We start from the raw sequence: 72,089 nt of genomic DNA on the forward strand, positions 1-72,089 counted from the left end.
ATTACCTCCCCTATTTGTAAACATTCAATCACAAATAGAAACGACAATTCTTTGTGATTCAATTCACAATTGAATTTCATACATATAATTATGTTAACTTGAAAAAATTTGTTACATTATTACAAACTAGTAATAATAAATAATTATTAAACATTATGGAATTTATTTGCCATAATATACATTCTATTAATTTATTCTCTTATATAGAATAACATTTATTTCACAACTATATTCATAAGCAATGAAATGTAACAACCATTTAATTATAATTTCAACATTGTTGAAATTGTACATAATAATTTAATCTTAATTATTATAAATAATGGTCCGACCATATTAAATTTAAATTTAATATGCTCCATATACATAAACATGTATATCTACATGACATATAAATTCTACCCCTTAATCTTAGTTATAATATAACTAGATTAACTTGGGTAATTACATAACTCATTTGAGTATTTCAATGTAAATCATTACCCCTTTTATATTATTTTTTTTTATTGAATAAATTTGGATGTATAAAATATATGTCACTTTAATTTTGTCTCATCATGAGATACTTGACAAAAGTCAATAAATTTATCATTTACTTATAAGTAGTTATTCACAAATAACTACCATAACTAACCACAAAAATGGTTACATCAATAAAATTGATACTTTATTTCATAATTAACAATAAAATAAAACAATTACAAATCAACAAACTGAGATTTATCACTTTCTAAACAAAAGTATGCTAAACAAAATTATCTTACCTTGGTTTTGATGCTACACGACATACATCAATTATCAACATGATAAAACAAAATTAATCACTTTCTTTAAACATGCCTCATGAAGAATTAATTCCATCAAGTATAGAACATAATCATACTTTAATCAATCAATATCCGATAAAACACATACTTAGTGTATACTTGGCAATTTTAATTTATATATAATATATAAATCCTGGCATCGTAGTACTTTTATTCCATACTGCAAAATTTCATTGCCCTATTAACCATGATGATCACATGAATAGATTTCTATTCTCTTTTCTTAATTAATTATCAAGAAAAATGACACTGTATGATTTCCATTATAAATTTTTATCATCAAAATAACACATACCCACTTCTCTAGATCATATCTTTGTAAAATACTACTACCCACATGCTTTACTTCAAATTAAAATTTGAACACATGTATATGATCATCCAAAAGAAGATTTAAATGTATGTAAATACTTTCTCACAAATTTAAACACAAAAATATCAAACATAATTTAGGATTAATAAATCCCAAGAAAAACTTACTTGTTTTCCATGAGACTTTTTCTTAATAAAGATACCCATGAAAATAAATATTTCATTTGCCATCATCAGAATTTCATGCCGAAATAATTGTCCAACTTGATGAACAATTTTAACGAGATCCTTAACGCTTGCCATCTTTGAAAAATTATCACAATAGATTATTAGAAATATAATGCAAATACAAATAAACAAACTGATTTGTATTTCCCTTGGGTGGATGGCAATGTAACTTCTTACTTTGTAAATCACCAAATGGACACCATGAAGATAAGGTTGCGACAATCAGAGAAGTCGCTCAGAAACTTAATATGAGTAGAAGGCGTTCATGCACTTTCCTATTGTGATATTTCTCCCACAAAAGGCTTGGATGATAAATAAAATTCACAATGAGATACAATCTACGCAACAAAATCCTAGAACAAGGAAATTGCAATAGTAAAGACAAGTGTTGTAGTGGATTATGAACTTTGATGATATTAAGAGTTAATTACTCTCTCAATATTATCTCATGAAAGGAAGAACAAAAATGAGAGTATTCTTAAGAGAGAAATCATAAATGATATGAAATTGGGATGGAATGTCCCTTGACATGCAACCTCTATTTATAGAGTTATGCATGGAACATTACCTCCTTTTGAAACAAAAGTGTTTCACCAAGCAAAGATTATGAATCAAAGTAATGTTTCATCAAGCAAAGTTTACGAACCAAAGTAATGTTTCATCAAACAAAACTTATGAATCAAAGTAATGATTCATCAAATTCTTTGAGGCATTTAATTTGGACTTATAATATATTTATTTAAGTTCCACTACTATACTAAGTATGTAGTATATACAAATCTAGGTTTATATACTCTAAATGTTCAACAAAAACAAATTATAAAGAGTGTCTCAACGAAAAGAGTGTTCAAGATTGTTGCAAAGGAAATTCTTCTCATACAAGAGCTTTCATTATTACTGCCAAGGAAGAAAAGATTTTAAATACAGCAAAATTGTGGCATTTAAGATTGGGGCATATGCGTTTTAGTAGAATAAAATTGTTGTTTCCTGAAATAGATCAGACTTTTGTTAATTCCCAAGTCATCTGTACTATCTGTCCATCTGCTAGGCAAACTAGACTTCCTTTCAAATCTAGTTGTATAAAGAGTGAAATGCCTATGCAATTGTACTAGTTTTGTCACTATTGTTGATGATTTTACCAGAATGACATGGGTTTTTCTCATCAAACATAAAAGTGATTTTCCTGCTGTTCTTAGACAATTTGCTAGTATGACTGAAAGACAATTTGGCAGCAAGATTAAATGTGTTCGATCTGATAATGCCAAAGAGCTCATTGAAGGAGAGGTTCTTCAATATTATCTTGATAATGGCATAAATTTTCAATCGAGTTGCACTCAAACTTCTTAGCAAAATGAAGTAGTGGAACGCAAACATAAACACATCCTTGAGATTGCTCGAGCCTTATATCACCAATCTAGAGTCCCTATGAGTTTCTAGGGGGATTGCATTCAATGTGCTGTTCATTTGATGAATAGAATTCCCTTGACTGTTCTTGATGACATTTCACCTTTTGAGAAATTATACAACCAAAAACCTCACTATGATCACCTCAAATCTTTTAGTTGCCTTTCCTTTGCCTCCACCTTACAAAAGACCAGAACCAAATTTCAAGCCAGAGCACAACCTTGTGTTTTTATTGGGTATGCCATGCATCAAAAGGGATATAAACTTTACAATTTGATCACTATGACTGTTTTTGTTTCTAGAGACGTTGTTTTCATGAACGCTTCTTTCCTTTCAACCAAATTCACTCTACTCAATCCAATAAACTTTTGCCTCAATTTTTCCTTCCTTTTGATAGTACTAAACCTATCCACTATGACTACCACTCTTCTCTGACATTCTTCCTTCACCACATCAACCTCCTGATCTATCTATCCAAGAATTCTCCACTTCTGATTCTTTGACTCCACATCAACCTTCTGACCTCTCCCTTCCACCCTCCTCTTCTTCATCATTCATTCCTCGCATTAGTTAGATTATTATTATTATTATTATTATTATTATTATTATTATTATTATTATTATTATTATTATTATTATTATTATTATTATAATTATTATTATTATTATTATTATTTTAATTTGGGCTTTCTAAACCCAAAATTCCGTCCATTTCAAGGGAAAGATAATGTGCTCTTGTGGAAACTCTTCTTCAATAGGATATTATTAAAACAAAAATTTTATATATTAATATTAGCCCCTCGTTACCGCGAGATGAACCCATATAAAAGGTTCATTATGCAAAAAGTGTTTCTATTACTATTATGCAAAGAAAGAAGTCTTTTTATTATTAGGCTATTTGACTCAAGTATGAGGCATGTCTCACAGTGAGGCCTTCTCATACGAGAATTTATGTATTAATAATTGTAAAAATCAGGTTATTTAATACTCTTAATTTGTATTTTATTATCAATTTACAATTTAAAACATAGTCATGTGAGATCTTGTTTGATTCGTCTCAATGCAAGGATTATTCATATCAACTTTTCATAATTTTTAATAATGCACAATTAGAGATATTAAGGATTGAATAAGTCTATTGGATAGAGTGCATAAAGTAAATTGAACATTAATGGTGAATTGGAGGGAGTATATGTATAGAGTGCATCTCACTCTTATTGAGTACTCCTAATACATAAAATCAGAAGAAAGCCTGGAGAAAGAACATATATTTAGGTGTGAATTGAACACAACTGGGTAATTGATGATGATGATAATCATCATGACACGTCCGCGGTAGTTTGTTAGATATCTGTTATGCAATAACAGCACAATGGGTTTTGTAAAACAAGTTTGTTAGCTGCTTGTAACTACTACATATATCAATTTCTGTAATATGTCCCATACTTCTTCTTAATGAATCAATAATGAAAACTCTCTTCTCTCTTTCTCTCTATTTTCCTCTCAAAACAAGATGATCTTCACTGTGATTCTTTTCATGGTATCAGAACGGGAACTCAAAATCTTCGAATTTTTCGATTATTACAATGAAATCAATTGTAGTAGCTTCGAATTTCTGCAGATTTCTATAAGAAATCGTGAGATTTTTAGCAATTTTCTTTGATAATATCATAGATTGAATCAATCAATCTGTTGTTTCTTTCGTTTATACATTTTTTTTTGATTGAAAATGGCGGCAAATTCGTCAATTCCTGTAACCTCTGATCCAACTTCACCTTATTACATCAATCCATCTGAGAATACTGCCTTACCTATTATTTATGAAAAATTCTCTGGTGAAGCTTATGGTGAATGGAGGAGGAGTATGATCATTGCATTTGCAACAAAGAATAAGTTAGGTTTCATTGATGGAAGCTTACCGAAATCAGCTGAAAATGATCTAAATTGTGGTGCCTGGAAAAGATGTGATGCTATAACCATTTCTTACATTTTGAGATCCTTGGAAAGTTCGATTGCTAGATGTGTTTTGTTTTTGACTTCTTCTCAAGAAATATGGAAGGATCTTGAGGAGAGGTTTTCTCAGACCTCAGGACCTCAATTATACACTTTGCAGCAATCTTTGCAAGATTTGAAACAAGATCTAGAAACTTCTATTACCAAGTTCTTTACTCAGATCAAGGCTATTTGGGATCAAATCAATCAGATGAATCCATTGCCTTCTTGTACAAGTGTTGGTTGTACTTGTAATCAAACTTTCATGAAGCAACAGCAAGAAGAAAGGCTGGTACAGTTGCTTATGAAGCTGGATAATATACTGCTGTGAGAACTAACATCTTGATGATGCAGCCCTTGCCAACCATTTCTATGGCATATAAGCTGCTCATACAAGAAGAAAAGCAGAGGCAAGCAAGCTTGATTGATGAAGAATCAAGTAATAGAGCTATGGTGTTTGCTGCAGACTATAAAAGGAACTACAAGAATCGTTATCAGGGATCTAGAATGACTTTTCAGTCATCTAATGGAAACAGATTGGTGGTAGCAGGAAAAAGACCTTACTGTGAGCATTGTATAATTCCTAGACATACAATTGAAAAGTGTTTAAGCTCCATGGATATCCTTCAATTTTTGCTAAAGGAAAAGTCAAGAAGGTTACAGTAGTAGCTCAAATGGAAGAAGGAAATGAAGAGCTAGTAGAAGATGTTGCTCATATCTCTTCAGATCAATTCAGCAATATTCTTAAGGCTCTAAAGGCTCAGGGATCAGATGAATCTCAAGTACATGTGGCAGGTACATGTTTCTTAACTTGTTCAAATCAAAATTGGATTGTTGACAGTGGTGCTACGGACCATATTTGTTCAAATTTAGATTTGTTTGATAATTATAAAGTGTTTGATAAAAGTCCAAACACAATTACTATTGCAGATGGTAAGCATGTGACAGTTGAACATATTGGAACTATGCTCTTTGATAATGGTATAAAGTTGCAGAATGTTCTGCATGTGCCTGGGTTGAAGTTTAATTTGATCTCTACTCATAGATTATGTAGAGATTTAAATTGTGAGATAGTATTTACTCATGATAAATGCTTAATTCAGGGACCAACTTTGAGTCGGTCAGTGGTGCTTGGTAAATTGGTGTCTGGATTATATGTTGTTGATGACAGAACTATGACAAAGTCAGAGAAGCTACAGACTCAGGAAGTTGCAGTTACTAATGCAGCTAAAGTTGGTAAAATTGCTGAAGATGCAAAACTTTGGCATCTTAGAATGGGGCATATGCCTTTCAATAAGTTGCATCTAGTTAACTCTGTTTTTGACAATAAAGTAGGAAGTGAAGTGATTTGTCAAGTTTGTCATAAGGCTAGGCAAACTAGAAAACCATTTCCTGTAAGTTTGTCTAAAGCTGAGAAATGTTTTGAGTTACTTCATATAGATACATGGGGTCCTTATAAGCATAAGACTCATGATTTTTTTAGTTACTCTCTTACTATTGTAGATGATTTCTCAAGAAATACATGGACATTTCTTATGAAAAATAAAACTGATGTTGTGAGAATTCTTTCCGATTTACTTGTCTTCATCAAGACTCAATACAGGAGTTCAGTGTTGTGTGTAAGGAGTGACAATGCCAAAGAGCTATGTGAGGGAGATATTTTGCTTGTTTACAGAAAGTATGGGATTAAACATCACAAATCTTGTCCTGATACTCCACAGCAAAATGGAGTCGTGGAAAGGATGCACAGACATTTATTAGAGACTGCAAGGGCATTATATTTTCAGTCTAGAGTTCCTATAAGGTTCTGGGGTGAGTGTTTGTTGACTGCTACTCATGTAATCAACAGAATGCCATTGAGTTCAGTAAATTTTGCTTCTCCATATGAATTGTTGAATGGAAAGAAACCAGATCTGAGTCACTTGAAGGTCTTTGGTTGTTTGTGTTATGTATCAACTTTGAAAAATGGCAGAACAAAGTTTGATAAGAGGTCTTCACCTTGTCTTCTATTGGGTTACCCACCAGATCAGAAAGCCTTTAAGGTGTTTGATTTAGAGACAAAAAGAAATGATTGTTTCTAGAGATATAATTTTCTATGAGAAACATTTACCTTTTCACTATGAGACACAGGACAACACCACAAAATATCCCATTTTTCTTCCCATAAACACACCCTTAGACCTTGCCATGGATTACCCAATACCAGAACCATTTCAAGACTATTCTGACACTCTGAATGCAGAACATGATAATACTGTCATTTCCGCAGAAATTGAACAGTCCAGTTCCTCAAACACGTTAGCTCCACAAAATATACCCAACCCTGTTTCTCAACTAAGACAATCAGACAAGCCAAAGAAAAGACCTGCATATTTGGATCAGTATGTGTGTGCAGCAGATTTTTTGCACAGTTATTGGTGTCATATTGTACAGTTTGATGTACTCCCTTCTCCAATGAAAGTGTTGATCAACAAGGTCTCAGAAATTTCAGAACCATCTAGCTACTTAGAAGCTTCTCAAGATGCAGGGTGGATAGCAGCAATGACAAAAGAGTTAGATGCATTAGTTGCTAATGATACATGGGAGTTGGTATCTTTGCCAAAAGGAAAAAAACCAATTGGCTGTAAATGGGTTTACAAGGTGAAGCTTAAAGCAGATGGATGCATTGAGAGGTTAAAAGCAAGGCTGGTTGCACAAGGCTTTACACAAAGATATGGAATTAATTATCTTGAAACCTTTTCACCAGTAGTTAAAATGGCAACTGTGAGGTGTTTATTGGCTTTGGCAGCAAGCAAGAAATGGAATTTGTATCAGTTGGACATTAATAATGCATTTCTGCATGGAGAACTTACAGAAGAAGTTTATATGAGAGTTCCTCAAGGAGTTGACAATCCAAGCAATTATGTTTGCAAGCTTAACAAGTCTTTGTATGGACTTAAACAAGCTTCAAGGCAATGGTATGCAAAGTTAAATTCCGAGTTGCAGAATATGGGTTATAAACAGTCTAAAAATGACTATTCCTTGTTCATTAAGAAGGTTGTTGATGATATCACAGTAGCAGTAGTATATGTTGATGATATAATAGTGACAGGTTCAAATGAAGCAGAAATACTTTGGTTCAAGAAACACTTACACTCAGTGTTTAGTATCAAGAATTTGGGAACACTGAATTATTTCTTGGGGATAGAAGTCTGTAAATTGCAGAATGGTATTGTGATGACACAAAAAAAATTCACAAAGGAGTTGCTTCTTGATTGTAATATGGATGTATCAAAGGCTGCTAAAACTCCTTTACCTACAAATATAAAGCTTATGATTGATAATGGAGAATTGTATGCAGATCCTGAACATTACAGGAAGATAGTAGGGAAGTTGAACTTCTTGAGTCACACAAGACCAGACTTGTCCTTTTCAATACAGACTCTGAGTCAATTCATGCATCAGCCTAGACTACATCATGTGCAGGCCTTGAATCATGTATTGAGATATGTTTCTCCCACCTTGGGTCAAGGAATTATTCTGTATGCTACAGATCACTTGACTCTGACAGCATATTCAGACTTAGATTGGGCAGCATGCCCCAAAACCAGAAGATCAGTGACAGGATATGTCTTGCTATTGGGCAAATCTCCAGTGTCTTGGAAATCTAAGAAGCAATCAACTCTTTACAAGAGCTCAAGTGAAGCTGAATATCGTGTAATGGCTTCAGCATCTTTAAAGACGACTTGGTTGGTCAGGCTTCTTACAGAATTAGGTATGACAGATCTGAAACCAGTGACTTTGTATTGTGATAATCAAAGTGCTATTCACATTAGTAAAAATCCTGTGTTTCACGAACGTACCAAACACATAGAAATAGATTGTCACTTCACTTGTGACAAAGTTCTTGAAGGATTGATTCAGTTAACATATACTCCTTCAACAGAACAGCTTGCAGACATCATGATCAAAGCTCTAGGGTCATTACAGCATAACAGGCTAAAGTCCAAGCTAGGTATGTATCCAGATACAGTACCTAGCTTGAGGGGGGATGATGATGATGATAATCATCATGACACGTCAGCAGTAGTTTGTTAGATTTCTGTTATGCAATAACAGCACAATGGATTTTGTAAAACAAGTTTGTTAGCTGCTTGTAACTACTACATATATCAATTTCTTTAAGCTCTCCCATACTTCTTAATGAATCAATAATAAAAACTCTCTTCTCTCTTTCTCTCTATTTTCCTCTCAAAACATGATCTTCACTGTGATTCTTTTCAAAATGAACTAACGATCTTTCAGTCTGATACTTCCAGACAAGAACTTATTCTTAAAATTATATTTCTAAATTTAAATTATACTCACGAATTAAAACTTTCTCATAAATATCTACCAAAAGAATAACAAACACCTTTATATTCCCAATACGAGGGTCTGTTGGGATTTCAATTAGTCAATTATAAAATTAAGTATAATATACATAATCTTAAATAATAATAATAATAATAATAATAATAATAATAATAATAATAATAATAGTAAGAAATTAGTCGGAAATTTTCTACTAAAATGAAATTCCGACTGTTTTGGGCAGTCGGAAAGTTGCTGTTTTTTTTGTTGTAGGAGCAAATATTGACAAATTTTTTATGGCCTTGCGCACTTTCAAAAACTATGGTATTTTTCTATCAATTTTATATCTTTTAACACTTAATATATACTACATAATTTAATATTAATACTCTCGATTTTCAAGGTCCTATACAATCGAATATGTTTAACATAGTTAGAAGGTCCGTTTCTACGGTTGAAAAGTATATAAATCAATTTTATAATGACTTGATAAAGTCCAAGTGGGATCAATAGACTAGAAAGTACCAATACATGTTGAGAATTTAAAACTACAAATATATACATAACCTGTATTAGTTACTTTTAATCCATCTTTAAAACCCCTTCCATAAACAAATAAGACCCATTATCATTTGATTTCAAACCACCCTGACCCACATCAAAATATTGAAAATGTTATCCTCATAACCAATTAAAGCTAGCAATGATAAATCTTATATTAATCCCAGCAATCAGCATATGTGTTACCTTCTTATGTTATGCTTGTTGCTGCTGCCTAAGAAGAAATGGAAACCAAACTCAAACCACCATTGTCTTTGAAATTGGTTCCCCAACAATAGACACTACTCCAACTTCATTGGAACCTCGACCACCACCACCACCACCACCACCAGCAGATGTGTTTATTACAGGTCTCAACGAGGAAACAATCGAATCATTTCCATGTATAATCATAGGAGAAAGTGGACGGATGATTAAAAAAGATGAAAATACATGCTCAATATGTTTGTCTGAGTATAATCCCATGGAAAAGTTGAAGATCTTACCTTTATGTTTACATAGATTTCATGGTCATTGTATTGATCAATGGCTTCGATATAATGGGACTTGCCCTATTTGCAGAATTCTTCTTCCTGATTTATAGTACTAAAGTATGTATAATTCTTTTTTTTTTTGTTGCTAATTTTTGTTACCCGTCTTTTTGGCTTTTTCAAAAGTTTTTTTTTTTTAATCCGTGACCTTACGCTTCTAACGTTTCCATATGGTAGACAAAAGGTTAAATTTTGTAAAATTTATGCAATTATTATCCATCATAACCATATTTTTTATAAAAAAATATTGCTATCAGTCTTATGGACACATTATTCGAAAATTTGTCTAAAATGTGTATTTAATTTGGCATAGAACTTAATATTTTGTGTATCACAAGAAAAACTTCAAAGGTCAAAGTCACTATATACAGATTAAAAAAATATTTGTCTATCACATGCAAAAAATCGAAAACATAAGGTTATCATGTGAAATTTTCTTAATTTTTATGGTAAATAAATATGATTATAGTTATTATTAGTATTATTACCATCAATGAATCAAGATTTGAAAAAGTCTAGGAGTAGACTTAGTTGAAACGCAACCTTGCTTGCACGACATTGCTTTATTAGCAATTCCAGCAATATACGAGGAAATAGGTTAATTCATGTGATTTAACTACGCGTTGTACACGGTTTTACCAATCTGCATGAGATAAAAATTGTGGTGATAGTCATTTGGTATCGAATTACGGTTTCTTAATGTTGAAGTTGGTGTGACTTGAGTGCACTATTATACATGAATGATTATATATGTTGGTGCATGGGTACACTTGAAGATGTGTGAGTGATGGTATGGAGTCATGTAAAGGTGAAGAGTTAGCCTATGTGTAGTGCTCGAACATGACAAGTAAAAGAAGGAGTGTGCCTCGAACGAACTAGCTCAGCAGCTTCTAGTAGGCTTATGCCTGAAGCGCTCGAACGAGCAGCTTCAGCAAGTAAACCTGTTCCACTTCTTCGCATATTGTTAAGGTTATTTCTGAGACTTGTGCTTTTGTCCTATCATTGTCATATGACTATCTATATGAATAGTGAATGTAAGTCACTACCTTAGAATGAATTCAAACCCTAAAGCCAAATACAAACCCTTTTCTTTCCGATCTTCTCTTATTCTTTAAGTGTAATATCTCCATTGTAAGAGTTCTTTGAGAACTCCATTGTTACTCTCTATAAGACAATCAAGCACACCACCACCGCTAATGTAGCCCACATTTGGTGAACCTCATCATTCTTTTGGGTCTTTGTTTGTTGCTTTATTTCTTATTCTTTTCATCCTAATTCATACAAGATAGTTGTTTCATTACATAGAGCACCCTTACCATTGTTCTTGGTTGTTGTAGGGATAAATTTTGAATTTTTGTACCCTATAGAGCTTCTTATTTAAATTGATATCAGTGTTTAAGGTATTTGGTGGTGTTTAGGAGTGTTTGAGAGTGTAAACTTGTTGAAAAATATCTTAATGAAGCTAGATATTGAAAAGTTTGTTAGGAGTATAAACTTTGGCTCGTGGCGAGTCAAAATAAGGTCAATATTGATACCCAATGGGGTGAATATGATTCTTGATAGTGAATAGAAGAAAATTATTGGATGGACTGAAGGAAAATGGGAAGAGATGGATGCAAAGAAATTACTGGCTATACAACTTTGTCTGTGAAATGAAGTTTGAAAGAAGTTGCGAAAAAAGTCACCTCAAAGGGGATATGGGAGAAGTTGGAGCCTCTTTACATGACAAAGAGTATAACTAACCGGCTACTCTTGAAGAGTAGACGTTACGATCTTTATTTGGAGGAAGGTAAACCCTTAAAACCTCATCTTGTTGAATTCTATTATATTGTCATGGATTTGCAAAATATTGGTGTAAAAACTTGATGATGAGGACTTGGCTATATACTTGTTATATTCATTGCCACCATCTTACAAGAACTTTAGGGAGACCTTGCTTTATGGTAGGGATAGTTTGAGTAGAGATAATGTTAAGAATGCATTGACACAAAGAGATTTGATTGAGACCCAATTGTCAATTAAATCATCTTGCACCTCAAATGATGGCTTGTTTGTAAGGGGTAGGACTATTGAAAAGGGTTCTACTTATGGTAATGGGAACAAGGAAAAAGGTAAATCTAAGTCTAGAGGACCAAACAAGAAAAAGGCTTGCAACTATAGCAAGCTTAAGGGTCACATCAAGAAGCTTTGTTGGAAGTGGAAAAAGAAGCATTACAATGATGATGAGAGGTCTAAGGAGGCTTCTAACAATGCCGAGGCTAGCTATGTGAATGATAATGATAATGGTGGAGTTGCGGTTGCCACACTTGAGTATAAGCTATAGATGAGAATGAGTGGATTCTTGACTCCGGGTGTTCATTCTATATGACACCCAACGAAGATCTCTTCACTACCTATGAATGAGTAGATGGAGAAAATTTTACCATGGCAACAATGTGACTTGGAAGGTTGTTGATGTTAGGAGTGCTTAAATGAAGATGTTTGATGGTATGGTGAGGACTTTGACCAATGTTAGGCATGTTCATGGTTGAAGAAGAACTTGATCTCATTAGGTACTTTAGACAAGAATGGTTGTAGGATTAGTTTTCAAGGTGGAGTGATGAAGGTCATTAGAGGTTCACTATTGATGATGAAGGGGAAGATGAATAGGAGTTTGTATGCTCTTGTTGGTTTAACTATCTCCTGCTCTGTGAATGTCTCCACAAGCGTTATGTCGATGAAGAAACCAAACTTTGGCACTTGAGATTGCGTCACATGGGGGAAAAAGGTATGAATTAGTTGAGCAAGCAAGGCTTCTTTGAAGGTAAGAAGCTTGGAAACTTGATTTTGTGAACATTGTGTTTATGAGAAGAACAAAAGGTGAGTTTCAAACTAGTAATCCACAACACCAAAGTGATACTTGATTACATAAATTCTAGGAAGACTACACTTGGTAGTTGCAACTATTTGCTTACTCTTATAAATTCAAAGAAGGTTTGATGCTATTTCATCAAGCACAAGGACGATATATTTGATGTCTTCGTTGAATGGAAGACTATGATTGAAAACAAAATCGAGAAGAGCATAAAGACATTGAGAACGGACATTACTTTATATATAATGAACGATAATATGAGAAAATCATTCAAGACAAACATTTGTTTCATTTAACATATCCCCCACCCCTGAAAAGTTATTCTTACTGTAAACTATTAGATGTGCTCATTGGCGAGTTTGGACGGGCAGAGGACCGGACATGCTTATAAAATTTTATTCGCCAACTCAAAATTTTCAAAAGTGCATCTGTCATTGCTAATCTAATTCTTTTGTTGCTACCCACCCTTTTTTTAGGTGGCAGGACCCAAGGGTAATATGCATGACCAGTTTAAAAAATTGAAATTTCAATTAAAAAATCTAAACAAACATTTTCTTAACACGAGAAATATAATCACAATAAACTCTAGAGTTAAGTGTTAACATTAATGAAAATAATTCAACGCATTGTTCAAAATATTTTAAATATAGAATTATTCTCAAAAGACAAGGCAATTAACAATGCAATAGGAATACATAAGGCACTGACGTTACAGCTTCAAATGTCCACTCTATTGGACTATCAAAGTAATCAGACGACTATATATGGATTTAATGTTTGGGCTCTTAGAGTATTGTATCTTCCATATAATTTATAAAAAAAAATTGAAAAATGTGTATATTCATAAAATAAGTAGTCAGATAGGTTTACGTGCGTACATTGTTTTTGTGCTGCTACCGCCTATTTATCTTAGCAGGCGCATATTAGACATTCAAATATTTGTTTTTATGAACCGAAAAGCGTTTTGGTGACTCATTAGAGAATGACATAAATTTGCTACGTGATTATTCCCAAAATCTTTAGATTTCAACCCATTGACTTTGTTAATTAATTCAAAATTACATCATTAATTTTTCACTACAAAACAAACACCAACCATCATTTAAAAAGTCAATGATGAAGAGTAGACCACGACATACCATACATAATTACATATCAACACACTTTCCAAAATTAGAAAATCAATTTCCCAACTTTTACCAAAAATGCAAACCCTCAAAAAACCAATATTTTTCCTCTTATCAAGTTCTTCGACACAATGTAAGGAAAACATCCCATATTCACACGATCTTTGCTTAATACAAGTATGCAGCTACACAGAACCAGTCACTCGATACATTCAATTCCCATTCCTTCTTAGCAATGATTCCCTTCCAAAATCTTGTGGGTATCCAGGATTTAATCTGTTATGTAACAAAGATGATAAGTTACTAATCAAACTCCCTAATTCTGGGTTTTCTCTGTTAAACAAATAGATTATGTTAATCAAAAATTATGGCTTAATGATGCTGATTATTGTCTTCCAAAAAGGTTTCTTGCTCTTAATAATTCAACTTTTTTGGGTAAATCTCCTTTTAGTCCTGTTTTTGAGCAAGAGTTTTAGTTTTATAATTGCTCTAATGATTTCTTCAAATCATCTGATCATCAAACGATTAAGGGGATTATGTGTCTAAGTGGGCGGAATTACAGTGTTTTTGCTACATCTTTAGAGAAAATTAATGAGGGTAATTACTCATTTTTATGTGATAGAATTGGACCAATAATAGTTCCAGTTAGAAATAGTTTATATAATGATGAAGTGTATTCATCTTCGGATTTTGAAGGATGATATTATGATCAGTTGGGTTCAACCAAGTGAATGTGGGGAGTGCTTCTGAAAAAATGGAATTTGTAGGTTCAACAACATTTCTAGCTTAGAAGTGGGATGCTTTAATCTTCCTCGTCGTGGTAAGGATCATTTTTCTTAGTTTTTTATTCGCTTTTAATTGTTTTAATTTTTAGTACATCTTAAAGAATTAATTAAAAAAAATTAAATTCGGTAGTTGAGATACCAATATTATGTGTTATACTCTAATAAGATTTTAGCTCAGCTAAAACATTAACTCTTTTCTCAGTAAAATTTTGAGTTTGATTTTCGATCCTCTCTCCTATTCCCTCACTTTTTTCAGCTTGATTACTCAAAAAACTAATAATAACAATTAATAATAATAATAATAATAATAATAATAATAAGTTGTTTTAGTTAAAATAATTTTGTTATAATGATCATATATATACATACACAATTTAAAATAATAATAATAATAATAATAATAATAATTTCATTGTCATCTATAACTATAATAACTAAAACAAAATACCATAAGACATTGGAAATTCAAAATTAATAAGATGATGTCATCATTGACTTTTATAGAATATAAATGAATATAGGCAAAATCTTAAAAAACTACCTAACATAAACCCCATTTTGCAAATAACTACCTTAAATAAAAAGTTTTGCAAAAAACTACCTTACATAATACAATTTTTTGCAAAAGACTACCTTGTAACGGATTTTGGCGTTTGACCGGTAGATTTAACCGTTGACCAGCACGTGCCAGGCACGTGGTTCCCTTAATAACCTAAATCTTCTTCATTTCAGTTCACAGCCTTCGATATCGTTTTCAATCCTTCTTCTTTGCAGCCATTCTTCCATTGCTGTAGCTTCTTACATTTCTCATTCGAAATTTCTAAGCAAATCCGGTAACTACTACTAATTAATTATGGTTTTCTACTTCTTTGTTGTATTTTAGCAAATGTACTATGTTGAACTAAGAATGTAATGTTGTTGTACCCTATTTAGCAAATGAACTAGTGTAGCAAATGAACTCAGAATGTTGTGCTTTGAATCAGTAATTGAATCAGTAATTGTTGCTGTACCCTGATCAGTAATTGTTGTGCTTTGAATCAGTTTTTCCCATTGAAGTTGAGTATGCAGCAAGTCAGTTATTGAATCAGTTGTACTATTTGTTTGAATCAATATGTTGTGCATTGTGTGCAGCAATATGTGCAATATGTGCATGTACTGTGCATTGTGTTTGAATGTGTTTGACTAATACAGCAATATGTGTTTGAATGTGTTTGACTAATACAGCAATGTGCATTGTGCAATATGTTGTTGTACCCTGATCAGTGAGCCTTGACTAATACAGCAATATGTGCAGCAATGTGTTTGAATCAAGAATTGAACTGTGCATTGTGTTCTGCATGTAATTGAACTGATCATGTGGAGCAAAAGAATTTAACTGATCAGTTGTACTATGTGTTTGAAGTTGAACTGATCAGTTCAGTATTTTAAGTTGAGTATGCAGCAAATCATTAATTGAATCAGTTGTACTATGTGTTTGAATCAATACCTACTGAAGTTGAATATGTGCAGCAATGTGTTTGAATCAGTAATAAACTGATCATGTGTTTGAATCAGGTTGTGCATCCTTGACTAATACACAGCACAGCACAGAAAACACCAACAATTACGCTAATATCCAAATCAAGACCAACAACAACAATTGGCACAGCACAGAACAAAAAACACCAACAGAAAAATACAGCACAGCACAGCCTTGACTAAAAAGTTAATTCATTCATTCATCATCATCATGTTACAATATCCAAATCAATGTTACAAAACACCAACAAAAATCTTGATTTTTACAAGAAACACCAACAGAAAACAAAACAAAAACCCTAATACAAAGCTTTTAATATGATTTACATGCTCCCTCTCATTCATCCATTTCTTCTTAATCATTTTAATTTCTGAAAAAGCTTGTTCCTTTTCATGTTCCAAGCAAGATATCCTTGATGTCAAAATCTTGATTTCGGTTGCCAATTGTCGCTTTTCCTCCACAAGCTTGTTAGTGAGTTTTCTTTGCCAAACAGCCATTTCAGGTTCATCAACCCATTTAAACTTTTTGTAACCCCTCGATTTTGTATCAGGATCATAAAAAACGCAAGTATTAAACCTTCTTCCAGGATTTTCCTTGGTCCATGAAACCCTCCTTGCAAAGGGAACTCCACACCCACATTTTTCAATTAAAGAATTTTCGCTTGAAGAACAAGAAGACATAACTGATTAATTGGAAGAAAACGATGATCTTTTAAGGTTTTAGGGATTCGAATGCCAATGACAATGAAAGAAAGACGCAAGAGAACAAGTATTAGGGTTTATCGCTGCAAATGGGAGAAAGCAAGAATGGAATTGAATCGAAGGCTGTTAACTGAAATGAAGAAGATTTAGGTTATTAAGGGAACCACGTGCCTGGCACGTGCTGGTCAACGGTTAAATCTACCGGTCAAACGCCAAATTTCGTTACAAGGTAGTCTTTCGCAAAAAATTGTATTATGTAAGGTAGTTTTTTGCAAAACTTTTTATTTAAGGTAGTTATTTGCAAAATGGGGTTTATGTTAGGTAGTTTTTTAACATTTTGCCATGAATATATCTTTTTATTAAAAAAATTTTAAAAATACAATTAGAAAACTATTTTGAATACTTTAGATTTATTGAATATCATATATTATTTTGAATACAATAAAAGTTATATTTTATAACAAATTATTTTATTAAATATTCAAAAAATAAGAAATTATTTATTTCATGAAAAATTGTTTTATTAAATAGGAAAAATTACTTAAAATAATCCAAATTTTTTATGATGTTTCTATAATAATCTCAATTATTGATTAACTATGAATAATCCCAACTTTATGAGATAATTTGTTAAGAAATAAATAATTTCTTATTTTAAAAGATCTATTATAAAATTTAAAATACCAATTTTATGACTCAAAATATCAATTCCAAGGCTTTGGAATTTCATTTTAAGTCATTAAATTTGACAATTTCAAGACTTAAAAAGGTCAATTTTAAAATTTAAAATACTAAATCTAAAACTTAAAATACCCATTTGCTTAAAATTTTTATTCCAACTTCAAAGTAGAATGATTTAAACCATAAAATTATATTAAAAACTTTGAAATTGGTTTCTTAATTAGTCTAAAACTTAGTCTTTTAAATCTTAAAATTGACATTTTATATCTTGAGAATACTATGTTAAATTTTTAAAATTTTATTGGACCTGAGCCAATCACGAGACTCAGATCGTGTCACTGCAGAGCTTTATCAGCCATATTCTCCAAATACGTTATAGTAGTTTTGTTTTGCTATTCTCGACATACTCGGCAATTTCATCTAACAACAAATTTCATTTGGCGTCATCAAGTCACCAGAAGATTCCTAATTAGAATTTTTCATATCCATTGATTGGTTGTAAAACCAACGCCTACAACTTACTGAAGAAATTGATTGTGTTTGATGTGCAAATTTTAATTTACCTCAAGCGCACGGTGTACGTATAGCAATGCGGGTCAAACTCAGGTAAGCGAGTTAACAAATTCGTTCAGTTTATCACTATGAGACACGGATAAACAAAATAGTTTGTCTAAGAGTCTAACACTACAACAAGCAATAACTAGAATGATGTAAATAAGAATAATAAATAAATGTAAGACAATGATTAATACGAAGATGATAATAATAACGCGAATTTAGGGTGTCGGGAATCACTTAATTATAAAATGGGAGTCAATCACTCTCATAATTGTATGAAATTGAGTCTTTGGCATAATTGAACGTGATCTAATTAATCTCAAGCTTCCGCTCTATTTACAATATCGGTTTAAGACCTTATTAGTATTAATCCTCAAACTTCCGTTTTATTGGCTAAACTAATAGGAATTTGACTTAAATATACCTCAATCCTAAATTAATCCTAATCTCAAACTTCTGTTTTATTGAAAAGGTTTAAAAAGATATTTAAACTAAGATTCATTAAGCATAGGTTTAATCATATACTCAACTTCCACATAATTAATCGATAAAATATCATTTCATGCTTCGAATTAGGGTTAATCCCTTAACCCTAGAGAAGAAAACTACTCACTAGACATGGTTAGGGATGGCAACAGGTCGGATCTGGACCGGATCCGTTTTCAAGAACATGATCCAGATCCGGACTCGGATCCGTGGGTCCAGTTTTGCAAGACCCAGATCCGGATCCAGTACCGGATTCGGGTCCAAAACGGGTCTAACTTGTTTTTGCTTTTTTTTTTGTATTTTTGAATGTGTTGAGATTGCAATAAAGCGATATTTATAGACTAATATTAATAATATATATACAATTAATGAATCACCCAAAAAAACATTCTACAACTTAAAATTGTCTTAAAATATCCAACAAACACATTAAAGTTGTTTGTTACATAAATAAATATAGCCGATACACAATCTTTTATTCAAAATAACATAATATAATTAATAAAATTCAATTATTCATGTTCTTAGTCATCCAATCTTCCCAATTTGTCAAAATTCTACAACACTAACATCATCAAGATCCTACAAACAAAAAAAAACTCATTATTAGATGCAATTTTTAAAAATTTAAATATAAGAATATAAGAATATAAATTTATAACGCAAAATAAAAACCATATCAAGATTGTCCATTATTTCCACATCCTCACCATCTTCGTTGATAGTTGAACAAGCATAAGTTCCTTCAAAATTAACTTCAATAACGAAAAATATAATTACATTAGTTAGTAAAAAATAGACTAAATGTGCAAATTAGTATAAAATTACCTTTGACATCATCGACCATCCAATTTTTGCAAGCACATCAAAGCCTCCACTGTTTGAGAATGAAGCCTAGACCGGTGAGCGCTAACTACCCTTCCACCCGTGCTAGATGCACTTTTCGGAGCAACCGATGAGACAGGATTTGCAAGAATGTCTTTGGCAATTTTTCTTAAAGTTGGGTAGCTTTGGTCTATCTTCCACCATGCAAGTATATTAAATTCATTATTCTCCGGCAAAGTACGACTCTCTAAGTATTGATCAATTTCACTTTTAATGGGCACATAATCAATTTTTTGTCTCTTAGTCCTAGCAAAATCATCCTCATCACCAAGATCCTCAAATTGTGTCTCCACTGGAGAACTTTCATTCACATTACATTGACTTTTATACTCATCGAAAAGATTATAAAGAGTATTTCTTACTCTTTCCACTTTAGCATTGGCATCATCTCCATAGAATTTCTTAAAATAATGCACCACACAATCCATCTTATTTCTCGGATCTAAAATGTCCGCAATGGCCAAAAGCTCATTAGTATGATCCCAATATTTGTCAAACTTTTCTACCATTTTCTCAGCCATTTTTCTAATAATCTCACTATTGTCATTTTGCCTCCACTTAGTTAATGCAAGTTTAATCTCACAAACAATACGAAAATACAAATTTGAAGTTGGATGCTTTCTACCAGAAAAAACCTTAATTGCCTTATACAATATTTCCAACTTTTGACAAACAAGAGTAGTCATTTGCCAATCATGATCACTAGGCACATCAAAATTCAACCTTCTATGTAGACGTTTCAACTTATTAAAAACTTCTTTAAAAGGCAAACAAGTGTCAAGCAAATCATATGTGGAGTTCCACCTAGTTTTACAATCAAGACTCACCCTTTTAGGTTTAGTCACATTCAAAAGGTGACAAGCTTCCTCAAACTTTTCAATTCTTTTAGGAGTAGACATCCAAAATGCAACACAATCTCAAACTTTGCAAATAGCAGAATTAATGACATCTAAACCATCTCTCACAATCAAGTTAAGAATGTGAGCACTACACCTCATATGCAAAAAATCTCCACCCAACATTAAAGAACTACTTTCTAATTTATCCATTAAGACATTCATCATTGCATCATTTGTGGTAGCATTATCAACAACAATAGAAGAGATTTTATTTTCCAAGGTGAATTGAGAAAAATAATCCAATAATATCTTGGCAAGAACCCCTTTGTTATGTAGGTATGGAACATAACAAAACCTAAACAAAATTCACACACCAACATGGATTCAAGTTTAAATAAAATTCACATAACTAATTTAAAATTCAATAGCAATGAAATTTAAATGAAAGGAAAGAAATTACCTTAGAGATCTATTATGTAAAACCCATTCTTCATCAATGAAATGTGACATCACAGCCATATAACCTTTTTTTAGTAGAGACGGTCCACATGTTAGTTGTTATTGCAATTCTACCCTTATTATGCTCCAACAAGACTTTAAGAGAGCTCCTCTCGGTGTTGTACGTTTTTATCACATCATTTTTCAATGTGTTTCTCGAAATCATCTTAAAGTTGTCATTTAAACTTCTCACAAAGTTTCTAATTAAAACCAATGTGGTCAACCATTGATAAAGGATACTCATGGATTACCACCATTTTCATCAATTCTTTCCTTGATACTTCTTGATCAAAAACCACTTTCTTTGGCTTTTCATTAACTGCTAAGTAAGTAGATCCATCGATTTATCTTTTCACTTTTAATTGTGATTGATTAGATGCAAGGTTTAAATGTCTACTTGAACATGTTTTTTTAGCATGTTTAAGAAGATGTGAAGTTCCACTACTCCCTTTGTAGGAAAGTATTTTCTTACAAGTCTTATATTTTGCCATTTGTACACCATTCACATGTACAAGGTCAAAATAAGTCTATGCTTCTGAAGTTAATTTCTTACTTTTAGCACTACTTTGTTCAGTAGATTCATTCTCAACATCAACACTACCCTCAAATTCCCCATATGATTCATGAATATGATGCTTAATAAGTTGACTAGAATCACCATCAAGTCCATCATTTTGATTATCCATTTACTCAACAATACACTGTGATAAATTTACTAGTCATCAATTACCATTGAACTCAACATAAATCAAAAATTACCATTGAACTCAACATAAATCAACCACTCAACATAAATCAAAAATTACCATTGAACTCAACATAAATCAACCACTAACATCAAATAAATAAAAAACTACTCAACGTAAATCAAAAATTACCACTATGATTCCGAAAGAAGCAGAAGGTTTGGGTTTGCAACAATGAAAACTGTTGACGAAGCAAATGCAGTAATTGAAAAGTTAATCAAACAAAAAAACTCAACTTTAGTAACAAAGGTTCATGGAATTAAATAAGAAAAACAGCAAACCCAGTTCTTGATTTGTAAAGGCGGCATAAACATTTCATCAGGAAAAAAAAAATAAAAATTAGGATTTATTACACCTCAAATCCGTCAGCCGCCTGTGAGGAGAGGGGAGAAGACTCTGTCACAGTGGCTGTGAGGAGGAGTAAGCAGTGCACTAATGGCCGACGGCCGACGGCCGACGCAGACCCTGGTGACTGGTGAAGTTTTGGGTCACTGTGAGGAGGAGTAAGATTTCGAACTTCTGGGAGTGGGAGGGAAATGGGATTTAATTAGGGAGGGAGTCAGGGAGGAATCCAAGATTTACATTTTAATATATATTTGATATTAAAAAAAACAAAAAAAAGGGTCCTTTAGATCCACGGGTCCGGGTTTGGGTATTTTTCTCAGATTCGGATTCAGACCCGTGAAATTTAAACGGATCCGGATCCGACTGGTCTATATTTTTAGGACCCAAATCTGTGAAAACGGATACGGATCCACGGATCCGGGTCGGGTCCAATACCCATTGTCATCCCTAGACATGGTGATGAACATGCAATTAATGATGAATGAAAACCTACTTGAAATACTACACATGAAAATAATGAATAATTCAAGACAAAAAGACAAGTTATGAAGTAGTAAATAAAGAATTCTTACTAATGGAGATGAACATAAATGTGAATTGCAATAAAAATAAACATAATAATGGAGTTTCTCAACAATGAAAGCTCTAAAAGGAAGAACAACAAAAGAGAGAATTCTGAAAATAATAAAGAAAATTGATGCTTATTAAAATACAACTACCGCTATTTATAATAATTCCTAAAAAATAACTGAAAAAACACACGTAAAAGCTACTGACGGAGTGGCGACGACTCGTGACAAAGGGAGCGACGAGTCGTCGCTTTTGTTCTGCCTGGAATAACTGACTTTAGGAGATAGGTGATGAGTCATGGCATACTAGAGACGACTCATCGCTTTAGCTCTGGGCAACTCTAATGACTTCAGTGGATATGTGACAAGTCGTGGCATCTTGGGGACGAGTCGTCGCTTTTGTTCTAGACTCTGATGACACAGCTTAGCTACGACTCGTTTCATTCCCTTAGGGGCTTGTTTGGCTCTATCTCTTCTTCTTTAGGGGTCTTAGGCCATTTCTCCAAGCCTTCACCCTCTTATCACCCCCGAAACCTAATAAAACTCCAATTTTCGCCTGAAAATAACATAAAATGCAACATTATACATATGAGGCAAAAATATGAAATCCTACTAACAAACCTACCTAAAAACCCACTAAATCATCACAAAAGGAGTATAAAAATGACATGAATAAGTGCAAATGATCGCACTTACCAAACTCCCCCATGCTGAACCTTTGCTCGTCCTCGAGCAAATCGATTTGAAAATACATAGAAAATAAGGTTAAGACACGGTCTCCAGCTTCTAAACTACTCCTTATGCCTCTCTTTCCTAGACTCCTCTAATTTTCTGTGTTTGCCAAGCGTCTAAATATTCTTATCACTTGTCCCCTTCACTTGGCTAACACAACACTACACAACACAAACAAAAGTATAAATAACAAGTACCAAAAATTCTTATACTTTAACCTTCTTATAACTCCTAAAGGATACGAAAAAAAAGAAAAATTCTACACTTACCTTTTAAGAAATGAAGAGAGTAAGCATAGTAGAAAAGAATAATTGAAAAATAGAGGTACAAGGACCATACACGGGGGGCCCAGGAACCTGATTGAGGCAACACGTAATCGTTTTCTTCGTTATGAGAATCTCTAACAATCAACGTTTCGGTACTTTATTGTTTCTAAATTCAAAGATGCAAAAATATCAAAGAAAATCTACAAGTTTCAAATAACACACGACTACTACTTTTCAAAGGTTTAATTATGAATCATCGTTTGAGTATTACAGAATACTACTTCATGTACCCAATAATATGACCTTCTAACTAACGTGCGTAACGCAATTTCTCCGAAATATCTACCCTTTTATGATTGTCTATAACCTCCTACTGTCCTACGTTACTACTTCTAGCGGTAAAGATAGGTAAATATAGCCACCCTACGTTTTCAATTTTGAGGTGGTAAGCCTACTATTAGTTATATTCAGATATTTAATTTGTCATTTATTCATATTATGATGTTTGGACAAAAATAGCTTTTTTTTGTCCTTTTAGTATTTTTTATTAACTTTATTTTTAAAATTTTATATTTTTAATATTTTCCAATGTATCCATTAAATTCATAAAAAAATTTATTAGTTGTGGTCCTCGTATTTTTCTACTAATATTATTTTAATATTTTTTGAATATTTATAGTTCCTACTTTTCCTCTATTAAATTTATTATTCAATATAATAATATATCTACGTACTATCTGAAATATTTTATTTTTCTTAATTTTCGTGAATATTCTTGTGAAAACTTCATTAAAAAAACGGAGGAATATTATACTAAAATCAAAATAGAATCTAATATCTAGAAATTTCTACATGTATTAAAACGGGTTGATATACAATCAATCAATCATATTAACCTTTTTTTTGACCTCTTAACTTGTTTAGAGTTTTATAAATTAGTACATTGTAATAACACAAAAACTTGGACGAAATCGTCTCATCATGAGACCATCAATTTGAGCTGGCTCAATTCACACGTGTAACAACTAGGGTTGGCAACGGGTTGAATCTGGATCGGGATCCAGATCCATTTGCTCAAGCAAGACCCAAATCCATATATATATATATATATATATATATATATATTATATCATCAAAAATTACATTAAATGAGTAAGGCTTATAAAAATCATTAGGATTATGTATTTTGTGTACTTTTATTCATTTAAAGTGAGGATTATGTATTTTGTGTACTTTTATTCATTTAAAGTGAGGATTATGTATTTTGTGTACTTTTATTCATTTAAAGTGAATAGTCAAGTATTGTGTTTATCTGTGTCCTTATCTTATCAATCTCTCTACTAAAGTTCAAGAGTCCATGATTAAATAAGCACATTTTATAAAACAAAGTCACAATTTTTGCATTAGTAGAGGAGCTCCCAGCCTCCCACCATCATGCATTTTTTCTTTTCAAATGAACATTACTTTAACAAGGGCCATTAAAGTAGTAATGCCATAGAAGCAGAAATTCTCTTGACCATCCTTTTGAAGCATGAGGCTTTTTAAATTGATTACAACCAATATTTTTAAGGTTTTTTTTAATAAAACAGGTCCAAAGGATCCTTGGGTCCGGGTATTTTTTAATACCCAGATCTGAATCCGTTAACATAAAACAGATCTGACAGGTTCAAAAATTTATGACCTAGACCCGCAAAACGGTTACGGATCGGGTCTAAGATTCATTGCCATCCCTAGTAACAACATTTCAATTTTCTAGACATTTATCAATTTTAACCTTGAAGGTATCAATTTTGAAAATTAATACTTTTAAGGTCAAAAATGATATCTTTAAGATCAAAATTAAAAAATGCGTAGAAAATGAAATAATGTCCAGGTTGTTAAACGCGCGAATTGGGCTGGCCTAAATTGACTGTCTCAATATGAGGTCGTCTTGTCTTAGACCAGCTGTTGTAATAAATGCTGGGGGTATGGGGCGGAGCGGGCGGGTATTGGATGGGGCGGGCGGGTATTGGATGGGGCGGGTGGGTATGGGGCGACTAAGACTTTATACCCAAATAAGAGTCTACATATGCATACCCACTACCCATCAAAATCATACCTACCTGCTCCAACTTGGACGAATACATTAAAGAACCTTTATAATTTTACTCGCCTGTCATCCATATCTGTGTGTAACTTACTAAAATTTAAATCAATTTAATTTAAAAATAATATTGTTCAACCAAGATTTTACCGTGGTTAAAAATTGGCGTATCTAACTCAACAATGAACCAACATAGGTCAAGCCCAAGACACTCACGAATATGGAATTGCCACGATTTCAACCCACAAATCTAAACGGGTCCCATTCGTCTTTTCCGCACTATCAAGCCGTCGGATGCACACTCCACGTGTTTTTTCTTTCAATCTTAGCCGTCCACGTTAATTCTCACAAGATCCAGCTGTTGTGGTTCACTTCCCCATCAATGACCGCCGCACCTCAAAGCACGTGGCGACGAAACAATTCCTTTTTCTTTTTTCAAATTTTTAAAAAGTAAAAATAAAATTAATCAATCTTCAGACTACATTTCATGCAATCTCTCCACTATATATAACAACCTCAACCTTCCCAGGTTCAAAAATTAAATGTTCTTCCGAATTTTTATTAATGAATTGATTAATAAATAATAATATATTAAGTATTAAAATAAGATTAATTAATGACACTAAGAGAAATCTCGATGCAGGAGGGAATCTCCTCCTCTGTGGCGCATACAGCTAAAATAGACCCGCAAAGAGCTAAGATCTCTCGCCGTCAAAGAGTAGAGATCCAACGTCTGAAATCAGTCTGCCAAGCACCGAAATACGGCGTCGTTACATGCAAGAATGAGGATAATTGTGTAGTACAGCACGGCGTGGTGTCGGTGATGGGAAGGAGGAGAGCAATGGAGGACACAGTAAGAGTAGAGAAAGATTTAGTTTCTAGAAAGTACGATTACTTCGGAGTATACGACGGTCATGGAGGTAGTCATGTGGCGGAAGCATGTAGAGATCGGATGCATGCGATTTTACGAGAAGAGATGGAGAGATGGAAGACGTGTAGGAAGATGAACAGTTGTGATGATCATGAGGATATAGATTGGGAGAAGGTGATGGGGAGGTGTTTTGAAAGGATGGATGAAGAAGTTGGAAGAGGAGAGAAGGGAGAGAATGTGGAAGAAATGACGGTGGGGTCCACGGTTGTGGTGGCAGTTGTAGGGAAAGAAGAGGTTGTAGTGGCTAATTGTGGGGATTCAAGAGCTGTTATTTGTCGTAATGGTGTTGCCGTTCCTTTGTCCCTTGATCATAAGGTAACTTTTAAATATTTTTTATGGGTTAACATGGGATTTTTATGTTTTTCATTTCATTTTTTAAAAAATTGATTTTTTTTGTTAATTTTGGTCTATCTCCCTGTTTTTTTATGTAAGTTAATTAAAGACTTTTATGATCACTTTAAAAAAATTTTGGAAATTTTAATTTGGGCTTTCTAAAAACAAAAATCCGTCCATTTCCAGGGAAAGATAATGTGCTCTCGTGAGAAACTCTTCTTCCTTCAACAAGAGAACATAAAAACAAAAAGTTCATATATTTATATTAGCCCTTTCTTATGGTGGGATGAACACATATATATAAAAGGTTCATTATCTAAAAAATGTTTTTTATTACTATTATACAAAAAAAAAAACGTTTTTATTCTATCTTATTTAAGTCTTTATTATTATTATAAAAAAAATATTTCTATTATTAGGCTATTCTATCTGACTTAAGTCTCACAATGAGGCCTTCTCCTATAATAATTAGGCATAATTAGGCTATTTAATATACGTATAGGGTGCATCTCACTGTTATTGATTACTCCTAATACATAAAATCAGAGGGTAGCCTGGAGAAAGAACATATATTTGGGTGTGAGTTGAACACAACCGGGTAAGAATGAACTAACGATCTTTCAGTCTGATACTTCGAGACAAGAACTTATTCTTAAAATTATATTTCAAAATCTAAATTATACTCACCAATTAAAACTTTCTCATAAAAATCTACCAAAAGAATAACAAACACCTTTATATTCCCAATACGAGGGTCTATTGGGATTTCAATCAGTCAATTATAAAATTAAGTATAATATACATAATCTTAAATAATAATAATAATAATAATAATAATAATAATAATAATAATAATAATAATAATAATAATAAAGCTAGATATTTATCGTCAAGCTGATATGTTCAATTTTTTTATGTATCACTTTGAAGGTCTAAATATAAATTTCAAATAAAAATTACATTGTCTTGGTATAATTTGCATTATTTGGCTTTTCAAGTAATATTAGTTGTTTGAACCTTCATTTCTCTTCAAAAAAAACTTGTACCTTCTTATCAATATAAAGTATATCTGACAAAAGACATTTGTTTGTTTAATATTTTGCTCATTACTTTGAGCTTGCGACATTTGAGAGTTTTTTAAGTAATGTGTGCCTAATTCAAATGTCACAAAGAGAGCAATTCTAAAAAAAATAATTTTTGTATTGATGATAAAAATAAAATAAAATGCCAAAATTTGTTACCCAGTTACATAAAACTGTTCATCGATTAATTTTGTGTTTTTTCTAAATGTTTTAGATCTTTAAATACGTTTTATAAAAATTTTAAATTACAATACTTCCTTCGATATACAATACTACAATATAATAATACAATAATACTTCCTTCGATATTAAATATCATCATCATTTCCGGCCTATCCCTCATAGGAAAGGAAAGAAAGCGGCAACTGTAAAAGATTCTCAAAAAAAATCCAAAAAAAAAAAAAAATTCGTCAACAAAAACGATGACCAAGTTCCTAGATTAAATGTATAGACAATTATTTCTTTTTTCATTATTCATCGATCACCAATAGTTTATATTTTATTTTTTCTCAAAATAAATTATTATATTATTTTTTATAATTTTTAACAAATGGTACCCCTAAATCTGTTTTAGGATATTTAAGAGTGAACGAAGCAGGCCATTGACAATTAAGCACTTGATCATCGCATGCTTTTGATGATGATTCTCAAAAGCCCTAATTATAGGAGCATATTTAATAATTAATACAAAGTATTCTTTCGATTTATAAAATTGTTTGAATATTCTATCCATGTTTAATTGTAAGGGATAAATATATAACATGTGAGATAAAATGAAGATGCCGGATAACACAAGGTGAGTGATGAGCAAGTAGAATAGACAATTTTATAAAGGATTAATTCACGAGGCATTAGTAGTTAACAACTTGTTATTTTTATAAATTGTGTGTGATGAAATTATTGGTTGAGCATTTAATTGTTGGTTGTTGATCTAAGCTTATCTAACTAACTTAGGTTCAAAATGTTTACTTGGATTGTATTTATATTATTTAATTTGAAGAACTTTCCCATAAGATTCATAATTTAATAAGAGTGAGATGTTGGTGAAAGTATATTGTATTTAATCATATCGCAAAATGGTTTTCGTATGTCACACTTATTTGGTTTTACTTGTGCAATTAGAATTGAATACATCGACTACCATTTCTTTACATTTCAAGTACATATTTTCAGGATGATAGATAAATTAAAATATTTATTGGTTACAAAAAGATTAGAATAAAATTTAGCACATTCTCACGGTACGAAATCAATTATTGGAGGTTCTCTATGATTAGTCTCATGCCCATTTAGGTTTGCACCATATTTAGAGTGTATATAATATACTCTGAGGCTATAACCATTGAATTGATTTTTTGGCATAGTATTAGAGTCAACGTGACAAAAAGACTATGGTATGAATCTCCACTACCCCTCAAATCAAGTCGAATATTTCGAGCAAGGTATGAGATCTTAACCATCAGTTTAAAATCGTGTTTTGTGAAACGTTGCATCTGGTCAAAAGTCCCCTCATGGAGATATTTAAGCTTTTTGTACATACATTTGTCCTCATAATCAACCTTTTCCCCATAGCTAATCTTGTCTGCTATGGAATCAAAATCATGGTGGTCTAAGATATGGGCACTCATGAACCACAATTATTATCCCATTTTTTGTTTGCATTAGCTTCCAGTTTTATTGCCTCCTTTTGATATTTTTCTCCCTTTTATCTTTTTCTTTCACGCTCCCTTCATCCTAACACTCTTTATTCACGATCACGATCACTCCCATATTCATGATAGAAAATATATAACATCCTTGGCTAATATTCTTTTACCCTTTTAGATAAACATACAACTTGGTTCATAAGGGTAGAGTGGCAGTGGTCATCGCCATCGTGTGGTATAAGTGATAGTTAAATGAGGGGGATAAGCCAAACAATGAAGGAGTCTTAAGTGGAGGAAGAAGCAAACCGTAAAAAAAAAAATCGAGATTCACGACGTGTTGAAGTACTCATAGTGAACCCAATCCCACATCTAAGAAAGAAAAGAGAGTACTTCGCTATGATTGGTTTTAATAATAAAACTCCTTTGAGCGTATTATTAAACGATTAATATTGGAGATCAATCATACAGAGGACACATGGTCCCTCACGCATTCTATTTTTCTTATGTGGAAACTGAAAATAAATAATAAACCATGAAAGATTTTGTGCAATCTAGTTTTTTGTCCCGTAAAATATTTGATGCATTAATTGTGCAGCACACGTCGACGAAATCGTCAGGCTGCATGTTTCTTGTTGGTGCATAATATGTTACTCAGCAAGGTCCCAGTAATTTTGGATCAGATCTTATCATGATTGTTTGTTTACTCCCAACTCATTTTATCTCTTTGTATATAGTACTAACATCATGTCATTTTTTCTCAGCCCGACAGACCAGACGAGTTGGCTAGAATTGAAGCCGCTGGTGGTCGAGTAATAAACTGGAATGGTCATCGTATCTTGGGAGTTCTTGCGACTTCTAGATCAATAGGTATGCTATACCGCATGCTTCTCCATCAAAGCATTGTGTTATCTTTTGACTTGCGTACTTAAGCCATAAACTGGCTGGGTGAGCTTATCAGTTAAAAAGCTTGACGTAGTAGCCCTTTTGAAAACGGGTTGATAAGGCCTCAAAATAAGGGTCCGGTTAGTTGAACATCCATAGTCCCAACTGTGTTAGATAACCTAACAAAACTAAACATTTAAACGAGAGTAATATCCTAGGTGAGGGTATCTACCATCGTACTAATCCTTGTGGACCATCATTAAAATTGATATATTAGTTCATGTAGTCGACTCAATTTTTTTGGATTAAGGCTTTGACATTATTGTTTGCTATGGTAGTAATCTTTTAGAATTAAGGCTCTGACATTGTTGATTGCTATGATAATTAAGACAATTAAAATCTCAAAAAACGCATACGTTTATGATGCTTTCAACAAGGTGTGAATCGATTTCTCACGAGCTCGGTTTTGTGTTTTGTTTACAGGAGACTATTATCTAAAACCATATGTGTCATCAACGCCCGAAGTTATGATCAGCAAAAGAACAGAAGCTGATGAATTTTTGGTACTCGCTAGTGACGGTTTATGGGACGTAGTCTCTAATGAAGTTGCGTGTCAAGTGGTAAGACGATGTCTTAATCGAAAGATCAAATCTCAAGAGATTTTAAACCGTATTAACAAAATAAGCAGTAATCGAGCAGAAGTCGCTGCTGTTTTACTAACCGAATTGGCTATCGCTAAAGGAAGCAAGGACAATATTAGTGTAATTGTAGTAGATTTAAGAAAATTCAGTAGATGTACATGTTCATAGAGCTTCTCTAAGAGAAGACTAATCTTTCTGTTTAGTCACCACAGAAAGATGGAACATTGATTTTTGACATTTTCTATACTGTTTTATGGTGGTTATTACTTGTAATTGGTTTCTTGTACATCTGATTAGTAAAAGCTAATCGATTCATTAAGCAAGGTTTTTATTGTCCTTCTATACTATATTTTGTTAATGATATTGCTTTCTCAAATTATTAAAAATGTATTAGTTCATTTAATGTAAAAGTTTAGGCCAAGTGGTTGAGCCAATGCTCTCGTACTTTTTAAGAGAATGTGAGAAGTAAGTGTTGCTTGATTAGTAAATTTTGGGTGTTGTTTTACACTTGGACATTAAATTTTTAGTTGGTTGTTATTTTACCCTTGAATTTTCTAAACACTAAATGAGCAATCAACATCAAAGCTTCTAAAATGTTGATAAAGAAATGGCTTTTATTTGTTGGAATTGTTTTGATATATGGAATTGGATTGAACTTCTTGTGAATGTTAGCATATAATCGAAAAAATACGAGGTGTACACACCTTTAAGCGAAGAATATACCATCCCAAAACTATATGACTATGGATGGAAGAACTTCAATGACTCATAAAGTGTGTACAATATTTTTTTAATTCATGCATTCTGCCCCTCTCATACGAGCCCCTTTCGAGTTCGCATGTGGTAGTAATCCATTAGGGTAGAAACATCATTTTATTGGATCTATCATTTAGTTTTTTTTGTAAGTCGATCCTTCTAATCTGATACCATGTCAAGGAACCAATTCAATCAAAAGTTTAAAGCTGAAGGTTAGGGCTGAATTTGAGAAGTGGTTAAGATTTGAATTCATGGCCAGTCTGTCACGTAGGCTTTGATACCATATCATATTGTGTTGTATTTATTATGAGTGTCAACATATAATCAGGAAAAGACTATATGCACACACTTCATAAGTCAAGAAAATACTATTCCAAAACCATATGACAATGGGAAGGACTTCAATGACTTAAAAAATGTGCAACTCATCTTTTAAAGTGTCTATTTTTACTCACATGTGAGTTGTCCCACATCGAAAAAAGAGAAGAGGTCATCTAATTAATAAACTTGAGCAGTATTTTCTACTACTACCAAATGATTTTAGTACTGAATCTCCTTTGGGCTTATAAGTGAGGTTATATCTTCTTCTCCTTGTGTTGGATTCTCAAGGCTCATTTTCAAAATTCTATCATAGTATCAGAGTCTAATTTCTCGTTGGACCTTTAGAATTAGATATTTAATCTTACCACTTGTTAAGGAGTCTTAAATTGAATGATCATTCTAATTGAAGTTTTTAACCTTTTTATTGAGCTAAAATTCTAAGGACACTCACGTGTAAGGGGGAGCATTAAAGTGCTCACTATTACCCAAATGTGAGTTGTTCCACATCAGAGAAAGAAAAGAGGATATGCCACTTTATAAACTTGAGAAGTAATTCTACTATCACCAACTGATTTTGGTATGATTCTCATTTGGGCTTGTATGTGAGGTTACTTCTTCTCCTCCTTATTTGAGTTGCCTACGCACATTTACTAAATTGCGAATGCTATTTTCAATTTTTTTAACAATATTTAAATATATATATATATATATATATATATATATATATATATATATATATATATATATATATATATATATATATATATATATATATATATATATATATATATATATATATATATATATATATGTCAACCTTTCCGGTTGAGTTTTAGTTTGAATTTGAGTTCGAATTTCGATAAATAAATTTTATAAGCGCTATATAATTTCATGCCCCAAGTACATCTTGGGTGGTAGTTGTGTTTTTCTAAAACTCATAATTTCCCTCAATCATGTCAACTAAAGTCTTATAAATAACAAACATATATAAATATTATTACAATTAAACAAATAAAATAGTACATTAAATTAGAAGATAATGATATTATCTTACATCATAAACACTTTGATACAATACATTTTGATGTTTTTCCCTTAACCATCTATATCATATCATAACTATCGGTAAAACAATCGATGAGATCTGTAGCAAAAAGTTCTAGAGCTCCAACTAGTGTAGTTTTCATTGTCAAAGTGTGTATTTTCCTTGGTGTGTCGTATAAAACCTAAATATTAATATGAAATAATTAAAAAAGTTTATTTAATATCAAATATATAATATTATAATTTAAGAACGTAACATAACATACCACATCAATATTTTCGACTCCAATTGTAACAAGAGCAGCATCTCGATATACATAATTAACATTTAATAATAATGTTTAATACAAAAATTTTGCGAAAGTCTCAAAATGTTGACAAGTTAAAAACTTTAAATCATAAAAAACAAAAATTGTTTAAAAAAAAAAGTAAAATATTACATCTAATAGCTCAAAATGAAAAAAAATACATCATCATGAAGTCATCAATAAAGATACAAAAAGCAGCTAAGTTCTCGATAAATAGTAATTGCTGCAGCCTGGATCGGAACCTAAACTAATTCCTGCAAAATACTGCCATCCATGATACGAATGACAGCCGATTGAATCGGTCAGCGCTTTATGCCGAACATAACTTTCTATCCAGCTCAAAATACGAAAATTATACGCTACATTTACAAAATAATAATTTAAGTACGAACTTATAATTAATAGATATCACCGTATACTTTTACCATATTCTTTTTCTGTTCTATACTTTTAAGTCATTAAGATACCATTCTCGATCATGACAGAAGTATGTTACTACCACTTATACAATTTGGTAATCTTAACACTTAAGTAAATTTATTTGGTTAATACTCATAACCGTACCATGCATCATAGCATCAACACTAATCAAGTTTACCACTGATCAACAAGCACATCAATATGACACCTGATATATGTAAGGGTCTGATTAGGTGATGATCGTAGTCCTAAACCTTAACTGTGGTGGGAGTCGTCACTCATCCAATACAATTTATGCTCGAGCTCTACAGGATAGGTAGCTAACCCCCTGTCTTACACCGCATTTTACGTGCCGGCCAACACGGGCGCCGAGATTTTACATGTCGGTCCATGGTTCGACATTACCTTACTATTAGGATCATTCAATCAATGTTCAATCACACAAGTTCATCACATTTTTATTACTACAATTTGGCATTGACTTTGACTTTGATCAACTTAGGTGATAACCTCTATGTCTTTATGTCTTTATACATTCATTATTAAATATTTACACATTAATTTTATTTATAACTTTAGTTTTAATAGTTCGCTAAATTTACACTAATAACTTAATATTCTATTAATAGTCTCCAAATTAATATTTTCCACAGGTAGCTACTAAAATCTATTTCTTTTTTAAAAAGTTCCCAAAATCAACATTTTCAACTTTACAATAAATAAAACTTTATTCTCTTCAAAAAAAACATATACTCTAGTTAAAATTTAAGTTAAAATTACATCATTTAGATAAATTTTCAAAATTCTACAAGTTCACAAAAAATCAATATTTCAAGTTTTGAAAAATAGGTAAACTTATTAGGTTTGAAAAAATCAACATTCTAGTTGTAAAATAAATAAAACCTATAATTTCAAAAAAATCAATATTTCTAGTTTAAAAAACAATTCAAACTTATAATTTTCACAAAATCAATATATCACACATAGTTTGAGCGGCAAGTTTACTAAAATACTTTTACATGATTTTACATAAATTTTGGTCAAATAGTTAGCAAATAAAATATTTTGTACTAAATACTGATTAAAACTTACTTTTATTATGAAATCTCATGTATTCAAGAAAAACACTTCAATATTTAATAACTTATAAAAATTTCTCAAAAATATCTTTTAAAATTGTTATCTTATTATTATCACAAAATAGTTGTAATATTTTAAAATTGTAAATCAAACTCTTTTATTTTATTATATGATAGTGGTCGAATGGCCAATGAGTGTTTTGGGCCCTTTTCACATAAAAAGAACGACTTAATTTAATTTATCATACTAAATCCTAGATTTAAATAATTAACATAACCACTTACAAAAATAAAAACTTTACGCAATAACATAGAAATTTTCTATAACTTTAAGGATAAACTTAAATCTCAAAATAAAGTATAAAACAATATTCTTAATATAATCATACTTAGTAAAATAAGTTCATAAAATAACTTATTACCTTATAAACCAGTTTGAGGGCTAACATAAACATATTAATAAATATTCTAACTATAAAAAAGTAATAACATTCCTAATGTAACATTGAACTCATAAACATACTAGCACTGGTTTAACATAAACCATACTTAATATCACTAAAATATAATTTTGCACCCAACTTCCTAAACTTGTTCAAAGATTATTAAATTAACATACCAAAAATACTTTTAGCATACACATACTTAATATAATCTTGATCATAGTTTCATTAAAACTAACTTTTTACTAAAACATATCAAGATATTTCATACTTTACATATTATAAAGTAAATATAATGTAAAATTCCATAAAAAAAAGTAGGGTAAGAAGTTATACCAACTAACACCAAGGATTAGTACTAAGTACTAGTTAGAAAAATAATAAGAAATAAGACCCTCCAAGATAGATAATAATGCTCCAAAGATAATTAATCCAAACTCCCAGAATAATGATGATGATTTAAGCTAAATAAAGAGTGTAATAAGCTCCATGTTCTTGAATTTTTTTTCAACTAATAATAAAGGTATTAATGTAGTAAGATTTTAATGAAGTGAAAATATAAGAAAGAATATTAGAAAGATTTGATGATGGTGGTGTAAGTGATCTCATGGCTAAGAGGGGTATTTATAATGGGTTTGGGAAACTTTGTAGTTCATTAAATTGTATAAAAAAAAGTGTTAGGAGTATAGAAGAAGGTTAACTTGTGTAAGTGAATGTTTAAGAATTGGAGTGTATAAGTAAATGTGTAAGAGTTTGGAGTGTAGAAGAAGGTTAGCTTGTGTAAGGAAATAGTGATAACTTGTGTATGTGATGAACATCATGGGTTACTATAGAAAGGATTTTGGTTCATCAAATTTTTGTTCTGGTATGTACAAGTGAATATACTTTAAAATAATAGGTAATTTGATCATTAAAATATGTAGTTTACTTAGAAAATTTTACTTAAACTATACTTAATGTTAATAATAAAAATACGACTCATTTTTATGCATAAAATAATTAAATCAAAATTATATGGTTATAGTAATGTTAGTTTAAGGAAGAAAGTTAAAACGTAACGTTTTAAAAAATCGCGAATATAATAATAAAATTTTACTTTTCGTACTATAAAATAATAAAATAATATTATAGTGCATATAAAAAGATTTTAAACAAAATAATATTTTAAAGTTTAATATTTGAAAGAAATCACAAAATTTGAAAAGGTTTAGGATACTTCAAAAGCATCATATTCTTCCTCATCCTCAACATCACCTATATCAAGGATACTTCTTTTTCCCGGTACAACAATACATAATTTTGTATCAGACGGGTCTACAATGTAGAATACTTGCTTGGCTTGTGTGGCTAGTATAAATGGCTCCTCACTATCATCCAAACGATTTAAGTCTACAAGAGTGAATCCACAAGAGTCATCATTTTTTAAGCATCGTCGATTACTATCTACCCACTTGCATTTGAAAAGATCAATAGTGAAACTAGAGTAGTCAAGCTCCCATATTTCATGTACCCGCCCGTAGTATACCAATTTAGCATCAACCAGCGATTGATCCTTGGCACTCGCGTAAAACGTAGATGACGCCAAAATAAAAACCCCAATATTCTGCAGATAAGATGACTTCTTATCTTGACCCTCATTCCAAAATGTGAATCCATTGACATCGTAACCCTCATATTTGTTGACATCATCACGAGGATCAAAAGCTAATCACTTAACAGTTTCAGATACACCCTTGAGTTCTTCACATATTACTCAATTATGAAATCAATCAATAAACGTGTTATTATGCAACTGCTTCAATGCCCTATCCCCTTTAAAAGGATATTTGGCGTGTAATATATCAAAATGCTCATTCAAAAAAGGATGGACTTCTAGAATATGATTCAACACATAAAAGTGTGCTTGTAGAAGACTGTCTCGAGGACGTGTGATCGATTTGGAGCCAATTGTTCCTTTTTCCCTCAAGCCTTCCTTCATGTCAAAAGTTGGGAAGTCCAATATGTTTTGCCATGACCATAGACTCGGCTATAAAGTTACTAATCTCAACACTCATAGAGTCTTAAATAATACTCCCCTCGAGTTGTGCTGGATTCCTTACTTTATTTTGTAAAAATCCTATGTCCCTTTCAAAAGGATAACACCACCTTAAAAAAACTAGACCCAAAAGCTTGATTTCATGAACGAGATGGACAATAAGATGAACCATTATGTCAAAAAAAGAAGGTGGAAAATTCATCTCAAACTTGCATAAAGTTACAATTACGTCGACTTGAAGAGCATCAAGCTTAAAGGGATCAAGAACTTTACTACAAATTGTGTTGAATAACAAACATAGCTCGGTAATAGCATATCTCACATGTTTTGGCAGTATTCCATGGATTGGAATTGGTATGAACACTTGCATCAATACATGGCAATCGTGAGATTTCATGCTTCCCAACTTCAACTCACCATTTAGGGTCGTATATCTCTTCATGTTGGATGAGTACCCAGACGGAACCTTAATGCCATATAAAGATTCATAAAATGCCCGCTTCTCTGCCTTGAACAATGTGTAGCAAGCTGGAGGAAAATAATTGTTTTCATTACTCATCTTATTCTTACTACCCTTTCCCTTGTTACTGCCACCTACTTTATCAACTTTATTTCTTTCCCTTACATTCATAGTAATCTCGCACGGCCTTAACATTCTTTGTCTTATCCGGAATGTTCATGAGCGTCCCGAGTATAGCATCGCATGCATTTTTCTCTATATGCATAACGTCAAGACAATGTCTAACCTATAGATCTCTCCAATATGGAAGCTTCCAAAAGATTGATTCTTTTTTCCATATCAGTCTTCATCCCATTGCACTTGCCCTGTTTTACCAAATACAGTTTTAACTCCCTTAACCTTTTCGTAAACCTCATAACCGGTCGACGAGCTACACGGTCTTCAACCTTCCCGTTGAACATCTTTTTCTTCTTACGATATTGGTGATCTCGTGGGAGGAAACTTCGATGGCGCATGAATACGTGCTTGCACTTAGGAATCCACGTGGATTCCATGTCATCGATACATATTAGACATGCTTTCTTCCCTTTGTTCTTAAACCCTGATAAGTTGCCATATGCCGGAAAATCATTAACGGTGCATAAGAGCATTGCACGCAAGGTGAACTCCTCATTAGCATGTGCATCAAACACGGAAACGTCTTCATCCCACATCTTTCTCAAATCCTCAACAAGAGGCGCAAGATATACATTTATGTCATTGACAGGTTGTTTAAGACTCGAGATAAGAAGCAAAAACATAATGTACTTACGCTTCATACACAACCAAGGTGGCAAATTATAGATCACTAACAGTACCGGCCAAGTACTATGTTGAGAACTAAGATTGCCGAATGGGTTCATTCGGTCCGTACATAGTCTGAGCCTTAAATTACGAACTTCATCCCCAAATGTCTTATGCAACCTATTAATACTCTTCCACTCCGGAGAATCAAATAGATGTATGAGCAAGTGACCTCTCTTCACCCTATGTGCATGCCACCTCAAATTTTATGCATCTTTCTTTATAGAAAAGAAGCACTTGAATCTAGGTATTATTGGAAGATACCACAACACCTTAGCCGGGGGCCCTTTAGCATCCGCAGCCCCTTTACGCTTGTAACGCGATAACTCACACCTAGGACACTCTTCTAAGTTCTAATTTTCATCCCGATACAATACACAATCATTCGGACACACATGAATCTTCTGGTACTCTAAGCCGAAAGGACACATAAGCTTTTTGGCATAATATGTTGACTTTGAAAGTTCATTTTCATCAGGAAGCATCTCGCCTAACGCTTCTAATAATACTGTGAAACTAGTGTCACTCCAATTGAACTTTGACTTAATGTGAAAATTGTCAACACGATTGTTAATTTGGTGAACTTTGTACATCCAGGGTACAAAGGCTTTTGAGAAGCCTCTGTCAATAAGTAAAAAACATAAGGTTGTTTTCCTAACTCATCCTCAACTGCCTCCATAATCTCACAACACGATCTACATTCTCATCGACATTCTCTTCATCTGTCTCATATCCATCAACACGATCTACTACATCTTCATTGACATCTACATTATTGACATCCTCAACAACACTTTTTTCTTTGTAAACCCCCTCCTTACCATGCCAAACCCAAACATGATATTGAGGCCTAAACCCATGTCGAAGAATTAACCCTAAAAATAATACAACCCAAAATTAATTCAACTGTAATAATAGCATGTATATTCTAAAAATAATACAAAGTGATAATCATTCATTTAGTCCTAATCAACCATAATAATAATATGTATATTCTAATAATAATAATAACAATTATTCAACTAATCCTATGTAAATATTAATAACGACATTCATTCAACTAACCCTAATTAACACTAAAAATAATACAACCCAAAATTAACCCTAGTTAACAAACTAATAAAAAAACAACTAAATTCATAAATAAAATCACATTAATAATTACAAACACATAAATATATTAAAAAAAAACTTTATATAAAATTAGAAATTACCTTGATATTTAGATGATAATGTTGTGCTCTACAATGGAGTTATATAACCTACAATGAAAAAACACCAAAAACAATTAGTACACAACCATACTAAGCTCTAAAATATCATGAAGTTTGAAGAAGTAAATGTTGAAGAAATTCAAATGATTAATTACCCTAACAAAACCAATGCCCCAAAAAACGCCTCTTAATTCGTGGGTTACCTTGAAGAAGACAACAACAAAAAATTTGAAGAAGAAGGTTGAAGAATGAGAAATTATATGGAACAATTTCATGGGATATATAGCTTGAAGAAGACACAATTCAAAACCAAAACCAATGGCAATAACGTTTTGAAGAAGAAAGAGCAAGAATGTTGTGGTTTTGTAAGAAGGAGCAGCAATTAATTTGGGGGATTTTGAAGAAATGTCGTGGGGAAGAAGAAGACCAAGAAAGCTATATAGTAAGCTAAGAAATGTCGTGGGTTTTTGGTACTGTATAGGCGGAAATTAAAAGGGCAAAAAAAAAATATAAGTATTTGCTATGGTGCCTAAAGAAATATATGCTACGGTTCTCTTGGAACCGCATCATATACCTATAAATATTTTTTTGCCTCTTTTTTCCTATTTGTTTTATGTTGCGGTTTTCAAGGAACCGCATTATATAATGTAAATTTTTTTCCCTCATTTATTTATGATGTTTAATGCTACGTTTACTAAAAATCGCAGCAAAAATCACGCAGCAGATACAATTTTTTCTACTAGTACTTCCTCCTCCATCACCACTGCACCTTCGCCGGTTACTCCTCACAACCATACCCACCGCCGACTTCCTGTACCACCGGAAAAACAGGCGGTAACTTCTTCATTCTGCACCGCCATCATCTCCTCGTGCTCTACTCCACTTTATTTTTCTTTTTTAAAAACCCTAATTTTTCATTTTCCACTTCTTAATGTCTCAATATTTTGTTCTGGATATATCTTTGGTGGAGATATTTCAACTGGTAAGATTGACCTACTCTTGCGCTTCTCCATTCTTGTTCTCCTCCTTTTCTTTCTTTTTGCTCTAAAACTTAAGTACACGGCTGCTTTGGTTTTGCTAGCCAAAATTGATTTGTCATTTTTTCGTTTGACCGAAAGCTTGTTAGCACAGCCTTTGAATCTAACGACATTGACGTCGGGGCTTGCCACACATGGCGCAAGCACCATCCGAACCTCATCTCTAGAATAATTCTCTTGTTCAACGTCCTTCTCAATGACCTTATCACAGTCTTCTAGATCTACAACTTCCTCTTCATTATGAGCTGTCTTCAAATCATTCTTAGACATTTTATGAGTAAAACCTCCCAACGCTCATCTGATTTTTTCTTTTTCTCAAAAAACTTGTTTTAAAACTTTTTAAGATCTGCTTTAGACTGCCTGGAAACCTCTTCCCTATTATGCAGAACATGTTGTGCTATGTTGTTGTCAATTTTAGTGATTATTTCCTCCTTCAGAATTAACACCATGTTCAAGCCAGTATTGAGGTCTTAATGAGTTCCAGCAGGATGCCAATCAAACACTCCTCGATCTTCAACGCGTCCTCCATCACTAAGAATTGAACGAATCTGATGCCAATTGTCATGGACTAGCTTACCCATAGAAATGAGATTTCAGTTGACAAAGCAAAATGTATGAGAATGTAACAATTTGTATGTAAAAAGTAATTGTATAACGAATGATTGAATGTAAACAAAGAACGATTACAAAAGATATTATACAAGTATTCGAGAGGCGTGTTCTCTCTTAATGAGTATTAATCTCCACTTAAAACTATTACTTGAATGGATGACTAGGGCTGTAAAAACGGGTTAAAAGGTCGGAAACAGGTCGGTCAAAAACAGGTTCGGTAAAAAACGGTCGGTCAAAAGCAGGTCGTATAAGTCTTTCGGTACCGGTCGGTATCGGTCGGTTTATTCGGTATCCGGTCGAATCCGGTTTTTTTCCTTGGCGGGTGTCGGTCGGTATGGGTCCGGTATTTATCGGTCCGGTCATTACCGGAAACAGGTCACATTCGGTCGGTCAAAAACGGTTTTTTGCAGGTCGTAATCGGTATACAGATCATAACCGGGCGGTCAAAATCGGTAATCGGTCGGTCACAATCGTTATGCGGGTCAGAATCGGTCGGTCACAATCGGTCGGTTTTGGTCGGTATCGGTTCAGTTCAATTTAGTTGAACCGGGATTCAGTTCTGTTCAGTTCAGTTTTGGTTGGTATCGGTTCGGTTCAATTCAGTTAAACCGATATTCCGGTTAATTTGGTTGATATCGGTTCAGTTCAATTCATTTAAACCATGATTTAATTCAGTTCAATTATGTTCCAATTATTCTGTTCCGATTTGGTAAAAAATCGCATCGTGTTGCCTCATAATGTCATTGATCATGCGTGTATCCATGATGGGAATGATATATAGAAGGTGGAACCTCACATCAAGTTTTTTAGATGTCGTTAGGTTATGAGTTTTATGACATCAAATTCAACTAATCAACTCCGTCTAAGTTAATTAATAGATCATAACATGTTAATTGATCGACTTCATCTAATATCAATTAGACAATTACAATTTACAACAATAATATGTTATTAATGTCACAATGTAAGTTTGTTAGATTGTCTTAATAATATATCTTCATCACAGATTGAATTGACCTTCGTTTGTCCATGGGGTGTGTTATTTTCAACTAATGTGATCGGTCATAATGATATGACTTGTTCTCATATATCTAAACCGTTTAAGTTTATACGAGATCTTATTTTACTGCGTGGATGAAGTCAACAATGTATTATAAAGTCGATCCAAGTTATTCAATTTGTTTTTCATTATAGTTCGTTCTATTTAAGTTAAATAATCGATCATCTACGCTGATAAGTTTGATTTTAAACGAACTCTATTTAAGTTAATTAATATATTTGATCATAGGTCTGGCTATTTCAACTTGATAAATTAATTATAATTAATTAATATATTTGATCATATCATGACAAGTTAACATGTAAATCCATCTACGTTGATATGTTTGATTTTAAATGAGGTTTTCGAAAACTAATCAACTCGATTTAAGTTAATTAATTTATTTGATCATAAGTCTAATTTTTCAACTTGATAAATCGATTATAATTAATTAATATATTTGATCATATCATGTTAATTATTTCTATTTGATAAATCAACTCGTGAATTATTCTAACGATTATCTTTTTGGGTGTAATTTATAGACTTTTCAATTTCAATATAGAATTATATAAATACCAATAACATTATAACATTGTTTTTTTTTTTGCAAATAAAATAATAGTTGCATAATTAGAAGTATATATATATATATTTTAGAAATAAGAAAGAAAGAGGTTTATTTATTAAAATTAAGAAGTTTATTTAGAAACCATTAAATCAATGAATTACTCATATTTTAAAAAAAAAATTAGTTGTAAAAAAAAAAACACATAAGATTATCCCATTGGTGCACAACCTCAATACATGGATTGTCAACTTGGCAAAAGGCATGATAAATCATAACCCTTCATTTTGAAATCAATTAATCTAAACCATTGATTAAACATACTCTAATATATTAAAAAAAAAAACTAATATGAACCGTTAGATCAAGGGATCTAATCTAAACCGTTGATAAGCCCAAACCCTAACTTTCATCCACTTTCCTCATTCTCTCCCTCACCGCCATTCTCTCCCTCTTCTTCTACCTTTCCTTTCCCTTTTTTCCTTTTCCTTCTTCTTCGAGTAACCCGCAAGGACCAAGACCTCCCATCACCTTCTTCCTTCTTCTCTCTCTAAATCCCGCGCCTAATCCCGCCGCTCCTCTCCAGCCAGTTCGCCACCGGCCCACCGCCACTCCTCTCCAGCCGGTCCAACCGTCCAAGTAAGTCTTCTTCCATTTTTTTTTTGTTCGATTTGTTTTTGTGTTTAATTTTATGGGTTTAATGTGTTCGTTTAGGGTTAGATTTAGGGTTTTTTGTATTTAATCTTTGTTTTTTGTGTTTAATCTTTGGTTTTCGTGTTTAATCTTTGTTCGATTTAGTCTTCCATTTTTTTTGTTCTTAATCTTTGTTTCGTTTTCGTGTTCGATTTAGTCTTGTTCCACTTTTTTTTTGTTCGATTTGTTTTTGTGTTTAATTTTATGGGTTTAATGTGTTCGTTTAGGGTTAGATTTAGGGTTTTTTGTATTTACAAAAAAATCTGGCTGAGTAAAAATAGAATCGTGCTCTAATTTTTTTTGAGTACAAACAGAACCTTCAGTCACCCTGAAATACACATACCTCACCTTCCACATGGTCAAAACTTCTATTCCGCAAGAAAAAACGACAGGATTCAAACCTGCGTGAGCAAAGGCCCCATAATTTCAAGTCAGAACAGATCACTCTACATATCCATTTAATTTAGAAGCGGGAGTTTTAAGTTAATTCATCTTCTTGTGAAGGAAAATGAACATATTTCCAGCAATCAATTCAACCAACCTCGTACACTTTCACTTTAATCTTATATCTGAGCTATGAGGCAAAGAAGATCAAAGGTCGCCGAAGTATTTTTGATCATGACCACAAAATACTCCGGTTTCACAAAAAATAAACATATTGTCAGCGAAGCTCAAAATCTAAACAATAACATAAAAACTGACCACAAAAGACAAAAGAATAGTTTAAGATATACACATGTCTAGTTGGCTTCACTTTTAAAAATGGGAATATGTATAAGCAAAATTGTCTGAATATCACTACTGTAAGATAAAAGTGACAAGTTCTAAGTAAATATGATAAAAGTGACCATATGATTCTGGTTCTTTTAACGAAGAAAAACTATACAAACATCCATAAACATTCTTGTTTCAAAAATAATGTTCTTGAGCAGCAACATGCATAACAGAAGTACATAAAATTGCGAGTTTGCAACGTGAACGGCAGGAATAGAACCTGCACGGGCAAAGTGCACATGACTTCTAGTCATGCCCGATAACCTCCGGTACTTGAACGGCACATGACTTCTAGTCATGCCCGATATTTAGTTCTTAATCTTGGTCCAAAAATCAGTTGTTCAAAAAATTCGTTTCGTTTTGTATTTAATCAGTTATTCGTGCTCTAATTTTTTTTTTTTTAAGGTATGGCTGACCCTGCTGTGGCTGTCCCCGAACAAAGAAGAGTTGTTAAACATAAAAAAATTACGTCACCGGTTTGGGATCAGTACCATGTATCGTACCCCAATGACGTACGGACGGTAAAGTGTAAATACTGCGATTATGAGGCGGCAGCACCAGGTAGTGCAGGTACAACTAATTATAAACGTCATACTGAGGGCTGTAAAGGTTATAAAGAGTTCATAAAAAATAACCCAAACGCTAATGTTGTGTATGATCATGATACTTACGTGCTTAAGTTTGCTGATTCGATATTATATCATGGATATTGTTTGAGTATGGTAGAGCATATTAAAACTAGAGAATTGCATCGTTGGTTAAATCCTAATGTCAAAGATGTGTCTAGATATACGATAACTAAATGCGTAATGGGTGAACATGAAAAGTACAAAAAACTAGTATTTGACAATATGCAATCTTGTAAGAGTCGTATATGCTTAACTTGTGATGGATGGACAGCATGTACTTCGCGTTCATATTTTGCCCTTACTGCCCATTTCATCGATGATGATTATAAATTGCATTCCCTTTTGTTAAATTTTTGCCGTTTTCCCCCACCCCACGATGGTGAATCTATATTCATGTTTGTGAAAGGTTTGTTGAATGACTGGAATATAGGTAGAAAAGTTTTTTCAATCACACTTGATAATGCTTCCTCTAATAATAGGATGGTTGAAAAACTAAAACGTGATTTGCACTCCTCTTCTCCTCTCCCTTTAGATGGCAAGTATTTTCATAGAAGGTGTTGTGCTCATATTTTGAACCTTATTGTTAAAAAGGGTTTGAAACTTGTTGATAATTCCGTGACTAAGTTACGTGCGGTTGTTATATATGTTGATTCTTCTAATTTTCGACTTACAAATTTTGAGAAAGCTAAAATTGATAAAGGTTTGCAATCAAAGGGTAAATTAGTTTTGGATGTTTCCACTAGATGGAACTCTACTTATGACATGATTCATAGGGCTCTTGAGGTAAAGGATGCTATTGATTTATATCTTGTTCGTGAAAGGGATATTGATGTTGATATTATTTCTGAGAATGAGTGGGGTACACTTCAAGATATTTGTGATTTTCTTGAGCCATTCTATGAGATTACCAAGCTTTTTTCTGGTTCAAAATATCCCACTGCAAATTTGTACCTTTCTTGCATAATATGTATTGAAAAGATTTTGACTGATTCCCACCAAGATCCTAGTGATGCTGTGAGAAAGATGGCTGCTCCTGTGTGGGAAATGTTTGATAAATATTGGTCCGATCATTCTATGGTTCTGTCTTTTGCCTTTTTACTTGATCCACGTTTTAAGATGACTTTCCTTAGTGATTATTATTCTATGCTGTATGTACCTACTGCGGTTGAACAAAAGGTAAATGATGTGCTTGCTGCGTTTGTTGCTTTATATGAATGTTATATGAATACCACTCAATCTGCTCCTGTTGCACCCTCTCCGTCAAACCTTGGTCCTCCTCGTCCGTTCCAAATGCGCAAGTTACGTCATGATTTTCCTCGTATTTCTGCATCTAGGACGGCGAGAGGTGATGTGGACTCTTATTTGGCCATGTCTCTTGTTGTTGATTATGATGGTTTTGATGTTCTTGAATATTGGAAGGGACAGTCTACCTCTTATCCAACACTCGCACTAATGGCTAGAGATATTCTAGTCATTGCAATTACTTCTGTTGCATCTGAATCTGCTTTTAGTGTTGGTGGTCGGATCCTTAACAAATGGAGATCTTCTTTGTTACCAAAAAATGTTGAAATTTTGGTGACAACGCGAAATTGGCTATTTGGGTTTGAACCCGAGGAAAATGCGAAGGAGATATTAAGTGTTATTGAGGAAAATAACACTGATCATGATGATAATGCTTCAGGTAAGTGTAGTGCTCTATGAAGATTTTTTTCTTGTAATTGGGTTTTTTACCAAATTATCGTTATCTATGGGTTCAAAAATCATGTCGTTTTACCTATTTTAATATTATAAAAACATGAACTTCTAAAAATGTTGAACTTCTAAAAGGTCGTCTTCTTACATTTACAGTAATTCCCTTTCAGTTCATTTGTACCATAGCTTATGGATTCAGCTGTCAAACAAGGGTAATGTGATGCTACTAATACTGACTTAATCATATCAGTACGAGTTAGCAATGCCCCAACTTGTTTTAGCATTTGGCTCTTTTGTTCTTTTTTTGAAATGATTCACCTACAAGCGGGACTTTGTCTGTTAACTTTAAATTATGAGCGAGTTTTCCATTGAGTTAATGCCTTTCAACAACTCTATTTGCAGATCAAGGATGGCTTTAACGAGGGGAAAGACCTTATTGTTTCTGTGATGTCAGCAATGGGAGAAGAACAGATTTGTGCCCTCAAGGACATTGGCCCGAAATGAGTCACACAAGTCTGTACATTTTAAAATCCAGGCTCATCCACACAGCACACGCAAAACTAAGCCAAGTCGTGATCAATCTATAAGAAAATTCTCGTAATTTATTTGATATAAACTCTAAACTGTCGTACTTTAACTTTTCTTCTGCAAACTCTTAATTTTCTTTTTGTGGTGGGTTTTGGTTCCTATTTTATGGGTTTCATGAGAATATTTGCTAGACTCGTAATGCAATGGATTATATTTATGGAGTTTCTCTATTTATGAGATATTTATATAAATTAAATTAAGTTGATATGTTATCAAGTACATTATTTCAAATCTAAAAGGCTATAACCTAATGCAACACGTGAACGAATATCTAAAATTTGCGAGCAAGTTGTGAATTGTGATTGGTATTGTAGAATTGTACGATTTACATTTAAATTTCGTCTAAACTATTAAATGAAATGAAAGTGGTTTATCAATTTCATATGTTAATATTTTGTATTGGTTTATATTGTTATATGTTGATTTTAATACAGTATTAATTAGTCAGGAAATTAACCTGAACTTGGTAATTATATTGGTTGCAAAGTATGAACTATGTTTATGCAATTTTGCAATTTCTGAGTTTTGTAAAATTTATACTAAATTTTTTAGAAAAGAAAAAGGCTTTACTAAATTACTGAGTTAATATATATTAACTTATAATTTATATATTTATTTTATAAAAATTTATATTTAATTTAATTTTTATCATATAGAAATAATATAATTAAGTTTAATTTAATTATTTTATATAAAATTTTATTATATTTTGACAACTTAGAAGATTTATGTAGATAAGTTCGGTCCAAAACAGGTTCAGTACAAAACAGGTTCGGTACAAATCAGGTTCGGTACAAATCAGGTTCCAGGTTCGGTAAAATACAGGTTCGGTACAATATAGATTCGGTCAAAAACGGTCGGTTAAAAACGGGTATTAAGCGGGTCGAAAACAGGTTTCGGTCTGAAAACAGGTTCGGTATCGGTCGGTCACGGTATGATAAAAACAGGTCGAAAACGGTTTTCGGTTTAAAACAGGTTCGGTACCGGTCGGTTTCGGTATGTGTAAAACAGGTCGGAAACGGTTTCGGTCACCATTCGGGTTCGGTAGCGGTCGGTATCTGGTCACTTGTATTCGGTCAAAAACGGGTTCGGTATCGGTCGGTAACAAGTCGGTAAAACAGGTTTCTGACCACATTTACAGCCCTATGGATGACTAACTCCCTTCTCTTCCCCTCTATTTATACTAATTATCTCTACCTTTTATTTCCCCAACTTAACTAATCTCTAATTATTATTTAATACTTAATTCCTATAATACCCCTTTCTAGCCCTTCATGACATGCTTATATCTTTTGTTATGTGCTGCATTTGTTCAATCTGAAAGCATAATCTATTTAGTGTTTTGACTATGCTGCTTTGAATGCTTGAATTCTTAATTATGGCTGTATGCTTAATCTTCCAATAGAATAAAATGTCATGATTTCTTAAGAGTCACTTTAATTTGTTTGACTTGGTACAAATTCGACACATGTATTTCATTTTTTTATTTTCTCACAATCATTTGTATTTTTTTTTTACAGAGCGGTGTCATTGGATTTTTGATTAGTTTAACACAAGAACTCCCAGTTGACATTTTGAATCCAATCAATCCTATTGAGAATATAGAAGGAGCGGTTAAGAATATTAGAGAACTTAAATTTCACGATTCTGAAGTAATTCTAACTTTGATTACTAAACTACTGTTGATTTGCTTGTTAGCATTTCAATGATAGGTACTAAGATGAAAGTCTTTTTGGCATTGAAAATTTAACTTAGGTGAGAGTCATTTAATGGCATTGGGGTAATGAAATGTTGTGTATAGTATTTTTGCAAGATATAATATTCTACATAAACTAAAACTTTAAAACTACAGGTTTCTTAGTATGTTGATGCCCTACCTTGTGTCTTATTTATATGAAGTTGCATATGATGTTTGCATTTTAAATTTTCAACCAAATTCATCTATATTTTTGTTTAACTTATAAAGTATCTACGATTTCATTTCTCTTTGATTTTTTAAAAATGCAGGTCTACACCGCGGCCTTTGCCTTTACTTCATTCTTAAGGAAGAAGGTTCGGCTTCTTTGCGATTCTGCATCAACCAAAGGAATTCGTGTCTCTTAGGGAGAAAATCTCAGCTCTTCGGTTTTCCGATCACAAGAATATAGGTGTTGTTGAGTACACATGATAGTGTTCAAACTTTTAAGATCACCTTTATGATACATTGTTTGTAGCTTTATCTATTAATTTGAAGAGAAGTGTGACTGGTCAGCTAAGTTTATATGTTTATTTTTGATATAAAGCATCAAATACAACAGAAAAGAAAGTGAATAAGAAAACTAAACTGAATATGGATAAGATATACCATCAATTTTGAGAGGTGGAAAAAATTTTCAAGCAAAATCACTTCAAGACAATAAAACTCACCCAATAAAATATAGTTCTACATATACATAATTAGAGTGCTAGTATGAATTACATGTGTAATGTGTAAATAAAAACTAATATAAGTGGAATAATTGGATATTCGATTTTGCAAATACTCATATCCACATCTTGTTTCGATTTAAAAATGGGATGTTCGATTTGAAGTATTCAACTTTCAAAAGTTAGATAAATTATCCGATTATTAAAATGACATATTCAGATCAGATATTTTTGCTAACTTCTACCTAACGTTAAAATTAAAATTATACTCCTTTCATTTCACATTATTGGTTATATTTTACTCTTTCTCCAAATTTTCAAGTACAACTCAAGGCTAAACATCTATATAATACACTTTACAAAATATATACAAAAATTTTAGATGAATCTTTTGAAATACTATCAAGATTTATATTAACGTTTCATATTCATGAAAAATTATATTTGGAATTTCTCTCGAGATATGAAACATTTCATAACTAAGAAATTTAATAAATGTCGTGATAAATAAGTTGCTCTACAATTATCATCTCATTTAACAATATTGAGTTCTTGCCTAGTTCCAACGTAATAATATCTCTTATGATGATTGATGAATTTATATTTTCAGCCAAATCAAAATTCATAAAAAAATAGAAAAATAGCTTATTGGTGGAACAATTATTCGAATTAAATACCATCCTAGCCGAATCAAACATCACATTTAATTCCAGACGGCAAGACAGATAACTTGAATTCCCCTTCGAGTTAAGCTGGAATGCAGAACTCAAGTCAATGACTCGTCATCTTTTATCTCACTTCCGAGTTTTTTCAACTCAGTGCAATAAAAGAATCCGAGACTTGTGCAAACTTGGCAAGGTAGATGATGCACGCAAGTTATTTGACAAAATGTCTCAAAGAGATAATGTGAGTTGGGACACTATGATCTCTGGGTATACCCGAAACAATCGGATTATGGATGCCCAGCTCCTTTTTGATGCATTTCCTGGTAAAAATGTTAGAACTTGGACTGCAATGTTGACTGGGTATGCTAATGTTGGATTACTTGATGAAGCTTGTAAGGTTTTTGATTCAATGCCGGAGAAAAATATCATATCTTGGAACGCTATGATTAATGGGTTTGTGCTTAATGGAGATTTGAGTTCGGCAAAGAAGATGTTTAATGACATGCCTGAGAGAAATATTGCTTCTTGGAATAATATGATTACTGGGTATTGTCATTGTGGTATGATGAGGGAAGCAATGGAGCTTTTCGTGCACATGCCGGAGAAAAATGAAGTTTCTTGGATGATTATGATATCTGGTTATGTTAAGATACATATGTTTTTTGAAGGTTGGAATCTGTTTGGAAGGATGCACCAAAGTGGTTTGTTGCCTGATCAGCCGATGTTAGTTGTTGTTTTAACGGCTATAATTGGTATAGCGGCTTTGAATTTAGTTGATAGTGTACGTAGCATTGTGATAAAAACTGGGTACGAGGAGGATGTTGTTATTGGCACTTCGATTTTAAATGCCTATACAAGAAGCGGGGAGTTGGACATGGCAAATGATTTTTTCAGTAGAATGCCGATGAGGAATGAATTCTCATGGACGACTATGATTACTTCTTTTTCACAGTGCGGAAGATTAGATGAAGCAGTTGCATTCTACAGGAGGATTCCTGAGTCGACTGTTTATTCGCAGACAGCCATTATGACTGCATATGCTCAGAACGGAAGAATCTTGGATGCTGAGGGATTGTTAAAAAAGATTCAAAATCCAAATATAATTACTTGGAATGCTATGGTTTCTGGGTATTGTCAAAATGGAATGATTGATGAGGCAAAAGATGTATTTTTGCGTATGCAAACTAGAAATTCAGCTTCTTGGGCGGCTATGATTTCCGGGCTTGCACAAAATGAACATTATGAGGAAGCTCTGTATTTGTTCACAGAGCTCCATAGTTTAGGACACGTTCCAACTCATTCTTGTTTCACTAGCTGTATATTTGCCAGTGCACAACTTGGATCGGTTGAGATTGGAAAACAAATTCATGGTTTGGCTATAAAAAGGTGCTGCCAGCATAACTCCTTTGTCGCAAATGCCTTGATTTCTATGTATTCTAAGTGCAAGAATATAGAAGATGTTTCACAAGTATTCAAAACATTGGGATCAAAGGACATTGTGGCCTGGAATTCCCTTATAACTGGACTTTCGCACAATCACATGCTCGTAAAAGCTCGTGATACCTTTGAAAAGATGCCTGAACGTGATGTTGTGTCGTGGACTGCTATAATGTCTGCATATGTACAAGCTGGAGACGTTGATTCAGCCCTGCGTTTGTTCGTTGAGATGTTGGCAAGAAATTTGAGACCTAACGAGCTAACATTGACTTGTATTCTAAGTGCGTGTGGGAGTGCTTGTGCGATTAAGCTCGGTGAACAGATTTATGGATTACTCAACAAGCTTGGATTTGAGTCATATTTATCTATTAATAACGCCTTGATTACAATGTACTTCAAATTTGGAAGTGAGGATGGATTTTCGGTCTTTGAGGGCATGATTGAGAGAGATCTACTCACATGGAATGCCGTTTTGGCAGGATGTGCACATAACGGACTGGGTAAAGAAGCCATAACATATTTCCGAAGGATGAGAGTTGAAAGAATTCTTCCGGATGAAAACAGTTTTTTGGGGTTGTTATGTGCATGCAGCCGTGCAGGATTGTTAGAGGAAGGGAGGTCGTATTTGGATTCCATGCGTAAAGACTATGGGATCAAGCCATCGGTATACCATTATACTTGCATGGTTGATCTTCTTGGTCGGACTGGTAGGCTTTCTGAAGCCGAGGCATTGGTTGAAAGCATGCCTGTCGAGCCTGATTCTGTGCTTTGGGAATCCCTTCTTGGTGCCTGCCAGATCCATTGCAATATCGAGCTTGCTGAGAGAATTGCCGAAAGACTCTTCCAGATGGATACACTTAGCTCAGGGACATATGTGTTATTGTCTAATTTATATGCCTCACACTGCAAATGGGATAAAGTAGAAGAAATAAGAGAGCTGATAAAAACAAAAAGAATGCCTAAAGAACCTGGAATCAGCTGGATTCACATCAAGAACAAGCAGTATACTTTCTATACAGCTGATAAGGGTCATGGTTGTATTGAACAGATTCACACTCTCTTAGACGAATATTGTGGGTTTTTGAAACTAACAGGGTATGTGCCTAAAACGGAGTTCGTTCTTCATGATGTGGACGAGGAGCAAAAGCATAATCAACTCCTGTACCACAGTGAGAAACTTGCTCTTGCCTTCGGGATTTTGAACACGCCTGATAAGTCACCGATTTTGATCACGAAGAACCTTCGTATTTGTGGTGATTGTCATGCTTTTATGAAGTTCATGTCCAATGCTACTCAAAGAAAGATCATTATTCGAGATAGGAAACGATTCCATCATTTTCGAGATGGTGTATGTATGTGTGGTGACTACTGGTGAGACATTGATTGTAAGTTGAATCTTGATAGAAGTACTTGGAACTACTGAAATTGTGGATGTTGTAGAGTGAGATTAGTATGGGGTTGCAGTGTTGTGGCTTGCTACTCGTATACTCTATTGAGAGTGTCGGGAAAATCCATCAAAGGATGTCCTCATCAAGCCTTTTGCCAAAGTTCAGGATCGACATCTTTAGTTGCGTCAGCTGCTTCCTTAGACTTTGCCTATGATCAAAGACATTGTGGGCATAAGCTTGAACTTCGAAAAGCGTGACCCTAGAGAGATACTGGCTTCGGATAATAAGAGCTTTGACACATTTTTTTCATGTGCCAGCTAGTCGTCACTGTATCTCAGTAACTCGTAAATCAAACTAATCTGTTCCATGACACGGTTTAGCACAATTATGTACAACATTACACAGAAGAACGATTATTAACCACACTGTCTTTTCTGTTAATCAACACTGCACAATACAAGTATTAATTACTAATATACACAGGTTAGCTTCAAGCGTCAAATGCTCGTTACTCATTAGCTATTAACTTCATCCTAACATCATACAACATACAATTTTTACACCACCAAACAGTGCAAACTAACTAAAAGGGTTCCCCCAGTCTTTGGTTCCATTTAATACTTTCCTACTGATGTTCCACGGAGAAGTCTGGCTCTGCCGGTTTCTGAAGTAGAATAGGCGATATTCTCTCCGGCAACCTTGCTTTACGGGCTCCATTTCTACGTAAAGCACGAAGTGCATTTGCAGCAAACCTTGAGGCGTAAATTGTAGCACCCAAACTTGGTGAGGAGCATCCGGCTTCTCTTGCCAATGCATCTTGTAGCCGGTCTTCTTCTTCTTTAAGAGACTGCTCCATCTTTTTCCTGTGGTAACGCCTCCAAGCGGCCTGGATAAAGCAAGCGGCCCAAGTCCTCCATTGTTGAGAGTAATGCCTGAAAGTATGCCGAAGTTGCTTACTGTGGAGTCTTCGAAATTGAGAGGCTACAAATTTCAAGTCATCGGCCAATAGAGCAAAAGCTTCGACTTCTGTTTGGGTTTCGACTGTTCGGGTTGACAGAGGTAAGTTGGATGACGGGTTCGGATCAAGAGCCCAAGTTAAGAGTTCCTCCCCACAGAAATCACCGGCTTTCAAATACTCGCAATTGAAAAACCCTGTTCTTCCGCCATTTGTGGTCATTGACCGCAGCCTGCCACGCATAACAAAGACCATCGAATCCACAGGGTCTCCTTCTCGGATCACACAACTGCTTTGTGTGTAAAGCACTGGCTTCAGGCAGTCACACATTGCATCTAGCAGCTGACCATCCATTTTCTCAAACATTGGAACCTAAAAGACGAGAGCAGAGTATGAGATCTCAATATATGATTCTAGAGGTGGGCAGTTCAGGTAATTGGGCTGGTTTTGACTCCGGTGTAGTTGGTTCATTTTTGCTTTTAGTGCGTACCAAGGAAAACATGTTGATCTAGCTTCATTTTCCATGGTCGGTTTAAAAATGTAGCAAAGTCATAAAAGTATGTTTTTACTTGTTGGTTCAAGTTTCACTAGACCAAGACATGTATCTCAAAAAGAATTAATTTTTTTGAAAATTTCCCGAAAAAGGCAAGATTAAGATGATAAATCATAACTTCTAAAGACAATTATAGTGTTTCAGCCAAATGTTTACAGTTCAATAGTATAAGAGAAACAAAAAGAAACTCACTCTTGTAACCAAATCAAGGCAAAGGTGACGTTTTATATCCCTCCTCAGATCCTTTGGAAGGTTCTTGATTAAACTTTCTTCATCCACGCCTCTTGTTTCTTGCCACTTGTATTGTTCATACCGTCTGATCCTATCCCTTAGATCCAGGGGGAGAAGACGGTGCGACATCCACTGCTCTGCATCTCGTTTTTTCACTCTCATCTCCTCTAACCGTGTTGTTATCGATTGTAGATATGTCTGTTACACCATTAAGTTAGAAGAAATAGAAGTCAGACAAAAATGTGTTGTACCATTAAAGCAATGTGGCACATGTAATGGGAGAGAGGATCCCCAGCAGCCAATAAATTAGTTCCATAATACACTAATAATAACTACTCCTGTGTTCTAATGGGTTTGCTACATATAAATTTTTCTACTTCATTAGTTTGGTGAGTAGTAAATGTAAGAAAAGGATTAAAAAACAAGCGGAGGAAAGAAATGTGGATGAGATGAATAGAATGATTGAGTTCGTAGATGATATGAAGAGAGATAAAGTAGACCCATGTTCGAAGAGAAAAATATTGTCATTCTGACAAACCAAATCTAAATATGTAGCAAATTCATTAGGACAGAAGAAATATATTCTAGAACCTCCATCCTAGTAATAGTAAGTAGTAACCATATTGACTTTCACACTAAAAATACAACAGTAAACCATATTTTAGGCACTCTATCCTCTATTCACTCACACACAATGAGAATGTGCACACCGCACCATAGGAGAAAGATCTATGATTCGCAACTTTTCTGGTTCACCCTTCGGAGAAACTTCCGATTGCTGCTTAATGAATCTAGTTTTCTTAATCTATCTACGAGTAAGGAACAAAGAAAATGCTCCAATCTACCTGCATATTTCCAATAAGAAATGCGAACAGCACCAGACCAGCAATAGCAATCAAAATGGCAAAAAGGTTTTCCCAGACATAGGTGCTTGTTTGTAGGTTTTGACCAAGGGAACTGCAAGTTCAAAAATATTGAGAAAAATGTTAGCATAATCAAACATATATCCTCAAATCAGAACAAACAAATAATAACTCAAAACTATCATACATTACACACAAAGCTTAAACTTTACAAAGCAAAAGAAAATATCGAAAAACACGATTAGGAAAAACAAAATCCTACCACGACCACTTCAGGGTAAAGGGGGTCAAATGAATGCAAACTTACGCCTAAATGATGATAGAGAGCCGATATTAAGAAACATGCGTCCAACAAGAGAATGCAGACAGCAGAATGAGAACCAGAAGATGCTCGAATAGTGAAAAACTAATAGCTTTGACTACAAAATGCAACAAGAATAGGAGATCGAGAAAATAAGCAGCAATAAGAAATATCAAGTATGCTGACCTCAAATTTTGTAAGCCCCACCAGAAACAGAAGAGAAATTTCTTCGGGAAGTCTGTTGTTTCCACCACACCAGATGTAAGGGCATTCATAAACATTCCAAAATCAAAGGGCCCTGTATTATCAGATGTGATGGGGCACGATTCATTCAAATAAGCGTTGTTTACGGGACCCTGGTTGAGGTCACAGTATAATGCACCAAGATCACATGGAGTACGCATTGCACACGCCTTTCTCCAGCAAGTAGTTTCACGTTCAATGGAAAATAAGTACCAAAATGCTCCAACTACCTGAATAAACACCGCATAATACAAAATTACAAATATTAGAGCTGAAAAAAAAGATGTAATTTCATACAAAAGAAACCGTGAATAATACAATCTTTCGTTAATTTCCTTCCAATAATACCAACTTTTGATTAACTATGAAGGTTTTTCTTAGAATATACCAACTTTAGTTTATTAACTAATTTACCAATTTTTTTGGTCATACTCTTATATAGTTTGATTTTTAACATGTTAAAGATTAACTAGGAAAACACCCTTTAATTTGATACTCCCTCAAGTTCTTTTAAGTTCCATTTAGTTTTAGCACAATATCCAATGCACTAATTCAATTCTAAATATCTCTAATTAAGATATTAATAAAATTTACATTGAGACGAATCAAATAAGATTCCACTTGACTATATTTTGACGTCTAGATTAAGAATAAAACACAAATTAAAAGTAATCAATTAATAGTGTCAAAAAATTAAATGGGACAACTTAAAAGAATTGGAGGGAGTATTATTCATGATTAATCACAAGTTGCTATTATTGTAGATAAATAAGCAAAATATTAAATTATTCTTGGTAATTTTTCCTAAGGCATGCAGACGAATAGGAAAAATGATGTATATATCAATCACTCACATGACTTGCCAGCATGTAAAGCAAGAGATTAAAGGCAGCTCCAGCCCAAGCTGTTTCCGTCAAAATGCCAGAGGTTCTAGTAACTTCTTTGTATAATGGGAAAACTCTCGCAATCCTTGGAATATATTGGAAGACTACGAGAAACTTTAGCAAGTTTTTTGTGTTCAATGATCTTGAGCCTCTCAATTTAGGTATAATAATTAATATAGCCACCTGCAAATACATCAAAAAGTGATAAAAACCCACAAATTAGAAGATAGTAGTGTCGTACAAACTAGTCACTTCAAGGAGAACATGTTTTCCAACAAACACTATAGTCCGTGACAAACTCTGAAATGCACGGTGACAAAGAAAGAGACTTGAAAAGGAATATGCCAGATGCATAAAAATCAATTCATGCTAGCATCATCCAACAGCGTTTACATCAAACTGTGGAAAATGATCTATGGAAACCTAAAAGGCCAAACAATTACAGTCTTACAAGGTTTAGAGTTTAGACAACATAATTCGAAGCGAAAGACAAAGCTATTCGCCCTAGAACTGAAGAAGAAAAACACGGCCAAGCATAAGACATTCCTTGAGAAACAGCATGTATTTTTTTGTAAGCAAAAGATGGTACCAATGAAAATGAATTGTAAAATAAATTTCTTCAAACCTGTGGCAAAGGAAGTACGGCAAAAATATCAATCCAGAAGTAAGAAGACATATATCTTTTTGCAATTTCTTTTCCATCTTCGACTAACACCCCTCTGCCAAAGACCCGAGAAGAAGGAGCAATAAAACCAGTGCGAAATTGGAAAACGATATGAAGCACGTAAAAGATATCAGTGAAGGAGCGCAAAACACTAGCTATGACCTCCAACTTATGATCCAAATGCAGACACTTTTTGTCATTATTAATCACGGGGATATAGAAAAACAAAGGATCTATTGAGACAGCAATAACACAAGATAGAATAAATATCTTATTCCATTTCTGAAGAAACGCCCCTTGTGGATCTAATACTTTCTTCTTGGACCATGACTCATGTAAAAAGCTGCCGCTGAAATATTTGCCTATCGTTCCGAAACATTGAGGAAGACATTTGCATCCCCTGTTAAAGCTATCAGAAATGGAACTTCTCAGCCTTCTGAACTTGCCAAAACGAGCATCATCTTGAATGTAGAACTGAGCATCAACACTTTTTTGAGGCACCCAGTCCTGAAACCTGGAGAAACAATGAATGAACTCATTTGTGATATATGAGTTGACAAGAATATAATTATAAAATCACTAGGAAACCAAAGCAAGTGTTTCAGATATGATATATAAACAAGTAAATACAAGCTAATCTTCGAGAACAAATTTTTTTCTTTGTTGAAAATACGACCAAGCAGCGCAGCTGCACCGATAAGGATAAAAAGAAGGGAAATTCCACATGGTAGCATCCAATTTTCATGAAACGCTAGTGGTAGCACTTTTGTAAGATTTTTCCACATGGTAGCATCTAGTTTATACACTATCTAACTGTCGTAGCATTTTCCGTTAAATTCTTGTTAATTTTCGTTTAATTCATCATCTTGGAAAAATAGCATGCAATTTTTGCTCTCAAATATTTAATTCACCATTTTAACGTTTAATTCAACGATTAATTTATCAACGCTCTTAAATGTTGTAACGATTAAGTAGATATGTATTAGTGATTGGAATGCACCTTTTGAACTTATGAAATGCACCTTTAGAGCTTATAAAATGCGCCTTTTGAATTATTTATTAGTGTTTATAATACACCTTTTAAATTTTATAATGCCAATAATTTGAATGAAAATAAAATTGTTACAACATTCAAGGGCGTTGATAAATTAATCGGTGAATTAAACGTTAAAATGGTGAATTAAACATTTGAGAGCAAAAATTGGATGCTACCATGTAGAAAAATCTTTAAAAATAATGAATTAAACAGAAAATGCTACGGCAGTTAGATAGTGCATAAACTGGATGCTACCATGTGGAAAAATCTTACAAACATGCTACCATGTGGAAAAATCTTACAAACATGCTACCACTGACGTTTCTTGAAAACTAGATGCTGCCATGTGAAATTTCCCCTAAAAAGAAACTTCCAAGAAAAAAGAGAAACAATAGCACAATGTAACACAAGTTGTGACTATGGGTGTTCAATGTGCCAAATAAGGGCCAGATTGAGCTTAAACAAATGTGGGCCGGGTTGGATAAGGGCCCTTTAAATTTAATATGGGTTTTATAATTTCCATTGATCAATTTATAATAATAAAATTATCATTTATAATAATTAAATTGTAGAAACGTTAATAATTCTCATGGGCACTATTATTTTAATAATTAAATTATCTATTAATTATGTTATTTACAAAGGCCCGTTTCCAACCCTTATTAAGCCCTATTATAGCCGGCTTTATTTTTTTTATAGTAGAGCCATTTTTGGCCCCGTCCATTTTCAACCCAGCCCTTACAAAACCTTTTTAAAACGGGCCAAATAAGGGCTTTAAATAGGGGTCTGGCCCATTAAACACCTCTAGCTGTGACATTGACCCATGATTGAGAGAAAGATGATTGAGAAAATTGCACCTCATGTACAAGACGTGAAACATCGCTCAGCTACCACAACAATACATAATAACATAAATAAGATGTATTCCATAAGTTTGATGAAATGTCAAATGAGATACAAAACAATACTAATGCTGTTAGCTAAACCTATCGGAATATATTTAAACTCAACAAAAAGGAAAAATACGAAGCGTTAATTTAAATAATACAATATGTTTTAAGAAGAAATTTCTAACCTGACAAGCTTTTCTTGGTTATACTTCATCACTTTTAGACAGAAACAATATTAGCTACAACAAATAATCCATCATATGATAATAACTCAGACAAAATTCTCCCTTCCAAGTTCTGCGAAATGAAGAAAACAGAAGGTCTAGTCTCATTCAGAATAACATCAAAGGAAAAATCATCTATCAAAATTAGACGATGACTAACACCAATAATACATTCAAATACATAGACCTACTCATAAGATGCACCATTTCCCCATGTCAAGATTTAAACACTTTTAATCCAACTATGAATCAAACAATAGATAACTTTGCGCACCAAACTTCGACAATCCCTCACCCCCAGCCCCAAGTCTGAATCAAACTTATATACAACTTCACATCCCAAACTTCGACAATCCCTAACCCCCAAACCCACTCCCTCGCTCCGAATTAAACTATTTTGTAGCCCCAAACTCTGATAACCCCCCTAAATCCAACCTCCAATCAAACCTGCAACACCTTCATGCTCCAAACTCGGACAACCAGAAGCCCAACACCAATCATAACCAAAAACACCTTCACGCTCCAAACTCGGACATACCCATAAACCCTAACTCTGATTAAACAAAAGACATCTTCACACTCCAACTCTTACCACCCCTGATCAAACTATAGACACCTTCCACGCTCCAAACTCCGACCACCCCCTTAAACCCCAAGTCTAATCAAACCAAAGACTCTTCACACTCCAAACTCGGACATACCCCTTAAACCCCCAACTCTGATTAAACCAAAGACACCTTCACGCTCCAAATTCCGACCACCCCCAATCAAACTATAGACGCCTTCACGCTCCAAACATCGACCACCCCTGAACCCCAAATCAATATCAAATTATGGACAACTTCACGCTCAAAACTTGGACGACTCTTTCTAACCTCCCATCTAACCCTCACAATCACGGTCCAAACTCGAACAACCCCCTACCCTCCTCCCACTAGGAGAAATACATTGATTTATTCACATAACCAGTTTTCAAAACCTTCATACTATGACAGCACCAACAGAAATCAATCCCATGTAAAGTCAGATATTGGAGTAAGCAAGAATGAAGCAATTATCCCAAGATGAACCGAATAAAATGAAAAATTTCACTCACAAATACAAACTAAAAGGTTAAATGATATAGAAATTATTGAACTTTTTCAAAAGGGGCCAAAATCATACTAAAAACAGCCCAGAATGCAAATCCCTCACATTAATATACATAAAAAAAAAAAAACAGTACATTTAATAACTAATTAAATTAACACAAGAAATGCAAATCAGAATTTCAATAAAACATAGTTCCAACTCTAAGTTACGGTTTCCAAGTTCCAACTAGACATATTATCACCTTAATAAAACCCACAAATAAAGAATACCAAAGAAAATAGATTTGTACCCCAAATAACAGAACAAAACCAAGAGGCTAAATTTCGAAGAAAATAGAAAGAATTGTTTACTAGATTAAACTTAAATAAGCATTCAACTTTCAAATAAGTATTTATTGCAAATAAAAAGAAATACTAACCAATAAAAATGAAGAAATGAGAGCAATAAAAAGCAGTGAACAGAGAAAAGAGGAAAAAGGACGACTGAAACTTTATAATTAATTTATTGGTTTGTTGAATTGGAAAAAAATGGAGTTTTGTGTAGTGTGATATTATTTCATAATGAAGGAGACAGGGAAGTTTCCCGTGAACTTCCTGGATGATTAGTGTGACGCCTTTTTATTATTCAGATAATTAACTGTTTAATTTGAAATATTATTGTAATTATAATTATTTGTTAAAATTATTGTAATTGTATTTATATTACTCATTTTCAAAAAATGTTGAGGATAATTTTGAAACAGATGACGGAGTGTGAATAGATTTGAGAAGTAGAATGATAAACTGAAGGATGAGAGAGGAAGTAAAAAGGGTCAAAGTATTTAACAAAGTCAATGTAGTTGTGGGCCCACTTGTAATATTAAAATTGTTTTTGTTTTTTGAAATACTATTAAATTGAATTCTGACATTTCGGCATATTAAGGGAGAATAAAATCCTAATGTAGGGATGTTTTTGTAAATAATAATATTGGTAGTTAATTAAGTACTTTCTTTGTTCATGAGGTACTAAGGACATGTTTAGTTAACGGTATTGATTGGTGGAAATGAAAATGACTTATAGCGTAACTATTGATAATACGTATTATGACATATATCATGGTGATGAAAATTTGGCCATACAATAAAAATTTTGTGAAGAAAATAAAATTGTTGAAAGAGATCAAGTATGGTCATATTTGTAAAGAGATATTCATACCAAAATTAAGCTAATTTTTAATTGTCATTCATACCATTGAGTGCTATTACCAATCGGGCCGTAATAGTAATAAGAATTAAAAAATATATAATCTTTGTAATTGGAGTAATGATATATCACATAAATAAAATAAAATGAAAAGTAAATCACATATTTTTAAATGAGATTATCTATGAGGCTAACCCATACAAATTTAGCTAATTAAAATGATCATGTATAATTTTTAAAGTAGTCAATAGGATAAATGAACTAATTATATGGGTCTATCTCATAGTGAGACAGTTTTGTTCAAGACGAGCTGCAGAAAAATATGATTCCTTATAAATTACTTCCTTCATTCTTTAAAGTCATTCCCACAAGAAATATTCACGTGAATTAAGAAAATAAAATCCTTTAGATGGTATATATATTATCTTATTGAACAATAAATTAATTATATGGAGGAAAAATGGAAACCATAATAAAAAGATATTAAAATAAAATTAGTGAAAAAAATATAGAAATCACAATCATTAGAAAATATATTTAAATAAAGTTAGTGGAAATCATGTAGAGATGAACAAGGCTAATTATATATGTTTAAAATTTGTGATGTAAATAAAAATATTATATAAGATAACGACAAATAAAACGACGAATGAGAACAAGTTTAAGGTACGAAGGAAATAGATATTTTATAGGAGCATTTATTTTACTTGTAAGTGATTAAGATATAGGGCCTACAAGATGTTGAACATTTAGAGTATATAGACCTAGATTTGTATATACTACATACTTAGTATAAGTAGTGGAACTAAAATAAATATATTATAAGTCTAATTAAATGCCTCAAAAGTTTTGATGTATCATTACTTTGATTCATAAGCTTTGTTTGATGAATCATTACTTTAATTCATAAGCTTTGCTTGATGATACATTACTTTGGTTCATAAGCTTAGCTTGATGAAATATTATTTTGATTCTTAAGCTTTGTTTGGTGAAATAATTTTGTATCAAAATGAGGTGTTGTTTGATGTATAGCTCTAAAAAGCAGATGTTGCATGCCAAGGGACATTCTATCCCATTTCTCTATCATTTATGATTTCTTTCTTAAGAATACCGTCATGCTTGTTTTTACTTTCATGAGATAATATTGAGAGAACAATTAACTCTCAATATCATCAAAGTTCATAATTCACTACAACACTTGTATTATCACAATAGGAAAATGCATAAACGCCTTCAACTTATATCATTTCTGAGCAACTTCTTTGATTGTCGCAACCTTATCTTCATGGTGTCCATTTGGTAATCTACAAAGTAAGGAGTTCCATTGCCATCCACACAAGAGAAATACAAATCGGTTTGTTTTATTTGTATTTGCATTATATTTTCAATACAAGAATAAAATATTGAGATTTTATATAAAAATAAAGGCCAAAATAATTTTGTCCAATGTATGAAAAAATAACGCGTGCATAAGTATGACTAAAATTATGGGATAAAAATATAAAGAATTTTTTGAAAATAATAAAGTAACTGCCTAAAATGACAAATTAGAACATCATTGAGCAACGGAAGAAGATGTACATTTACCGATATGTATTGGATAAAGTTAATTAAGGGTTTGTAATTCTTTAGGATATGGATATGAGTTGCCGTCTTTTTTTTATTATAGTTTTTTCCTATGAACTGAATACACTGGGTATGATGATGATAATGTGTAATTATTTACCAAAATTTATAAGTTGTTAAAGAAAGTGCCAATAATCTTAATAATGACGTTAACTTTAAACATATAGTCGAACATGCTTTGTCTTGTACTTTAGAGAGGGTCGATAAAGATGTGTCGAATATGGGTGGTTTAAGGTTTGGAACGGTTGATGAGAGTTGTTTGATCAAAGCAACAAGAAGAGGAACAAACTGTGAGCAGCTCGACCAGACACTCGATCGAGCTAAGTATGGCTCGACTGGTCGAGCGGGGTTGGCTCGGTCGAGCGAAGTGTGCAGAACAGGTCAGTAGCTTCTCTAGAAGCTCGCTCGACCGAGCGAGGTAGTGGCTCGGGTCGAGCGGAAGTTCAGCAGACTACTTTGGATTCTGTTTTGGTCAGAATGTGAAGTAACTATGCAATTATTTCGTGCATTACTCTATTGTTTATTGTAATGTTTATTGTCATAGTTAATTAGGTTGTTACATGTGAGTTTATGGTGATTTATGAGGGAATACTAAGAGTGATGAATATCTTGGCTATAAATAGGATTCATCACTCATAGTAACACACACCAAACAAACACACATTTTGTTGAGAGGGCTATTGCATTGTTAGAAACTTGAGAGTGTTCTTACTTTGCATTAGTATTTGTGATCTTGAGAGATTGTTCTCAAGATAAGGGAGGTTTATTATACTTGTAATTGTTGAATTCATTATAATAAACTATATTTGAGGGGGAGGTATTCAAGATACCTTATAAACACTTGTGTTCATTTTGCATTATAATTTTCATTTGTTTTTCTTTGTTAAACCTCTTTGAGGCTTGCGCTTTCATAAGTAATTAAACATTTTCCTCCAACGATAGTTGGTAAGTAAGGATGTAAGAATTATATCTGGGGAAAAAAGAGAATATAATCGAATGAAATCAGCAACAATTGAAGTGGTTTATAGAAAAGATCAGTTGAAAACAATTTTGAAAAAGGTTGTAAACATTATATAAAAGGAAAAATTGCCTAAAATAATTTAACTTTTTCATGATTTTCCTATAATAATCTCACCGATTAATTAACCATAAATAATCCCAACTTTGAGGGTATTTTTCTAGAGTAAATTCGATAATTAGACGACTTGCTATAGTAAGTTTTTTTTTAAAATAAAAGATAAATTAGTATAAAATGTCGAAAAAAATGCTAAATAAAATATGATTTTTTCCATTTTTCAGAATTTTTTATGTAAACTTTCAAGAATTGTTCTCTAATTTTAAATTAATTTTCAGTCTATTTTTTTAGTGAATTACCCATTATAATTGATCAATGGGTGAGATTATTATAAGAAAATCACAAAAAATTAGATTATTTTAGGTAAATTCCCTACATAAAAATACTTAGTTTAGAACTACACAATTTTTATTAATTGATTATTAGATGACCATAGCAAGATCTAAAATAGTGGGTTACTTTAATAAAAATGTATGCTTTTATAAAATAAGAATAAAAAAACAAACGTGCTAAACAATTAAAGATAAAGAAATAATACTCATAATTTTATTTAATGAAACCCTTGATTTTCTTAACCGTTGAAAAGAAAACTAAAACATAATGAAAGAGAGAACATAAAATATAAGTACTTTGTGTTTGAGGATGGTCATTGATTTTATTTATAGTATAAAAAATGCTAAATTAATTAGGATAAATATACTTACAAAGAACAAGGAATCCGTGTATATGATGCACAAATTGATGAAGTGACATGCACGCCTTCACCCATACATTAATTGGTTGTAAAACTTGCAACCAACCAATGTTGGGTCATTGTGCATTTATCTTAGTCGAAGACTCTAAGTACATAACTATAGTACTTTTTTTTTTTTTTAAATAATGTTCTCCGACCCAATGGGTCAAACCTAATTCTAATTTGACTAACCTGTATTTTTTAGGTAGTTCAGGCTCGGGTAAATTTTCGGATTTTAATTTCATTTTTTTGGGATAAAACCCACTTTTTACCGTCAGTTTTCGGATTAAATTTGGTTGGATCCAAAAATCTCAAGTTTAGTCATTATACAATTTTTTCGGTAGTCATAATCTTGTTAAGTTTGTAAATTTTTTTTTGGTGATTTCACATGTGCTTTAGTTGTCATGAAAGAGGGAGGCTAGAAATAGTATTCAGATAACAAAGATATGTTATGTTATTTTAACAATTGTCATGATTCTTATTTAAAACATGTATTTAGTATGTACGATCTTCCGAATGAGGCACTTGCTTGTGTATCACATAATCATCAAAATCTAAAACAAAAAATTTACACCAATTAATTATTTAGTTAATTATGTTTCTATTAGCTTTTAAAATGTGTGAGTATGGTGTTCAAATTATTTTTCATAATAACAATATATGACTAGATTTAATTAATTAAGCTTGTAATTTAGCAATAAATTGATCTTCAAGCAATACTATAAAGCTGTAAGAATGTGGAGTACATACAAATTTGATTTTTCTTAATCTTTGGAAATCAAGTTAGGTTTAAATTGACCATGTTACAAATATAATGTATGCAATATATAATTACAAAAGCACTCCTATTGGGAAGTAAAACGTCTTATCATAATCTATATGTTCAAATCACGAACAACTACATAGTCCATCACGAACTATAAAATCTATAAAATGACAAACATAAAAAAATATGCTTAGAGAGACAATAGACCACAAGAAAAATACAAAACACCATACATTCCCTAATAATGAAGTGTGTTCAAAGATGAACAAGAATAGTAGAATACGTATGGACAAGGATTTGCAACTTTCTTGACAACACTTGTGTTTATGACAAAATAAATTGAATAAATGGTCATCAAAACTGTTCTTTTAGAGGCAATTTTCAATAAATGAAAAGTTATGCCAAATGTCTCATCAAATAAATTGCAAGTAATTCATTAAATTGGGAAAATTTTAAAAAGAAAGTGAAATGCAATTTTCTAAGTATGTTCATTGCCAAGTTGTTTGGGACCCGATATAAGAAGCGAAAGCATAATGTACTTACGCTTCATACACAACCAAGGTGGCAAATTATAGATCACTAACAGTACCGGCTAAGTACTATGTTGAGAACTAAGATTGTCGAATGAGTTCATTCCATCAGTACATAGTCCGAGCCTTAAAATACGAACCTCATCCCTAAAAGTCTTATGCAACCTATCAATACTCTTCCACTCCGGAGAATCAGATGGATGTGTGAGCAAGCGACCTCTCTTCACTCTATTTGCATGCCACCTCAAATTTAACGCATCTTTCTTTATAGATTACAAGCGCTTGAATCTAGGTATTATTGGAAGATACCACAATACCTTAGCCGGGGGCCCTTTAGCATCCCGAGCCCCTTTACGCTTGTAGCGCGATAACCCACACCTAGGACACTCTTCTAAGTTCTCGTTTTCATTCCGATACAATACATAATCATTCGGACACGCATGAATCTTTTGTTACTCTAAGCCGAAAGGACACATGAGTTTTTTGGCATAATATGTCGACTTTGGAAGTTCATTTCCCTCAGGAAGCATCTCACCTAATGCTTCTAATAACATTGTGAAACTAGCGTCACTCCAATTGAACTTTGACTTAATGTTGAAAATTGTTAACACTGCTATTAGTTTGGTGAACTTTGTACATCCAGGGTACAAAGGCTTTTGAGAAGCCTCTGTCAACAAGTCAAAAACATGAGGACGTTTTCCTAACTCATCCTCGATTCCCTCCATCATCTCATCAACACGATCCACATTCTCATCGACATTCTCTTCATCTTTCTCATACCCATCAATCCTTATTGACATCAGCCACATTATTGACGTCCTCAAGAACACTTTTCTCTTTGTAAACTCCCTCCTCACCATGCCAAACCCAAACATGATATTGAGGCCTAAACCCACGTCGAAGTATGTGCTCCCTAAGGATATCAACACTATCTACCTTTGATACATTGCCACAAGTGACACATGGGCAATAAAAACCAACTCCCCCCATCCTAACTTAATGTTCAACCGCAATACTACAAAATTCTAATACGCCATCAATAAATTCTAACGATTCAATGCTTCCATACATCCAAGAACGATCTTTTGTCATCCTAATTAGTGTGATTTTAATTCAAAAAAAAATTAATACAAAACTTTTAACATATATACTTATCCCATGAAACAAAATTAATGAAACTTGGCATGAAACAAAATTAATTAACCAAAATTAACCCTATTTAACCCTATATAACCTTTATATTATTTAAAGTATTCAAGTTATGTATATTTTAATTACAAAACATACATAACCAAAAAAAACCATTTTTCTTTAACCAAATACACATAAATCAAAATAATTAAGAAACTAATAATATACAACTACATACATAAGTAAATTATTCACATTCAAATATACAACTACATACATTAGTAAATTATTCACATTCAATATACCCTAAAAATCCTAATTAATCAAAATTATTCACATTCAAATATACAAGTACATACACAAGTAAATTATTCACATTCAAATATACAATACATACCTTGGTAAATAGATATGATAATGTTGTTTTTAAATTTGATTATGCAACCTACAATGAAAAACAAAATCAAAATTAGTATAAAATAAACTAATTCCCTAAAACATAATGAAATTTAAAGAACTTAAATTTAAGCTTGAAAAAATAATACCTTCACGAAGAACAAGAATAAGCCGTTATTTTGTGGGTTTTGGAAGGAAGCAACAATGGTGGGTTTTTGAAGGAAGGAACGAAAATGGTGGGTTTATTTTGAAATGTTCGTGGGTTTTTCGTGTGGGTTTAAAGAACTTGAACAAGAAAAAGGAACTTGAAGAAGAAGAAGAACGAACTTGAAGAATAAGACAGTAGTAGTGTGTTCGTGGGTTGAACAAGAAGACAATATGCGAAATTGAAGAAGACAATGACACTTGAAGAAGACAATGGAGCTTGAAGAAGAACACAGTACGTAGCAGCATGAAGAAGATGTTTTATGAAACAGTAGCAGCCGTTTTTGAGTGTTTTATGAAAATTCTTCGTGTGGGTTTAAGGGTATAACGTTAAAAGGCGGGATTTTTTAATGCTTATTTGCCCCGGGCTAAGAAGAACCGCAGCATATACAGTGAATCTTCAATTAATTGCTGCGGGCAATAAGAAAACCGCAGCATATAAAAACTTATTTGCTGCAGGCATTAGTGAAACCGCAGCATTTGATATTTTTTTTCGTTTTTTTTACTATTTAATGCTGCGTCTAAATAAAACCGCAACAAATGATACGCAACGGATACGTTTTTTTCCACTAGTGATAACATCCTTGGAAACTCTAATCACCTCCGCTAATCCATTATTCCCGACTGGTTCCGATCTGTAAACAAACTAAAAGTTGAAAATTAAAGAGGGTCAGATTAAACTGAATGAGAAGTAACAATCTAAAACAACAAAACACAGTAATTTCTAAACAAAGATTTAAAGGCAACATCATTTTCCTAGAACTATGTGCGCATAGGGAGTCTAGTTTGAAAGGTGCCCCATAGCTCTATGGCTATGTCGCTCTTAGGTGAAGCTAGTCAATATCTGAATGACAACTCGCTTCAAAAACAAGGAGCAGGGAACAACGTACCTTAACTTCGTCAATGACCAGCTCGCAAGCTCGATCCATTGACCATCATTCACAACAACATTTTCTCAACAATTTCCAATTTCAAAAGAGCTTTAGTAAAAAGTTTATTTTCAAGAATGTAGTCTGGCCAAACCCTTTAAGAGACTGCTACTACTCACCGATAATGTCGTTTCAAGGTAACGAATCCAGCTATCAACTAGAAGGGTTCTTCGATGATATCGTCTCCTGGAGCATAACAAGATCACAACATCACTAGAGCTCGTTCGATACTACTATGCTAACATGTAACTTATTACATCTCCTCCTAAGACCGCAGCTTAACCTAGAGTTATGCTAGCATTCTAACCTTTAAATCTCATAGTCAATTCAAGAATATCAATTATCCAATACTGTCTTATTAACAATCATATTCCACCAAATTTCGTAAATTCAATATCCGTCCATCTCATACTTACATATCAAGATTCACAAAGATTTAAGGTTACACCAAGACCCTTAATCTATTGGAATGTATTTGATTAAACACAAAGGTCATTGTTCTTCCTACAATCAACAAGTCTCAAAAGAATCTAATACTTCATCCAAAAATATTTAATTATCCAACATTTAATCTTTATAAATATTCTTCAATAAAATCCCTAATCACAACAATCCTTTAATCCAATTCCAATCCTCATAAGACTCATCTAATTTGATTAACAAGAATATACAACAAATCTTGATTCAATCAAATATTCTCATATTTGCAATAATTCTTGGTGAAAGACATGGTAAAATAATGAAATGACAAGGAAAAGAAAATGTATTGTTGTATTCAACAAACAAGTAAGCAACAATGGCATTTAGGATATATGCATTTTTCAAACATAGAGAAGCGATGGGAAAAGTTGATTGGGCGAAAATTCAGAGGAAGAGAGTTGTTTATTTCGAAAATCAGAGAATGGAGGAGAGAAAGATATACCTGCTACTTCAAAAACCAACCGAAAGAGTTTGTTTTACGTTGAACGGAGGATTGCTTCGAAGTTTTTCATAAATCAATTGATAAGGCTACATTATACCTCCTTGGATTCAAAGAACACGAAGAAGAACGAAGGTGGTAAAAATGGTGTTGTTGTACTCGACCAACAAAAATGGCGAGATTGAATTGACACATGGAAGAAGAAGAGAATCTTGAGGAAGAAGGTGGTGCCATTCTTGATTGAAGTTTTTCAGAGACAAGGGTAAGGGTGTGAGCGTGATTGAGTTAGGGTTTAGGAACAAAATGTGAAAGATGATGAATAGTGATAGTAGTATTGAAATCTGATTTTTGATTATTATTATTATTATTATTATTATTATTATTATTATTGTTATTATTATTATTATTATTATTATTATTATTATTATTATTATTATTATTATTATTATTATTATTATTATTATTATTATTATTATTTTTAATTGAATCATAGAGTCACTAAGGCTCAGTCGTCTATTTTTTAGCTTCTTCTAACTTTGACCAAAATAAATTTCTATTCTCAATATAAATTCTCAAATGTTACACTTCATGTTTTGCATGTCATTAGTCTGACAACTTTGCATGTTATATGCTTCGTTACTTAGTTGATTATTGAACAATGCATGTGATGTTATTGGTAGATACGATTAATTAATGGCATGATATGATTGTTCTGTTTTCAAACAGTTTTCAAAGATTTGATATTTTTTTAAAAACTTGTTGTTTTATGCTTAGTGTTAAATTTGCTTATGTGTTTTAACATGAATTATGAATTCAGTTTAAGTGATTTTTTTTAC

The 72,089-nt window shown here is 32.9% G+C and overlaps 3 protein-coding genes and 1 pseudogene across 5 annotated transcripts; 3 read left to right on the forward strand and 1 right to left on the reverse strand.

The window, feature by feature from the left end:
- The first annotated feature begins 14,235 nt into the window (after positions 1 to 14,235).
- Positions 14,236 to 15,229, forward strand: LOC130825804 (putative RING-H2 finger protein ATL21A; annotated as a pseudogene).
- An 11,117-nt stretch (positions 15,230 to 26,346) lies between these two features.
- Positions 26,347 to 31,717, forward strand: LOC130826163 (probable protein phosphatase 2C 8). Its single transcript, XM_057691725.1, has 3 exons — positions 26,347 to 27,106; positions 30,614 to 30,719; positions 31,218 to 31,717. The coding sequence occupies exons 1-3, from the start codon at positions 26,477 to 26,479 to the stop codon at positions 31,541 to 31,543; spliced, it is 1,062 nt and encodes a 353-aa protein (XP_057547708.1). The 5' UTR covers positions 26,347 to 26,476; the 3' UTR covers positions 31,544 to 31,717.
- A 19,117-nt stretch (positions 31,718 to 50,834) lies between these two features.
- LOC130825328 (pentatricopeptide repeat-containing protein At4g02750-like) lies at positions 50,835 to 54,133 on the forward strand. Its single transcript, XM_057690493.1, has one exon. The coding sequence runs from the start codon at positions 51,111 to 51,113 to the stop codon at positions 53,811 to 53,813; it is 2,703 nt and encodes a 900-aa protein (XP_057546476.1). The 5' UTR covers positions 50,835 to 51,110; the 3' UTR covers positions 53,814 to 54,133.
- On the reverse strand, positions 52,883 to 62,529 carry LOC130825329 (cyclic nucleotide-gated ion channel 1). Of its 3 annotated transcripts, none has more exons than XM_057690495.1 (8): positions 62,181 to 62,529; positions 60,632 to 60,743; positions 58,482 to 59,034; positions 57,827 to 58,039; positions 56,916 to 57,202; positions 56,411 to 56,522; positions 55,527 to 55,763; positions 52,883 to 55,153 (listed from the first exon to the last, which is right to left on the reverse strand). In XM_057690495.1, the coding sequence occupies exons 2-8, from the start codon at positions 60,658 to 60,660 to the stop codon at positions 54,452 to 54,454; spliced, it is 2,133 nt and encodes a 710-aa protein (XP_057546478.1). In that variant the 5' UTR covers positions 60,661 to 60,743; positions 62,181 to 62,529; the 3' UTR covers positions 52,883 to 54,451. The 3 variants fall into 3 exon arrangements, with proteins under 3 accessions (XP_057546478.1, XP_057546479.1, XP_057546477.1); XM_057690496.1 differs by lacking the exon at positions 62,181 to 62,529 and adding an exon at positions 62,052 to 62,162; XM_057690494.1 differs by lacking the exon at positions 62,181 to 62,529 and adding an exon at positions 62,052 to 62,119 and having other exon boundaries at positions 60,632 to 60,768.
- Positions 62,530 to 72,089: the final 9,560 nt, after the last annotated feature.

Source organism: Amaranthus tricolor, chromosome 10 (genome assembly GCF_026212465.1).
Source record: "Amaranthus tricolor cultivar Red isolate AtriRed21 chromosome 10, ASM2621246v1, whole genome shotgun sequence".
Taxonomy (NCBI): domain Eukaryota; kingdom Viridiplantae; phylum Streptophyta; class Magnoliopsida; order Caryophyllales; family Amaranthaceae; genus Amaranthus; species Amaranthus tricolor.

Coding starts and splice junctions, on each gene's coding strand:
- LOC130826163 (XM_057691725.1), top strand. CDS start 26,477: ATGACACTAAGAGAAATCTCGATGCAGGAGGGAATCTCCTCCTCTGTG. Junction 27,107..30,613: donor CTTTGTCCCTTGATCATAAG/GTAACTTTTAAA, acceptor ATTTTTTCTCAG/CCCGACAGACCAGACGAGTT. Junction 30,720..31,217: donor TGCGACTTCTAGATCAATAG/GTATGCTATACC, acceptor TTTTGTTTACAG/GAGACTATTATCTAAAACCA.
- LOC130825328 (XM_057690493.1), top strand. CDS start 51,111: ATGACTCGTCATCTTTTATCTCACTTCCGAGTTTTTTCAACTCAGTGC.
- LOC130825329 (XM_057690495.1), bottom strand. CDS start 60,660: ATGAAGTATAACCAAGAAAAGCTTGTCAG. Junction 57,203..57,826: donor TTTACATGCTGGCAAGTCAT/GTGAGTGATTGA, acceptor GTGTTTATTCAG/GTAGTTGGAGCATTTTGGTA. Junction 56,523..56,915: donor TGGGGCTTACAAAATTTGAG/GTCAGCATACTT, acceptor TTGAACTTGCAG/TTCCCTTGGTCAAAACCTAC.